This window comes from Macrotis lagotis, chromosome 3, assembly GCF_037893015.1.
Source record: "Macrotis lagotis isolate mMagLag1 chromosome 3, bilby.v1.9.chrom.fasta, whole genome shotgun sequence".
Lineage (NCBI taxonomy): Eukaryota > Metazoa > Chordata > Mammalia > Peramelemorphia > Peramelidae > Macrotis > Macrotis lagotis.
The window spans coordinates 284,750,625-284,819,241 of record NC_133660.1 but is presented as its reverse complement, the minus strand read 5'-3'; the positions used below and the strand labels follow the sequence as shown (position 1 = coordinate 284,819,241).

Below are 68,617 nucleotides of genomic sequence, written 5' to 3'. Positions count from 1 at the left end.
CTGGATTCAGATCTTGTCCTATCACTCCTTATGGGACTCTGGCCCCATAGGACCCCGGTTCCTCTTCTGTAATCTTAGGGGCTTTACCTAAATGACCTGTCCAGATCCGTGATCCCCCATGATATAGGATACCTTGTCTTCCTTGGACTCATTTTCAGAATGAATAGTCTCTGAGCCCCTTCTACTCCCAGATTTATGATCCCATGAGGTCCCATTTCGGTAACAATTCAAAGCTTACCAAGGGCTGTGCTCAAAGCAATCCTGGGAGGAGGGGTGGGCAAGGATTTTTATTCCCATTGCATAGAGGAAAAGACTGAGATTCAGGGTGGTGGGGTCACTTCCACACAGTCACCCCACCAGATTGGACCGGAACATAAATCTGGATCTCCTGAGCTCCTTCCACTACCCATATCCTTAGCCATTTCAGCCCTCCTTACCTTAGGGGAGGCAAGCACATGGTGAACCTCAAAGCCCCTCTGTGCCCCAGTTTCCTTTTCTGTAAAAGGAGGGGATCAGGGACTGGTTGGTCAGTAGGGAGGTGTCACTTCAGCCTTGGCTCCAAAGCGATGGAAAGGGACAAGAGACTGGCTAGGATGAGCCTCCCTCCCTAATTTTTAACCTCTTACCCCTGCTCCCCATTCTAACCAGGTAACATATCATACTTCCCCTTCCCCCCCATCTAATCCAGCTTTCCTGATGTTTCCAATGAAGAATTCCAATGAAAATCCTAGAAGCCCATTCATCTTTAAAGGAAGTCCTTCAGATGATCCTCTGTCCACGAATGGCAGATAAGTGGGACAGGGCAATGATTTAGAGTCCCAAAGACCTGAGTTCAAATCCAGATGTATGACCCTGGGCAAGTCACTTAACTACCATGTGTCTCAGTTTCTTCCCCTGTAAAATGAGGGCAATAATATGAGTAATAGTAAATATAATAATGGTAAAAATGAGGGTTTGTAAGAGGCTCAAATGAGGTACCTTTTCTGTAAACTATGAAGCACTATTTTATTGCTGCCTATTGAGATTATAATTTGGCAGTGAGATGGACATGACCAAGAGTTAGAAAGAGGATGGTTGTTCAATTGTTTCTCAGATCTCTTTGTGATCCTATTGGGGATTTGCTTGTATACTAGAGTGGTCTGCCATTTCCTTTTCCTGCTGTTTTTTTTTTCTTTTTTCTTTTTTGATAGCTGAAGAATATGAGGCAACAGGATTGAAATGACTTGCCCAGGGTCACACAGACCAGATTTGAACTCAAGAAATTGAGTCTTCTAGATGCAAGACCCTGCACTCTATGGCGCCCCTTACCTGCAGGAAACAAAATGGAACTATATAGGTAGAGGAAAGGTTACAGCTTTCCCACATGGATGAGCCCTTATGTCACCTGTGCTGCTAATTTTAAGAGATGAGGTCATTAGTCAATCTTGGTCCCCATTTGGTTTACCAGGCTGTCCATCGAGGCTAGGGTGGAGAAGATGAGAAGGGGTCTTCGACTGGGACAGTCTTTGCATCTCTTTCCTTGGATGGGGGAGCCGGGGTCTATCTGTGTGATGCCCACTGGGGCCTGTCTCCTCCTTCTTCTGGAGCCTCGAGAACGACAAGGGCAGACTTGGGGGTTGTTGGGGATAATAATATCATATCAAACTTTTAAGGGAGGTCTTATTTGGCCCTCAGAATCACTACAGGAGGAAGGGGCTACAGATATAAAGATCCTCTTTTTAAGGATGAGGAAACAGAAGCTCATAGAGGCCAAAAAATGATTCCCATACTGAGTTTTTGCTTCTTCCTCTTTTTAAAAACAATACTTTATTATAAGGAGTGGCAATCTGGGAGAAAAGAGGAGGGATACTAGGGTGATGTAAGAACAAATGATATCAAAAACACTCTGTTTTTAAAATTAAAAAATAAGTCTCGTAAACCTGAAGATGAGACAGAAATATGAATTTAAATAAAATAAAATGTCTGAACTCACTGAGGCTGCCTCAAGGAAGGCAAACTGTTTAATGCAGGCTCTCATCATTCACCTTCCCCCACACAGCTCTGGCATGTCAGGGCTCCTATTAAAGGGGCAAAACACATATGAAATGATTCCAATTATCCAATTATAGGCAATTCCGGAGCATCTCCCGTTTATCCTGTGTCTGCAGCTGGTTTGTCCATATCGGGTTCCTCACTAGATTGGGAGCTCCTCTGAGGGCACCGGACAGCCAGGTGGCTGAGCGGATAAAACACTGGGCCTGGACTCAGGAAGATCTGCGTTCAAATCTGGTCTTGGAGAGTTGCACGGCCTTTTTCCTTTTTCTTTCCAGGCCCACTTCATGGGGCAGTCTCTGGCACATAGTAGATGTTTAAGAATTACATCTTCCTGAACTCAAGAGCTTTGGATCCGGAGTCGGAAAACCTGGACAACCTTGGACAATCTGCTTGATCCCTCTGTGCCTCAGCTTCCTTTTCTGTAAAAGGAGGAGGCCAGACACTGCTTGGTCAGTGGCGTCTGGGGTCCAGTCCAACTTGAGCCCTGGCGACCCTATGGGCCCAGATGCTCTAGGGAAAGGAGCTGGGGCTGGTGTGGCTTCTCTACTTCTGCTTTCCCAATCTGTAAAATGGGGGATGCTGCTCAGAGCCAGGGGAGAGGCTCCAAGGCCTACGCAGATGCCTCAGGTTCTTTTCCCTCCTTTTGCTGCTTAGCCTACCTGGGCGGGTTCACCTTTTTCTTTGGGCGGGAAGGATGCTGGTGGGTGGATGGGTGGATGGGTGGATGGCGGGAAAGCCAGGAAGGGGGTGGTTGGTTTAACAGTGTCCACTAGAGGGCAGCTCGGAGTTGCTTTTTCCAGAAAGGAGGAGGGGAATGCGGAGGGAAGGGAAGGGAAAGGCCTCTCCTGGGCCCACTTTCCCTATTCTGCCCAGGTGACACAGCACGGAATGGAAGGTGACTGGAGCAGAGCCTGGGTGCTGATCTTCTTATCTCAGTTACTGACCACCTGGACTAGTCACTTCCCTCCCAGGCCTCAGTTTCCCCTTTGTAAAATGAAGGCACAGTGGAGAGAGCACTGGGCTTGGAGTTGGGAAGATCTGAGTTCAAATCCGATCTCAGATAACTGTGTGTGACTTTGGGCAAGTCACTTTACCCAGTCTGCCTCGGTTTCCTCTTTTGTAAAATGAAGCCATATTGGACAGCTAGGTAGTACAGAGGATGGAGTACTGGACCTGGAGTCAGGAGGATAAGAATTCAAATCCAGCCTCAGACACTTGATACTCACTAGCTGTGTGACCTTGGGCAAGTCACTTCACCCTGAGAGCCTCGCATCCAGGGCCATCTCCGGTCCGGCCTGATTCCTATCTGGCCACTGGATCCAGATGACTCTGGAGGAGAAAGTGAGGCTGGAGACTTAGCACAGCCACTCCCCCTCCCCACTCAAATCCAATTCCTGTGCTTGTCATGGCATCACCTACCTATTAAATGAACCAGAGAAGGAAATGGTAAACTACTTCAGTATCTTTACCAAGAAAACTCCAAATGGGGTCACCACAGTCACAGCTTGACCTCTGCATCTATAGATGAAGGCTCTGCACATGGAGAAGGTGGCTCATTTACAGAAGGTCACAAAAGATAATCCTTCTAGCTCTAGGTCCTATGACAACTGTGAGACTACTCCTGCCTGGAAACTGGGAGGAGGGGAAGGAGGGAGGGGCAAATCTACCCTGAATCTGTGGGGCTCTCTCTGCCCGATCTGTTTTTAGCCTGAACCCCTGCCAGGTCTCAGGCTTCTGGCCCCCCTAAGCTCTTGTTGAGCCTTAGTTGGCACAGTAGGCCATTTGAAAACAAGTCCCAACATGCCAGGGGTGAAGGGCCTTGGAGATGGGAAACTAACCTGCTCAGAGACTGGGAATGTAGGTGGGGGAGAAAGGAACGGGGCATATCCTAGAACCAGAGCAGAAGGGGTCTCAGAAGAATCGGTCCTACCTTGTTGCTTTCCAGATGGGAAAACCTCATTGACCCTAAGGGACTGGACAAAGTCTGGTTTCTGAACTGAATCTGGACCCAGATCTGCTGACTCCCAAGTCAATGGCTGTTCTTGACCCAATGCCTCCTGGCTAATAAATGCTCATGACTTATTGACTAACCAAGTCTATTCCTCACCCCCTTTAGTAGAGGGCCTGAAGAGTGACCTGTAAATTGGAGGAAGACCAGGTAGGAGATCCCCAGGGGGCTGGCAGTCTGGAGAATTGAACCCTAGCTGCTCAAGACTGGGATGGTGACAGACATGGTGGCATAGCTCTGTGATCGTGAACCAGTTGCTTAACCTTCCTGAGCCCCAGGCACATTGCTAAGATGGTAAGTTATTGCTATCTGCCTCTGGGAAGGGAATTTTCAATCAATAAACATTTACAGGTGCCAGGCTCTGTTGAAAGTACTGGGAACACAAAAAGAAGTGGATCATCCCTGCCCTGAAGAAGCCTAATGCTTTGATGACATCACATTGCAATTTTGGATCTCTGTCTCTTTTGAGTTTCTCAGAATCTAATTTCAATACTCTCTTCTAATCCATCAACGGATATTATTATATAGTATATATAATATGTATTATATCATATAAAATAGGTGCTAGGAATGCAAAGACAAATAAAATGGGCATTATTGGGAGATACCATAATAAAATAGAATAAATACAAAAATCACTTCAAGGTAGCTACATATAATTTGATGTTTGGGAAGAGAAGGCACTAGCAGTTGTAGGGGAGGAGGGAACAGGTAAAGTAAGGTGTTTAGAAGGTGGTGTTCCAGGTGAGTGTTGAAGGAAGTGCAAAATTTGAAGGTGCAGTTGAGAAGGGGATGAATTCTGGGCTTGGTGGGCTGGGGGGAGGGGCAGTACAAAGACACAGAGATGAGAAACCAAGTGCCCTGAGTGAAGGACACAGAGAAATCCAGTCTGACCAGACTGTAGTCCGTGAGAAAAGGAGTCATGTATGCAGAAGTTGGTCAGGTTGTTTGGGGCTTTAAAAGCTGAATAGAGAAGTTTATGCAGCATCCTAAGTAATAGGAACCCATGGCTTGTGGAAAACCATGCTGGCTGCCATGGGAATGGACAGAGGAGATGCAGAGAGACGTCATTGTCATTGCACCCAAGGGGAGCAGTGACAAGGGTCTGATTGAGGGAATCGGATACTGAGAAGGGGCTCTATTTGAAGTGGTGTGGAAGTAGAAACAATTTGACAATTGCCTGGAGCTATGGGGTGACAGTGAGGAGTTGAAGATAATGGAGAAGTTGGGGAATCTGGGAAACTGGAAGGATGTTGGGGGCACCCTCAGCAAAAATAGGAAAAGTCAGCAGAAGCAGTTGGGGGGGGTTGGGGAAAAATAATGAGGTTTGTTTGGGATGTGTTGAGTTTCAGGCAGTTTTTGAAATAATTCCAGTCCCTGAGATATTCATCCCCATAGATCTTGGAGCTCCTGGGGTGAGCTTGGTTAGCTCACTACTAGAAGGAAAAGTCCAGGCATCATCTTTATAACCATGAGTTACCATTTTCTTTGCGTTAGAACTCCTAGGACATTATGGAGATCTCTGTGAAGGTTCTGCAGGAGGACGAGAATCCAACAACCAGACTTACCTTGGAAGGGATCTCAAGGGTCATCTCTAATCCAAGTCACACCTGGAAAACACCCACTCTGCAACAATCTATGGCAAGGGGTCCTTCAGAGCTACCTGAAGATTTTTAAGGAAAGGGATGTCATGCTCTCCTGAGTGGGCCCATTCTGCTGGGGTGGGCGGGAGAGCTCTCATTTGGGGGAAGCTTTAGTTCTCAGTCTGCCTTTACAATCCTGCCCTTGGCTCCTGGATCCATCTGGCATGGACTCAGGGCTCTTCATTGTCCTTGTTTCCTCTCCTCTGGAAACTCTTAGGAAATTCTTATCTATGTCATCTTCAGAATATGATGCCCAGGGGCGGCTAGGTGGTGCAGTGAATAACGCATTGGCCCTGGAGTCAGGAGGACCTGAGTTCAAATATGACCTCAGACACTTCATAATTACCTAGCTGTGTGATCTTGGGCAAGTCACTTAATAAGCCCATTGCTTTGCAAAAACAAACAACAAAAAAAGAATCTGGTGCCCAGAACTGATAACACTCCAGATCTGGTCTCATCAGATTAGAGAGGAGAGGATCTTGGATCTAGACCTTGGAGATCATCTCATCCAATCCCCTCATTTTACAGATGAAGAAACTGTGGTAACAGGGTTACGATTTGAACCCAGTTCCATGCTTTGCATGGTACCACACTGCCTCAAGGTGGCATTCTTAACTCCTTATTCTTTAGATCAGACCTCTCTCCATGAAGCCTGAGATGATCCCATTAGCTTTTTTGGCAACCATGTCCTGTTGGTGACTCATATTGCAGAGCTTGCAGTCCACCCTGGGTCTTTTTTGTGACCAATGCCAACGGGCTTAGCAAGCACAGACCCGGGAAGGGGGAGGGGGTCTTCTGCATTGACAGCTGGGGTGAGGGGAGGGACTGCCCGCACTGAGACAGGCTCAATGTAACTATCAATAAAATATTTCCTTCATTTTCCTTTGCTTGTTGAAGATGGAGGAAGGGCAAGGCAGTCAAGTGGGAAGAGGGGCTCTTGGAATCAGGTGACCTAGGTTTTGGGCCTGGTACCAACCTGTGTGTGAGCTTAGCAAGTCTCTACCCCAACCCCCATGTCTAAAATGGATTTAATAATCCCCTTCTACCTTTTTTATAGGGCAAAGGGCTTCAGAACCTTAAAATGATCCTGGGCTGAGCTTTTCTAAGCATCCAAGATTGTTTGGTTGTGCATCACACGTATCTTTTTCTTCCTTCTCACTTGCTTGGGGAACATTACCACCTAGACCAGGGAATTCCAAAGGGGTGATTAGGAAATATGAGTTAACAACCTTGTGGGAGCCCAGGGCTGTGAGCAAGGCCCTTTTGGAAACTGCTGAGAAGGGATAGCCCTGCCTGGAGTGTGGGATCAGGGGAGACCCCTTATTCTCCTTGAGGTGTGGGAGGAGACAGCTGAACCACAGCTCTCTCATCCCCTTTGCTCCTCAGGTCTCCCCTCCCCAGTGATGATAGGGTACCCTGGGGCTGTTGTAGTTGTCTGGGCTCAGCCACCAGCTAGCAATCCTGTCTGTAATGAACAAGCCAGTGAGATGGAGATGACTTTCAGAGGGATGGGGGGCTGATTGACAGAGAGATAGGATGATGATAAGTCAAGAATGAACACTAATACTAATATCTACTGCTACTAATAATTGCACCCAAGTTTTTGATGGGCTGCCATGTTCAAGAGGGAGCTGATTAGATTAAAGCATTTATTCAATGCTAAGCTTATGCTAAGCACTGAGGATGCAATAACCACAAAAAGTGAGAGTCTCTAACTCTCAGGAAGCTTCTATTCTAAGGGGGGAGGTGGAAGTGGGAGGAAGCAGGTGATGCAGAGTCCTCACTGAGCAAGGCTGCCTCAGGTACAGAGCCGTCTCCTCTGAGCTCCAAAGAACTCGGCGAGGTAGATATTCTTATTCCCATTTTATAGATATGGAAACTGGGTCTGAGAGGTTAAATGACTTGTTCACATAGCTAGTGTCTGAAACAGGAATCCTCCTGACTCTGAGGCCCTCTGCATCGTGCCCCCTGGAACTCTCCTCACTTGACCGTTTTGTTCTGTTTGGTCCCAGAAAACAGAAGTTGAGGCCAATTGCAATAATTCCCATTTTTCTAGGACTTTCCTCCTGAGAATCTTAAAAGGGGGATGATTATTCTCATTTTACAGATGAGAAAGCTGAGGCAGCGGCAGGTGGAACAGCACGGCCAATCCAAGTGCCCCTTGTGGAAGAAGAGCCTGACATTGGGGAGGCGACCCCGTGGCAAGCACAGGAATGGGCTTGGAATGGGGGGGTGCTAAGTCCCCAGCCTCACTTTCTCGTCCAGAGCCACCTGGGTGCAGGCTGGGGATGGTCCTGGGTGCCGGGCGAGCCCGTCCGTGTCCAGGCCGCCTTGGAAGCCCCCCTCCTGGCTCCCGCCGGAGGTCAGAGTTCTTCCTTGGCCTGGCCAGGTAGGGGGCTCCCCTTCCCCGGGCGCTGTGTGGGTGCCCGGAGTCCCAGGGCCGCCGACGCCCATTCCCTGGGCCAGGTGGCCCCACTTCTGGGTCTCCATTTCTCCCGCGGGGCCGGAGCTCTGGGCGCCTCCAACAGCCGGGGCTGATGTGGGGGCCGCCTCCAGCCCCGGCTCCGCCCCCGGGGCCTGGCTGCGGCAGGTGCCGTGGCGGGTGGGGTTCGGACCGCGCCCGGGGCGCCCCGCATCCACGCGGCGGGGAGCTCAGCGAGCGGCCTCCGCGGCCCGGGGGGGGGGGGGGGGGGGCGCGCGGCGCGGCGGCGGGAGGAGGCCGCGAGGGCTCCGGGTGTTTCCGGAAGCCGCTGGGGCCCGCCCTCGGGGGCGGAGCCAGGACGCGGGGCGTGGCCAGCTCGCAGCACGCCGGCGGCCGCTCGTGCCGGAGCTGCGGGGCGGGGCCTCGGCGGGCCCGCCCCGCCCCGCCCCCCCCCCGCTCCCTTCGGCTGTCTCCGGAGCCCCGGGCCGGCTCGCGCTCCCCTTCGGCTGTTTCCGGAGGCCCCCTCAGCGGAGCCGGGAGCCGGGCGCTTCGGCTGTTTCCGGCCGCTGGCGGCGGAAAGAGCCGAGGGCCGGCGGCGGCGGCGGCCATGTTGGGAGCAGCAGGCCCGGCGGCGGCGGCGGCGGCGGCTGCCTGTGAGGCGGGCTCGGAGCGGAGCCGCTGAGGGCAGCGGAGGCGCGGTGCGGCCGGCGCGGGCGGCGAGCGGGCCAGGCGGCGGCGCGGCCGAGCGGCGGCCCAGCCCAGCCCGGGCCCGGGCCCGGGGGCCGCCCCGGAGCCGCCCGCAGCCGGCGCGGCCTAGCCCGAGCGGCGCAGCCGGGGGCTGGCGTGAGCGGCCGGCCCGGCCTCCCCGCGCCCCTGGCCGGGGCCCATGCGGCCGGGGCCCCCGCGCTGAGCCGGCCGGCGCCCGCGGCCCTTCCCCGCAGCCCCCGGGCCCCCGGCCCCGGCGGCACCATGTCCAGCGCCCGCACCCCCCTGCCCACGCTGAACGAGAGGGACACGGAGCCGCAGGTAGGAGCGCCCCCTCCTCCGGCCCGGGACTCGGGGGGCCCCGCCGCGCCCCCGCCCGGCGCCCCGCGCCGTCACCGGGCCGGGCAGCCTGTTGCTCAGCCCGCGCCCCCCGCCCCGGCTCCCCGGCCTCCCTCCCTGCACCCGGGGCCGCCGGCGCCGGGCGGGCTCGTGGGGAGACCCCGGCACCCCCGAACCTCGGCCCCCGCTCGTCTCCTCTCCTAGACGCCCCCAGGAGCCCCCCCTCGCCCTGACAGCCGGGCCGGGGGCGGGGCCCCCCTTCTGTCCAGCGCCTCGTCCCCCGGGGGCGCCCCCGGCCCCCACCCTGCAGCCCGAGCCTCCGGGAGAGGAGCCGGGGCCGGGCCTGGGCCCGCTTGCACCGTCCCCCAGGCCCCCTTTGGGGCTCCCGCACGTTCACACGGCGGCTCCCAGGCAGTGTTCGCAGGAGAGGACCCGGGGGGGGTGTCAGGGATTGGAGGGAAGCGCCTGCTGCCATTTTATTCCCTCGGAGCCGCCTCCCAGGGCCCTGGGGGGCCGGGCTCCCCCTGCTCCCCACTGCTCCTTGGCTTGGCCCCGGCTCCCGGGCTCTCCCGAGCTCTGTTGTGGATGGAGCTCCGGCGCCAGCCTCGCTTTTCTGGGGGCATCCGTGGGAGGGGAGGGAACTGACCCCAGCTCGCTCCTCTCCCGTGGAAGATGCCCACTTCGGACACCTCCGGCCAGGCGACTTGGGAGCAGGTGACGGGAGCCTTTCCCAGAGGAAGCCCAGCAGAGCCCGAGACTGAGCTGCCAAGGAGAAACCTCATCTTGTTCTTCCTGCTGCCTTTCCATGGGAAGGCAGTTTCGGCAGCCAGTGGGTGCTGATGAGAGCAGGCCTAAGGTTTCCCCTCCTTGCTGGCAGGGATGTGCTATGAGGAGACTCCCCACCCCCAGGAAAGGCTCTCTATCGCTAGCTTTCGGCTGGAATAGCTTAAAACCAGTTCTGGCAGAGATAGGTGAACAAGCAATGGACATCTTTAGCTTTTCCCTCTTTCTTTCCTTTCCCCTTTCCTAAATGAACCCCTCTCCCCCCAAAAAAAGAACAACAGTAAACAACATTTGGCTTCTATTCCTGTTGCAAGGAGATTGCCCACTCACCGTCTTGGGTCTCCTGTCTGCCTGGCCTTTCAGGGGCTTTTGGTGCCTCCTGATTCCGAGTAAGTTTCTGTCCCGTCTGCGCTGCCCGAGTCACAGCGACGCATCCTGATGGGGGTTTCTTGAATGGGAACTGTCAGGGCAGGTGTATCGGCAGTCAGCGCCCCCATAGCGGAGATGCCTCCTGTTCTGGTAGAGCCACATTGGGGGCTGGTTCTCACTTTATTTCTTTTTCACATGGGGCTCCTGGCTCATGGGCTTGACAGGCATGAAAGCAGTCACAAAATGACCACTTTGTTTTCTAGCCAGTGACCACAGTTAAGAGGAAAGTGTGATGAGGCGCAGATTTCAGTCTGATGTGAATGAGACACCCCAAAACCTAGGCCAGATTTGGGCCTCAGCTAGAGAGCGGCTCAAGGGAAACAGAGGTCTAACGCCCAGTTGGGCAGTGGCTGCATTGGAGTTGCTCTCAGCCTCCGAGGGACCTTATAACATTGCTTTTTCTTTTTGGACTTCAAGCACCTTGGAGAAAAGACCAGACCGGGATGATTGGAGACGTGACGGGATGATGTAGATGGTGCGGCAGGAGTGACTGCCTGCTTGGGGGATCGGTTTTCATAGGGCTAAAAGAAATACTCTGCACCTCTTTATAATCTCTTAAAATGCTATAGATAAATGAACTGGGATCGAGATTTTGATCTTTCCTTGTTGGAAGGTTTCAGGCACTGTCAGCTGGACTGACTGTGAGAAAGCCCTGCCTGTCTAGGAAGATGAGGCCCTCCCAGCCCAGGCCTGGGGAGCTTGGCTCCCCCGCTCCAAGCTCAGGTCCAGGGGGCTCCAGATCTACTCTGGGGCTGAGGTGAAAGGTGTCCAGTCAGGCCTGGCTGCTTCTTGGTCAAACTTGAGCCACTGCTTTCTGGTTACTTCTAGGAGTAGCCAAATAGAAGGTTAGAGCTTGATGGAAGGCCATCCTAGGTGTGGCCTGTTGGTTTATACTTGAAATTCTACTGGCTTCAGGTGAAAACTGGCCTGGCAAGGGACAGGTAGCCTTTCAGGTTGTAACCAAAGATTGGCTGGAAGTCATTTTGGAGTTTGTTTTTTTCCTGGTGGCTGATGTGAGTGGAATTTGATGTTATAAGTTAGGACAGGGCCAAGAGATTTTCTGTAAGCCTGAGAGGTTTGCACAGTTAGTTCTCTAGGGAAGTCCAAAACTTCCCAGGCCACACTGGTTCCCCTTTGAACAGAATTAGTCCAGCTCTGTGGGCATCTGACCAGGACAGGGTCCCCTGCATTCATTAACTCTTTCTCCACTAGGCTGACATTTCTTCTTTGCTCTCAGGAGCTTGTCTTTATCCTGCTCTTTTTGTATTCTGTCAAGTGGAAAAAATATTTCATGTCCACTGTACAGTCAATCAAGCCTTGGGCCTTCTGACCTATTGTTGACAAGTGAAGTGGGGACTGGGGAAATGTGTCCCTTTGGCCCTGTCAGTGTTTTGGCTGGGTGAACTGCACTCCCTAGCACTCCCTGAACCCCCTAATGGAGTGAGTTTGGGTCTTCTGCCATTAGCAGATCGCATGCTCTGGGGTAATTTTCCTTTCCTTAGTCAGCTCTGTGGCTGGCTGACTATTGGGCTTTTTCAGAATCAACCAGAAACATCTCTTTTGATCTGTTTAAGTGTGATTCTTTTGGCCTCAAAGCAGATGCTCTGATAAAAAGAGCCTCTGTCTTAAAGAATGGGAGGGATGGGAGTGAGGGTTAGGGTCCATTTGAACTAGAAAGCCTCCTTGGACTAGTTTTGCTGAGGGTTTTTTATTGATGTCCCCCCTAGAGTAGGGTTGCCCAGTGGTAGGTGTCTGATTGAGAGGTCAGATCTGCAGCCTCCTTTTCTCAGGGGACAGGGTCCCTCCTCCCAGTGCCCCGTTTCTCCAGGAGTAGAGTTCTCTCCCAATGGCTTTCCTGGGCCCATGACTTTCCCTTTTCTGGTGACTATCTGTTGAGTTGGTCTCATCTCATCCTGAATCACCATCAAGATTAGGGCCGAGCTAGTGACTAACCCAGCCTGGGAGGCTGCAGCTCCCAATTTTGAGACTCTCACCCAGCAGGATGGGTGTGAGCCAGGAAACCAGGCTCTTCCCTTTCTTACCCATCAGACCCGCTCCTCCCTTGGGGGTATCTATAGGTTGGGGCCCTTTATCTAAAGGTCTGTTTTTATCTGGGGTGTTTGAAGCTTCTCAGTCCCACCTGGGAACTTTCTCTACACATATCTGTCTTTGGGGAGGGGCTGGTGGGGTCTTCTGCTCTTCTCCCTCCTTCTCCCCTATTATTCGGCACTTTTCTTATCAATTTTTCCCAGGGGCAGAAGTAAATATTTCCTCCTGTGAACTAACTAACTCATTTGAGCCCTATAAACCAATAATCATAAGGCCCGGGGACAGATACAGGCAGGAAGGTGCGCCCCAGAGGGAGAATTTGGGTTACTTAACTGACTGGCTCTGAGCTTCTTTTAAACTTAGGGAGGGAGGGAGGTGGGCCTGGCCAGGGGCTCCTTTGCAGAACCAGTTAATCTGGTTCCCAGCAATGGCCTATTTTCATCTGCTGGCTGGGATGTGGACCTCACAAAGGACTGTCCTCTGGGGCTTTCACAGAGTCATTGAAGGCCAGCGAAGATGACTCCTGACTAGACCCCCCCCCCACTCCCAGCTGAAGTTGGGACTTCTCTCCTTGAGCCCTCTCTTTGCCTCCTCTCTGCCCACCTTTCTCCTGAGGCTCTCCAAGGACCACTCCTTCCCGGGTCATTCTTCTCAGTCTGCTGCTCAGTCTAAGTATTTTGACTCAGCCAAAGGAAGAGACTTGGCCTGAGGTGGGGTCACCCATTTTTGAACTGGATGACAGACCCTGGTTCGCTAACTTTTAGCCCTAGGCTCCCGGCTTCTGTAATTGGAGACTGCTGACTTCTTTTGGTCCTCGACCTTTTGGTTTGGGGCTGCCAGGACAGCGAGTCCAGGCTTGTTGGGAAGAGAGGTGGAACTGCCACTGTCCTTTGGAAATTGTACTGGGATGGGATGGGAACCTTGATGGGGGGCAGGTGGAGAGAGGGGGTCCCTTCCGGGGCTGCTGCCCCTGACCCTGCTGCCACACTTCCTGATTCCTTACACAGCAGGGCAATGGGAAGGGGCAGGATTTTTCAGCTGAGGACTAATTTAGCAGGACTGGTTTTCTAGTCTTGCTGTGAAATTAAGGAAGTGCTGTAGGTGAGAGAGAGGGAGAGGGAGGGGTGGGCCATTAGCAGAGTCCCTGCATCTCTGCTCTCCAAGTGATTTCTCTCATTGCTGCTCCCCCTGAGCACCCTCTCGCTGGGGTTTTGTTTTGGTAACTGATATCCTGTGTGCAAGGCGGCCCCCAGTTTCCTCCACCCTCCTCAGACCGGAGGTTCAGCTGCCCCCCCCCCCATGGCTTCCCCACTTGTGTTATGTGACACCGATGGCCGTTTGTTCTCTCCTGACAGTGGGAACGTCTCCTGTGTCTCCGTCCTTTTCCCTCATCGGCAGTCCCTTGAGTTTGACCTTTTCTGTTTTCCAATCTCAGAGGAAAGTGAGAGTTGCTAAGCCAGCTGGTCTTTGTCTAGTGGCCCAAAGCAAGGGGATTAATGACAGTTGAGGAGGAAACCCCGGAGGAGGCCTTGCCTCCTGGTTTTCTCAGTCCTCTATCGCTGCTTTTGCTTCCTCCTTGGCTCCAGTTGGGGGGGGGCACACTTCGGGGAGCCCTAAACAGTTGGGGCTCCTGGTCCTGCCACTGAGCTTCCCCGGGTATTTCATAGTATTTCTCGGCTCGTTTTCTCTCTGATCCTCCTGGGGCTGCCTCTGTTTGCCGGGAGGAATCTGAACAGCCTTTGTATCCCCCTCTCCCAGCCTACCGGCCCCTGCCAGCTGTCTGAAGGAGAACAGAAGGCTTGTTGGAGAGGTTCGTGCCCATCTCCAGGGCATTTCAATTTCTGAGTGTTTCAGGCTTGGGATTTAGAACAGTCCTTAGCTTCCTCTTGCAGTTGGCATCAAACACCAGAAGACTTGTGCAAAAAGCCCAACTCAAGATTCTCTTGATCACATCTTATCCTTTCCAATGTAAAGAAGAGAGGCAGAAGTCCTGTGCCCAAGCTATAGCCCTTTGACCTCATCCTGCCCTCCCATTCCAGGACGTGAGTGGGGAGCTTGGCAATGACTACTGGTTTCTAGGGTCTGTTGGGACTTGCTAGGTGGCCGGTGAGTTCACTTCCCCCAGGAGTCTGGCAAGTTTTGCCTTAGGAAGCCTGAGAGACATACCTCTCTTTGGCTTGGTAACTTTGTGGAGTTAATATCCTAGAACCAGGAAACCTCAATGGATTCTATTCTGCTTACCTTCACTCTTCTTTTCCTTTTCTTTTCTTTTCCTTTTCTTTCCTTTTCTTTTCTTTTCTTTTCCTTTTCTTTCCTTTTTCCTTTTCTTTTCTTTTCTTTTCTTTTCTTTTCTTTTCTTTTCTTTTCTTTTCTTTTCTTTTCTTTTCTTTTCTTTTCTTTTCTTTTCTTTTCTTTTCTTGCAAGGCAAATGGGGTTAAGTGGCTTGCCCAAGGCCACACAGCTAGGTAATTATTAAGTGTCTGAGAGCAGATTTGAACCCAGGTATTCCTGACTCCAGGGCGGGTGCTTTATCCACTACACACCTAGCCACCCCCCACCTTCACTCTTTAAAAATAAAAAGTTTTTATGATTAACTCCAAAAAAAAAAAAAGAGATGTGCTGTTCCTCCCTCTTTGAAGAAATGAGGAATGGGTCCACAGGTGTGGAACATGGCTTAGAAATGTCATTTTTTCCCTCCTCTCCGAATACCTCTCCGAATACCCCTCCAGTGTATTGATTGATTTTGCTGGCTTTGTTTCTCTTCCTCTTAAAACATTTTTTTGTTATGATATGACGATTCTGGGTGGGGAGGAAAAGGATACAGCAGGAAATCTAGGTAACATAAAAGTAATTATCAATAAAATCTATTTTCAATGTTTTATTTGTCATTTCACCCTTCCCCTTCCCCCATTAAAACCTCCTAGTAACAATGGAAAATATCCAATGGGGTGATGGCGGCAACTGACAATATAGAGAGCAGACTTTGACCTGTGGACCAAATTCACCTGCTGCTGCTTGGATTTGCTTCATGTTATTATTAAATACTAATTTAAAACATAAAAACCACTTTTAGCTTGTGGACCACATGAAAAGAGGTGATGGATAGGATTTGACCTTTGAGTTGGTTTTGCCAACCACTGGTACATTTATATCACCATCCCCTAGCTCTGTGCAGTGAAGGTTTTTTTCCCCCTTTCCTCATTACCCTCACCCATGCCACCTTCTGGAGCTTGTCCTTCTTGGTAAGACAGCAGCGAGGCCTCAAAGTTTTCTTTTGTCTAGGTCAGAATTAAGAGATCATGCTTCCGTAGATTTGAAATGAATCTCTCACAACAAAGCAGTGAGGTAGTGTTGGTGTTATCACTGATTTACAGATGGGGAAACTGAGGCTCACAGAAGGGAAGGGCCTTTCTTTGCCCATGATTGCCCAGCAGGTGTCAGAGCCAGGACTTCAATGCAGACATTCTGATTCCACATCCAGGGCTCACTCTTCTCTGCTGGGGCACCATTGTGAACTTGTGGCATGTGAGATGACTTGTCTGGTGCAGATTATTGAATTTTCCTCTTCTTTCTGGTGTGTTTGCTAAGACTTCTGATCATTTCCTTTTTTTCCATGTGATTTCTCTAGATTCTTCTCCACTACCACTAAGCCAAGGGTGTGATCCAGGCTGTCCCAGCTTTTCCTCTGCTCGGCTGGCCCCCCCAAGCCTTTCAGGGACTGGCACTCTATTCCTCCCCATCTCCTGGATCCAGAAACACCCCAGGGCCTCATCTTCCTTTCCATCCTCTGGCCAGAGCCAGTTATAAAGATCCAAACAAGGAAAATGATCCCTGCCATCAGTAAACTTAGGTTCTAGTGGATGAAGACTCCACTGAAAGTGGAACTGCCAGGAGCTGGGTCCCATGACTGCAAGGTGTGGAGATGAGCAGGGGGCGGGCACCTGAGGGGGAACTCTGCCTGCCATCCAAGGGGAGGAGTTTACCTTCTGTTCCATTTAGGAAAGAGGGAAGACCACATTTTTTTTTGTTGCTGTTGTTTTTAATGACAGTATGGTTAATCATTTGGCAACCTGGCCCTTGGGGATCCTTTCTGTTGCCGGAGACCTTGCAGGGTTCTGGTTCCCCTGGACCTCTTGGTGTTTTCCTGTCCTGAGCTGCAACTCTGCATTTTCCTTTGTGGCAAGGCTCTGTCACCAAGGAGGAAGTGGCCTGGTATGGTTACACCATGACAGGGCTCTGGGTTAATGTCACTGGCTCATCTAGAATGTGAGAGAAGATCTCTCCCGGCTCTGTAGACCCTTCCTCCAAGCCAGAGGAAGCCTTGGCTCTCGAGGCCAGGCTCCAGCCTTGGCATCCTCATCTGTAAAATGAGAAGAGCATGCCTTGTAACCCCAACAGGGAGGTAGGAGTTACCATTATAATTGCTATCTAGGGATAAGGATAATACCCCGGGGCCTGGCTGGACCTTGTGCTGGGCTGATTCCTCTGACATTCTTTTGGGAGAGACTTGACAGGATACTGGTTGGTTTTGGATAACCTGTTTTCTAGTAAAGACCTAGAATTCATCCCCAGATCTGGATGATTTCTCCTTGGGACTTTTATTATCAGCCTTTGTTTCACACCTCCCTCAGTTTATCGATTGGGCTTTAGAAAGGCCTGTACTGTCCTCTTGGTGGAGCAGGTACTTTTCGCTGACCCCCTGGGCATGGAGCCCTATTGGGTGTTTTCATTTTGCCAATCCATACCATCAGTCTTGCAATTTTGAATGCATTAAAAAAGATCCGATGGGCACTGTTGATTCCCTTAGCTCTTCTGAGGGCAGCATTAAAGGGCTTTTTGGCTGGCTCTTGAGCAGTTCTACATTTGAAAACCGCAAGCCTGGCTCTCTCCTTGAAGAACCTTGGAGCCATTGGCAGCTGGCAGCTAGCAACTGGGAGGATCCAGGAGCCTCGACCTATCACTGACATTCTGCTTTCCCATTGCTTACTAATCTGTCTTGATTTTGCCACTGTCTCTTATTGAAACCCACCGGTCAAATAAATATTACTCATCTAGCACAATTTAGATGCCTTTTCAGGAGGGAGACCTTGGTTCAGAGTCTGGAAGAGGTGTGAACTTCCTCTTTCAGGTGAACTCAAAGGCAGATAAATTATGGAGACACACAGAGTTCAGAAAATGGTCTCTTCCCTCTCATTTGAGCCTGTGTTCATTGGACAGTTTCTCCAGAACCCTTGGCTCTGTCCCCTTTCCCAGGATGGCCACTGGTCAGCTTTGACCTTGCTTCAGCCAGATTAACAAGGGTTTCCACCCAAACTCCCCTCTCCCACCTGCTCAAATCAGTCACTAGCCTAAATAATAGGACATATCCAGTCCTCAGGGAGTCCACCTCAGTTTCCTCTCATCCAGTGACTTTCTTCCTCCTTGGGCATGTTTCTCTCTGCTGATGCTCTCTGGTTCAGGTACAGAATTGTTGGCCCTGGCTGTACCTTCTTGCCTGTGTGGGAAATGGAAGTGCACCTTGTTTCCTTGTATGCTGAGGTCCTGCAGGCCAGACTGGGCCTTGGGTCTTTTCCCTGTCTGTGTTCCCAGATAGCTATTGGGAATCATTATCTTCTTGGGCTTGGGCTATGTCCCTCCCTCCTCAGTCCCATCACTTGGAGGGTGTTTAGTAGCCCCCTGGTCTTAGAACTGAGGTGACATGTGCCCTAGGAGCCCTACCTTGTTTTACCCAAGCATTAGAACATTTGGTAGAATCTGGAGGAATTCTTGGAGCCAGACCTCAGTCTTGAGTGAAGAATATGATTGTTCAGAATTTGGGCCTGGAGCTGTTGACTGGATCTTGTCCCTTCGGTCCTGGGCTGGTCCATTTAAAGCTGTAAGGATGATATACATACAGAGAGAACTCCAGCTTTCCTTTTGGGGCTCCCATAGCACCACAGAAGGATGTATTTGTCTCTCTGGGAATTTAAGAGCATCCAGAAACTGCTGCCTATGCCGCTGCTGCCCCACCCCCGCCAGACACTAGTCCTGTGTCCTCAGGACCCGGAAGGTGGTACCCATCAAATGAGCCCCGCCCCCCCCCCCCCCCAGACACAGGTGTGGTGGTTTGCTGGGCCTGGCAGGACCCTTGACAAGGTGACTGATACTCTTGCTACCCAAAAAGACCCTTCCCAGGACTGCTTCAAGCTGTATCTCCAGCCCGATTGAAACAGACTGGCTTCTCCTCTTAGTCCCTTCTCAGCATGGGGCTGTCTGCCACCAGAACACAAAAAGGTACAGAGTGCTGGACTTTTGGCCTGGGCTGCCAAGAAGGCTGGGAGCTGGTGGTGCCAGGCCTCTGGGTGCCCATGGTGCCTGCCAGTTTATCCCTGGGAGCCGCACTGTGGCCATCCTGCTGGTTTCTCTTAATCCTGTTGCTTGTGTAATTCAGCCCTGTTTCCTGTTTGCAGGCCTTTTTTTTTCTTGTTTTACTTCTCTCTTCTGAAGCCTGTGCTGATAGTGGTACTCACTGCCCAGTCTCTTTGTCTGGCTTGAACTTAGTGATAAGGACTGCCCTAAGTCCCATTATGGGGGTGGTCTTGTTCACTTTTATCTTTCCCTTTATGGGAGAAGCTGTGAAGACCCAGGTGGGGCATCATCCCCCAGTTTTTAGCATTTTGGTCACTTTGGTCCTAGCTCTTGGTTTTTGCGGCTCCTGAAGTTCACTTCAAAGCCTAGTTCAGGACTTGAAAAGGATTTAAAACTGGAAGGACCAGTTTTCCTCCCCCCCCCCCCAATTTTACAGAAGACAGAACTGAGACCTAGGCAGAGTCCCAAGGCAGGTTGGATTGGATGACTTCCAGGCCTTTATCTCAGAACCTCTAAGGAGCAGAGATGGGATTTGAACTCCTGTCCTTTGACTTTGGGTTCATTTGTTCTTCCCCTCTGGAAAATGCCAGACCATTTGGCTTTCCCCTTATGGTTAGATTCCCCAGCAGCAAGGCAGGAAGAGGCAGCCGTCTGAAACCCAGGTGTTCCTTAGGAAAGCTGGGCTGGATTTCCCTAGACTCCGGAGCCCTTGGGGGTGGCGGGGGCCTGCCTCTCACTAATGGCTTGGGTCCTTGGGGCTTCTGCCTTCTCTATGGTGTGACTTCCCAGAGAGGAGAGTCTTTACCTTAATTACTGAGATCAGGCTGACTAAGGAGAAGACTGGTAGCTGCTAATTGATTAGAGGGTAGTCCTTTACCTTGATTTTGAACTTTTGGGAATTGTTTTCATAAGTAAATGAGGGCTAGGTGAGTTTATTTGTATGGATGAAAAGGTAAAGCCAAGCACAGGACCAGCCTCCACATCATAAGTCTTATTTCTTAAGTCAGTCATTTCAAACAGAACATTGGAATAGCCCTTGGGTTGGCTTCTTTTGCTGCGTGGTCTAGGTGCTTTCCTTGAATGTAGCTCAGGCTCCTTTATTTGGTGTGATTTAATTTTTCCTTCTCTCTCCCCCCCCCCACCTTGCATTGCAGAATGGATGAACCCTATTCTGAAATATATTTTTAAAACATTGTTTAAAATCAAACACCCTGCCTTTCTTGAAACCACAGAAGCTACTTGTGAAAAAACTGATAGGGCAAGCTGCCAACAGGGAGCCAGATCCAGGCTGTTAAACACCAATCCCTTAATGACAAAATGGCAAACATGAGGTAGAAGCCTACAGGATTGTGGTGGAGGGGAGGCTTTCCTTAAAAATGAAATGTCTCTCTGTTCACATTTGGGAGGCCTGAATTCTAGAAATTCTCCGTGGCAAACCCTTCCAAAATGATCTGGTGTGACTGCTTTTAGCACCTGCTAGTTCAGGAAAGGTTCCTTTCACCAGCTCCTCCTCCCAGCTCAGCTCTTTGGGGCATCAGAGCAGGCACTGGGACTCTACTCATCCATATCCAGACAGGTTGGACCCAAGATCACTGCTAGGGCTTTTATCTGGAGGCCCCGGAATGAGATTCTTGAAGAATGATACCCTTCAGGACAGACTCAGCCCCTGAGCCTTGCTCTGAGGCTGCCTTGAGGTGTAGAGGAGTGGTGGGGAGCATCTCAGCTAAACCATGTCCTGACCCTGACAGCTTCCAGCTTCCTTGGAGACTTGAGACAGTACTTGGCATGGTGGGTCTTTTGCTTTTTTTAATTAAAAATAAAGTCCCATTGAATGTGCCAGTCAAGCCTAGATTAAGAGTCTGCTCTCACTGGGTTTATGTTCAGGGGGTTCAACCAGAAAACAACGTAGGCACTTCAGAAATGTTTGTTCGTGGAGAGCACATGGGCCTAGGCAAGGACATCCAGAATAAGGTGAAGGTGGAGATGGGCAGGGTGGTCTGGGGGTCTCAAGCACTGGTGGCAGTGAGGGATCAGGGAATTCATCGAATCTTTTTGTTGTTGTTTTTGCAGGGAAATGGGGTTAAGTGACTTGCCCAAGGCCACCCAGCTAGGTAATTACTAAGTGTCTGAGCTCAAATTTGAACTCAGGTCCTCCTGACTCCAGGGCCAGTGCTCTATCCGCTGCACCATCTAGCCATCCCGGAATTCATCGAATCTTAGAAGCAGGCAGGGAGAGCTCCCTGGGCATAGAAGATTGGCTGGTGCACAGACCCAGAAATAGGAGAGGAAGGGTCATGTGTGAGGAAAGACGCAAGGTCAGATTGTTGAGCTAATGAGTACAGTGCTTTATGGGCCTGAAGGCCCTTCCTGGCCACCCACTAACTAGGCTTCTTGGGGCTGGAAAGATATGTTAGACCTGGGCTGTGAGGGCTTTACAAGCCTAGAAGTTTGTTTGAATTTAGAGGCCAGAGAAGTTTTGGGGTTTGAGGAGGGGAGATAGGGTCAGATGGGGGGGGGGGCCGCGGAGAGAAGCTTGTGGCCAGGACATGGATTCTGAGGCCTGGAAGACCTGGCTGGCCCAGGTCTGACCTCTAGTTGGTTTGTGGGGCCTGGACAGAGTATACCAGAAGGAAGAGGCCTCTGGGTCTGCCTAAGGAAACTCCGGGCCCCAGGAGCATCTCTTTTCTGGTTGCTTTCTCTAGGGCAGAGAGATTGATTGTGTAATCTGATGAAGGAAAAATAGACTGGGAGGGAAGAACCCAAGGGCTAGGGAGTAAGCACTGGCCTCAAGGCCATGGGAAAGGAGAGAGCCCTGGAGTCTGTCATGTTCTCACTGTTAGCACCTGCGGAGCAGTACTGGTGCCCAAGTCCCTAGGCATTTAAATCCTTTTACCTCCTCCTGCCTCAGTTTCCTCATCCATAAAAGTCTCCTCACTGGATTGTTTGTTTCAAAGGAGTTAATATGTGGGAAATGCTTTGCAACCTTTAAAGGTCAATTTAGCTACTTTTGGGCAATTGAAATAGGTGGAAGAAAATATTAATAGGAGACCTTGGGATCCCAAAAGGAACCCCCTGTACTTAGTTTCTTTCCTTCACTGCTACCCAAATGAACTGATGTCCACCCTCTTCTGTACTTTTATCTACTTTTTTTAGCTTCTCACCTGGAAATCCAAATTTCATATGAAATGTTAATTAAGAATAAATGCCTTTACAGTCAGCTAGCTGTTTAGGTATAGGCCTTTGGGTAGTCACTCCCTCTAAAGCATCTAGATTCATTTGAGACTCCTCTCTTCTGGTTTGTCAGCTTCTCTGCTTTCAGTTGTATCAGCAGAATCATGGGGCCCTAGAGGGTCTCTGAAGATCCATGGAGACTGTTAACAGATGAGAAAATTGAAAGGGAGCTAGGGGAAAGGACTGGCCTCATCCTTGGGGGTTCTAGTGGCAGAACTGAGTGGGTACTCAGATCCTTAGGCCTCAAGGCCAGGGGGAGGAGCAAGGGGAGAGAGGTAGCCTCAGGGAAGGCCTCCTTGGGAACTGGGATGGTGACTTAGGATTCACTCCAGCAAGATCCTGAAATGGCAAGCAAGCACAGAAGATGGGATGGGCGCGAATGAGGATTCTGGTTTGGCCCACTCATTCTTTCTTGAGAATCTTTGGTATGGCTTCCATTCTTCCGGTTTGTGGAGGGCTGGGTATGAGGAAGAAGGAAGACTCAATGACTCTTCAGCAAGGCCTCCAGGGCTCTTTCTAGATTGATGGTCTCCTTGTTATCTGATATAGAATATGTAGTGTCAGAGTGGGGATATTCTCAAGGTCCTCTTAAGTTTGTAGAGATCCCTGACTTTTTCCTATAGTAAAGAGAGCAGTAACAACTTTTATTCTGGCCTTCCTGGGTCCAGAACACACAGGAGGTCCTGGAGAGATGGGGGAGGGAAGTGACCAGGGCTGAACCAGCCAGAATGATGAGGTAGGGCCGGAAAGGACTTCTCTCCACTTTCCTTAAAGTTCTAGGCCCATTCTCACATTTTCCAGAAAAAAGATGGGAAGTGTACAGCCTGCAGGTGATTTGCCAGAGATTACACATATAGGAAGTAATTGAGTTCACATCTGAAACCAGACCCTCTGACTCCCATTCCAAAGCCCCTTCCCCTCTCCCACACTGCTGCTGGCCTCTTGTTTATAGTTGTTTCCCAGTTTTGTTTTATTGAACTATTTCCCACTTTGCCAGCTGTGGTGGGGGTCATGTCAGAGAGAAGGCAGACCAGGCGGCTCCTCCAGCTCCTGCACGCTTCTGTGCCTTTTACTTTTTCTTTTCCATCATGGATTATCAACCATTCTTGACTGCTGGTACAGTGGGGAGCCCTTGTGGAGAGTTCTGATGGGGACTTCCTCCCCACCCCATGTTCAATCAGTCTTGCTGATTTCTTGTTTCTCGGACATTTTGATCAACTCCTTTAACTATTGAAGTTGCTTTAGCCTCTCTGTGTCGTTATGGGAAGGGTTACTAAGAGATGGGAGCCAATGAGGGAAGGGCCTGCCACGAGGAGGGCAGGAAGCAGCATCTCTGCCCCTTCCTCTGCTGAGAGTGGACCCGTCCAATGATCTAGCCCGGAAACTTTTGTTTAACCTGGAGCTGTGGGTCTAGTTTGTGACCACCCAGCCAAGGGCCAGACTTGTAGGAGAGGCTCGTGGCCCCAGGAGGGGCTGTAGATGATCCAGAGGCCTGAAGCCAGCCCTTAGTGGGGAAGGGAGGGCATCTCTGAGGTGCTTGTTTTCTGGCTCGTGTGTGTGTGTGTGTGTGTGTGTGTGTGTGTGTGTGTGTGTGTGTGTGTGTGTGTGCATGTGAGCTGCTGGGGGTGGGGCACAGGGGAACAAGGGCCTGTTAGACTGGTCTGCCCCTGCCCACTGCTTTCCCTCCCTGAAATGGGGAGGGAGACTGAAACCCCTGCTTATTGAGCTCCTCTGAGTCAGTCTCTCCTTGAGATTGTGCTGCCTAAGGCTGCTCCTCACCCAAGAGTCCCTGGAGTCTCCTGGGCTGCTGTGGGAACCTTGGGTGGGGAGGAGGGTGAGGGCAGGTGCCCAGGTGCTGGGTGTGTCCTTCATGGTAATAGGGGATGGGTTCTGGCAGAGCCACCCCCAGGGTGGACCTGGAGCAGGTCTGGCCCCTTTTGTGGGCTGCTGAGGGGGAGAGGAAGGCAAGGTAGATGGAGTGAGGCTAAGAAAGAGGAGCCATTGGCCAGGGCCTGAGGGGATGGCTGAAGGAACCTGGGGCCTGGGGTTGGGTCTTCTCTTCTTGAGCATTAGCTTCCTCAACTGGAAAAATGTTGCAGGGTCCTCCCTACCTCACCTGTTGCTTGGGATAGGATCACAGACCTTGAGCCAAAAGGGCCTTGGAGGCCACCTGCTCTACCATGAGGAGACTGAGACCCAGGCAGGGAACGTGTTCTCAGTGCCACAGGTAGTAAGTGTCTGTGGTGAGATGTGAAGCCAGACTCAGATTCCTTCCGCCTGCCTTGGGCTGAGGGAGTGCATGGGAAAGTGCTTTGTTTCTGGCTTGTGATTGTGTTTCTAGGCCCTGCTGCCTCCCAAGGCTGCAGGCCACACCATCCCTCTGCATTCACACTTGAGCAAGCTATTTCCCCTGGGTTCAGTGAGGATTTTGGGTAAGATCGGTTAGTAGGTTTGACTCTTGACCTGACCTGACTGATCTGGCCTGACCCCAGAGATATAGGTCTTCATTTCCTGGTTTACCATGGCCAAAAGACTGGTTTAGTGATTCATGCTTTGAAGGCACGGTGCCCAGAGCAACTGAGCTGAAGCATCCTGATGGTCCCCCTCCCCAAGTGAGTGCCCCATGGGGTTGGGATCTGCGGAGGTCCCCTTGTTTATGACAGAGCTTGGGCCTCCGCATGACCCAGGAGGAGACCTTTGATGGTCTGAGGAAGGGAAGTGTGGGAAGGGTACCAGACCCAGTTCAGGTTACTTCATGTCCTGTCGGTACCCCCCAGCCTCTGCTAGGGAAGAACCAGTTACTGAAAGCTTGCCCATGGAAATGGCTGGACAGAGAAGGGAGGGTGCAGTCCTGAGGGCTCCTGTCCATCCTCCTCGCCCTGGTAATCCATTGAGGTCCAGGTCCAGAGAGGTTGAGAAAAATCTCCCCTCATTTAGGTGGAGACCTTCTGGCCCTGGCAGCTATCTCTTCCCCAGAAGAGCAGGCCCACTGCCTCTGTCAGGGAGCCCCTAGATGAGGAGTAGCCTTTGATGTGGACATCAGTTGTCCATTCTGTCTAGGCCTCCTGAACCTCAGCACTGTTGGGAGGCTTCCTGGCCTGGGACAGCCTATATGGACTTGTCCACAAGGGTCCTTTCCTCAAGAGACTTAAGGACCCCAGGTCTTCCCAGTCCAACAGAGGCTCAGGCCCTTGTCTTTGGGGGGGGGGGTGGCAAGTTCCTGGCTTGCCCGTTTTCGGTCCCTCCCCAAGCACTTCAGGCGCTCACCAGCCCCATTCTGTGGCAGCCCCAGGTAGTGCTGGGGGAAGGAGGAGCCCAGCCCTGCTCCAGGACTGGGGTTGCCCTGCCTTGGCTGCTCTAAAGTCAGGGGGTTCACACTCTCAATGGTAGAAGGGGGGGGCTGGGAAAAGTGCAGCTCAGGTCTGTCCCAGGTGACCACAGGATCCAGGATCACACTGGGAAAAGTTTGACTGCCCACAGGAGGGGACTGACTGTGCAGACATTTAGACTTCCCTCACTCTGTTCCCACACTGCCCCATACAGCTCTCCTTCAGCCTCCTCTTCTGTTCTGGGCCTGATGATGGGAACATCAGAGTTCCTGGAAGCCAGCCAGCCCATTGCTGCCTCTTTCTAGGGTGTCCAGCTGGGCCTGATCTGTGTAAGGGCTTGGCTCTGGTGTAGGGAGAGATCAGAAGCACTCTATGCCCATGGCATAGGGGGTGTGGGGAGTGCCATGTCATCTCCCCTCTTCATCACTCCCTCCTGCCAAGCAAACCAGAGCTCACCTGCCTTGCCTCACCTCACCTTGCCTGCCGCTCCCCACAATGACAGTGATCTGGGGGAATGGAGGGGAGCTCCCTAGGGATCCACTAGTGAAGCTAGTGCCTGTGTCCCAGTGCCAGTGCCCCAGCTTGGGGCGGAGAGCATAGCAGAGGCCTCGGGGACTGGTATTGGATGAAGGGCATAGTGTACATCTTCTCTCAGCTACCTTCCTCCTCAACTTGCCATCAAGGTCAGTATGGCTGCCCCTTTGCAGTGATGGCCATGTCAGGCCCAGGCCAGGTGGTGAGGTCTTGGAATGGAGGATGCAACTAAAGGGGATCAGCCTCCATGGCCAAGGGTCCCCCAGAGTTGTAGTGCAGAGAGGAAACTGGAGGGGCCATGATGAGCAATCTGAGAAGCTGGGGAGAGGCGTGCCTCCTTGGTAAGCTCCCACCCTCCCTGGAGCCACCTTCCTTTCCTTGGTCTGCCTTCTCTGGGGGGAGATGGAAAGCCATCTGCCAGATTTCTTGGGCCCAACTTCTGCTCAGGTCCCAGGACTCAGAGTTGGCTCTTGAATATGTTTCTCTCGCTTTAGGCTATGATTAGGGGGACATTGCTTGTGGGAAGTTGTGGTTTGATTTGAGGCATCTGGGAAGGGAAGAGGACCTTCACATAGCTGGCACTGCCACCTGTCTCCCCTGTCTTCAGGGGAGACTGCTCAGTGCTTGGCAATTATTGGGGAGGCCCTTCAGGAACCCCAAATGCTGGGCAATTGTGCTCTTTTCTTTTTTTAATATTTTTTTAAATTTTTATTTAAGGAAATGGGACTAAGAGTGACTTGCCCAAGGTCACGCAGCTAGGCAATTAAACATCTGAGGCTGAATTTGAATTCAGGTCCTCCTGGCTCCAGGACCAGTGCTCTATCCACTGCACCACCCAAGCTGCCCTCTCGTGCCCCTTTCTTGAAGCAATTCCTCAAGGTTCCTCAGGCTTCAGTTGCCTTGATGTCCGAGGTATTTCTCCTTCATATTTGGGCAGAAGCATGGTGGGAGGCTTCCAGGCTGTGTTCTCAGAACTCCCGGGTACCAAGTTTGCCCCCTCCCCTCCTCTTGCCATGTGTGCCCTGCTCACATGAGCTGGTTATCTCTCCACGGGATGCCTGGCATCCAGGCTGGAGAGGGTGCAGTCACTTGATGGGGTGGAGCTGTCTGCCAGAGAAAGTGCAGACCTAGGACGCAACTTTCTTCAGTTGGATTTAGAAGAAATCTTTCAGGATGGACACATGGGGTTCTTCTGCAGCATTTGGGGGTAGGCAACTTGGCAGCTTTCTTACTCGCGTTCCTTGTAAGTGATGCCCCAGTGGTCCTGGATCTTACCATCCATTTTTTCTTCCCTTTGGTAAACTGGGGTTTCCTGGGCCTTCCCTGTAGGAGTTCGGGGCCATGTAGTTGTTAGAGGAAACTGGCCCCAAAAGAGGCTCATGGAAGGCACAAAAGCTTCCCAAAGCCAAGGTCCTGTTAAGTAAGTGGGGGGGGGTGCTCTTGGGAGGGGACTCATGGAACTTGGGACTGACCTTGCTGACTTCCCTCTCTTCCCAGCTGGTGATCAAGAGCAAATGGATATGGGTGGACCTCAAATAAGGGTCTTAAAATAATATCCAATTTTCCCACTAACAGTGACCTATTATACTGAAAACAATAGTAATGAAAACTATAATGGATCCTTATACAGAGCTTTAAACTCCACAAAGCACTTTGTATAAAGGATTTCATTAGGTCTTTACAAGGGAATTATTATTTACAGATAAGGAAACTGAAGCCTGGAGGTTAAGTCTCCTGTACAGGGTCACATAATTCATAAGGAACAGAGGCAAGTTTTGAACCCAACACTTTATCTACTCTGCCATGAACTTGTTTTCCATTGGGTCGTGATGGTACTGGAAGCCCCCAAGTAGGTGGAATTTGATCTTCTGGCCACAGGACGTCTCTTGACCTGATGAAGTCTCCATCTGCCACCTCAGAAGGCAGTAGGGAGGTGACCTTCAAGCTTGGAGTCCACTCCCCTATGGCACCTGTTCAGGAGAGAGGGAGGAGGAGAGAGGAAGTGGATTCCCAGAAGGTGGCCACCAGCCGGTGCTGTGTCTAAATCACAGTAGTCATTGCAGCCACGCATCTCATCAATGGAGGGGGAGAACCCACATGGGTGGGAAAAAAAGACTATTTGGATGAAGTTACAGCCGGCACCCAGGGTTCTCCCTCCGGATGGAACGCACATGCATTTCAGAAGTTTCTTAGCCTGAGACTTGGTGACTACCACAGGGTGTTGGGATGGGGGACTGTGTGACCTTGGAAAAGTCATTGAATTTCTCATGTGCTGGTGGTATTGCTCAGGTCCCTTTTAATTCAGACAGTGGCTTCCAATGAGCATTCCTTCCAGCCTCTGTAGGGAACTGTAGGGAAAGCATTTGGAATCTGTACACATTGTAGATCAAGTGCTCATTTTTTATTCTGTTTTTTAAAATCACATTTGGTTTTTGTTTTTAATCAAAAACTTTATTTTTTCTTCTTCTTTATACCTTCCCCTACTTGGGGGGAAAAAAAGAAAAAAAATGTCCAGTCCCTTGAAGCTGGTCCCTTCCTTGCTTCTCTTCCAAAGTCATTTCTTCTCTCTTGAAGGTTTTGGCACTGCCCTAGTCTCTGGTCCACTCCATGTTTGTTGATCGGGTTTATTTTGGGGTTTGTAAGTAGATGTCAAGGCGGACGTGTCGACCCATGGCCAGAAGAACTGCCACTTCCTCTAGTGCTTTAAGGTTTACAAAGCATTTTACCCATATGGTCTCCTTTGGAGGTTCCAACAGGAACTCCTCACCCTATTTTACAAAAGAAGAACATGAGGCTCAGCGAGGAATGCCTACAGTCACACCTTGGAGAAGTTTGGGAGGCAGACATGGGCCTTTCTGCTCCCAGCTGAGGTCTACCCTTCCCAGCCACTGGCAGTCTTTGAGGACCACAGAGTCCTAGCTCGGAGTTCTTGTTTGGAGCGACTTTGCCTCTTGCTACCATGGCAGCAGTAAGACAGGCAGCCCTGGCTCTGAGGCCAGCTGGGAAGAAAGTACCCGAAGCTGGGCCCCTTTTGAATGGAAGCACTTGGAAGTAGGCAGCTTCTCTCTGCTCTTAAGCTCTCCAGCAACTGGTCCCCCCAGAGTTGGGCACACAGCAAGTGTCTAATCAATGCTTCTGACTTGACTTGAGGGATTGAATGGGGCTGGAAATCACTGCTTTGTTTCCCTTCCACACTCACCTTTTTCCTAGGATTCATGGTTCCATTTCCCATTCTGGTGAGGGGTTGGCAGGGAAGTAAGAAGAGGGCCTCAGAGACTATCAGTGGTCCAAGGTCATGGTCCCTCAACTTGAAGGAAAATCTCCTTCCCCTGTTAGCCTCCTGACATCTATATCTACCCTTCCCTCTACTCGGACTTCTTCTATCCCCCCACTCCCTGGACATCCAAATGTCTCGCCTCCCCTCCAGCCTCCTAAAAGCCTCCCTCTACCTTCAGATGAGGGCTGACAGATGGAGGGCTGGGCCTGAACTCAGGAAGACCCAGACACACTCACTAGCTGTATGATCCAAAGTTCATCTGAACCTCTTTCTGCCTCTGTTTCCTCATTTGTTCAATGAGGACCATAAGAGCCTCTCCCTCTGATGAGGTCATTGTAAATAGATTTGCACACCTTTGGTGTCATAGAAATGCTGGTTACAGTAATATGATGATGGTCATGTTTCTGTGGTGTCATTTGACTGACCTGCATAGTTACCCTAGTGTTACATCCAGAAGCCAGGAAGCCCCAGTTCCCAGCCTCCCTGATGCCTGGCTGTGGCTGAGGAAGCCCCTCCCTCGTAGGATGCTCAGGAGGATCCAGAGATCACGCAGCCTTCAAGCACTGCAATAGGGAGGGATGATTTTTTTGTTTGGACATTGCATTTTTAGGCTAGGTCCCTCAGTCCTTTTCCCCAGCCAGCACAAGCCTTATCTTGGAACAAAGATTTTAAAACAGAGAAAGAAAAAAAGTTTAGCCAAACCATGGGACTCATTGACTTTGTCTGCCCTGACAGGAGGTGTTCAATCAGCCTCCACAAGTGTTTGTCCTGGAGGAAGAGGTTGGGCCGAGGTCTGGGCCAGTTCCCCTCGCTGGCATCAGTGCCTCAGGGTCTCTCCAGGCTCCTCTGCGTTGTTCATGCTTGTCTTGCAGAGTAGGGAGTTGACATTACCTTTGTGTCTGCCATGGGGTAGCCAGGCATCAGTTTTGTTTCTGCTTTTTGGCTGGTACAAAAGGGACTTTGGCCATCATTCTTTTTCTCTTTGACCTCCTTGGACTCTGTGCTTTGAATTGGGACATAAACTTTGTTTCCATGGGAAAATTTACTTAGACTTTGAATATTTGATTTGGACACTGACTTTTTAGGCAGACAATAAATAGACTTGTGGTTGCTGGGAGTTCCTTTAGAACCCCCCCACCACCATAAGCCAGATGAGATAGCATATAGGAAGTGCCAGCTGATCTTGGCACCTGGTGAATCTGGGGTTTTCTTCTTGTGGGGACAGTCATCACCCTTAGAGGGGCTGGGTCTTAGACAACAGATCTGCTGTTTTTCCAGCTTGGGCGGGCTTAGCCAGAGTTGACGCTGTCTTAGTAGGGCCACAGTTCATGAACAAGCATGTTTCAAACCCTCTACTTAGTACTGCAGTTCTAGGGGGTGAGCAGCATTGAGAGGAACTCCAGCATGGGATTGCAGAGCCAGTAGACAGGAGGTATGTGTGAAAAAAGGGGAGAGATGGGAACTTGCTTGGGAAAAACTTGAGATGCCAAGCAGAGCCATTTAGACTGACCCTGGGGGTCCTGGCAGCCAGAGTTCACTGAGGGGTGGGCGGGAGGTGATACCAAGCTCTACCTTTTTAAGGAAAATGCCTTTTGGCCACTCTGTGGAGGAGGGCTGGCTGGTGACAAAGCACCCCAGATCTGAAGAAGACTTTGATGGAAGGCCAGGCAATCTTCTCTCTGTCCTGGGATCCCATCACCTTGCTGTGGAGCAGGAAACCCCTCAGCATGTCCCACTGTTGCTGTCCATAGTCACCACCCTGTATCCACTGGCTCTTCTTCTCTCCAACAGTTCCTAGGTGATACCTTCTACTCTTGGGCTTCTTCTAAGAGTTCCTCCTTGGTTTCAAATTGTCCCTTCTCCCACCCACCAGATGCCACTTTTCTCCTTTGCTGACTTTTGGAACGGTCAATGAAGATTCTTTGGATACTATTGCGTCTAAATCAGTAGAGGTAGAATGGTAGTCGTGTTGTTTGAAACTGGTCAAGGGACTTTATTTCCCCCAGGACAGTCCACTCTGCTCTTGTCCTTCAACTCATGCATCCTCTCTACCACCTAGTCCAGATATTCATGGGAATAAACTTGGTCTAGACATTTCTTTTTCTTTTGGAATTTTAAAAGAATTTTTTTTTTTTTTTTGGTTTTTAAACCACCTACAATTCCCTTAGAATCCCTCATTTCTCCTCCTCCCAGAAAACAAATAATAAAGAAGGAAAAAAGCTTTCTCAGCATTCTAGCACTGCATCATAAACCTTCCATCACTATAGTCTGCCACCTCTACAGAGATCCCTTCCTTTGATCCTGGAGGTCTCTCCAGTTTTGCAAAGAAAAACTCTCACTCTCAGTGGTTTTGTTGTTCTTTCCATTTGTGTGCTCTTCTTTTCCTTGGTATCAGTCCATGTGAGTCTTCTCTAGATAGAGCACCAGCTCTGGAGTCAGGAGGACCTGAGTTCAAATCCGGCTTCAGACACTTAGTACATGCTTAACTGTGTGACCTCGGTCAAGTCACTTCACCCTGACTGCCTCGAATCCAGAGCCATCTCCAGTTGTCCTGTTTCCTATCTGGCCTCTGTACCCAGTTGACTCCTGAGGAGAAAGTGAGAAATCCCCTTTCACTCAAATCCAATTCACCTGATTGTCATGGCTTCTGCTCCCTGATGTCTGGTCCTCTTTGAGAAGTAAAGACTAGCATTATTGTATCATTATCCCCAGATCACAAGCACTGGATCTGGGGCTGGAAAGTCCTGAGGTCCCGTTGACCCTGGGCTAATCTCTTAATCTCTGTTGAGTTGTCAGATGGGAATAACAATAACACCTACCTCTCCAGGTGATGGTGAGGCTCAAACAAGATACTCGCCAGCCTTAAGGTTGGTCATCTCCAGTCATGTAAAACTCCTTATGACCCCATTTTTGAGGGTTGGCAGAAACACTGGAACAGTTGGCTGTTTCCTTCTCCCATTTTGCAGATATAGTCTCCGAGACAAACAGGGTTCAGTGACTTGCCCAGGGTCACATAGCTCATAAGTGTCCGAGATCAAATTTAAATTCAGGTCTTCTGACTCCAGACCTGACACTCTATGCATTGTGCCTTAGGACCTCTCCACCTTTCCACCTCTATAAATGGAACTATTATTAATGCAACAAATTGTATATTATCTCACATATCAGACCCTTGAGAAATAATAGATGTCCCAAATTCTTAGTGTAGTTCTAAATTATTAACGATTAAATTTAAACTAAAACTTTAAGACCCCCCCAAGTTAGAACCAAAGATTTTTTTTCTTTGACCACTTCCTTATTTTTCTAGCTGCATTAATATTGTTCGTGCAAAAATTTTTTAAAATTCCATATGACTGAAAATTTGTCAGGGTTTTTTTTTTTGTAATTTCCTCTCTCCTTTGTTTAGTGACTTATTATTGTTATGAACAAAGAGTTCTTTTTTTTTCTTCTTTTTTGGGGGGGGTTAAGGCAGTGGGGCTAAGTGACTTGCCCAAGGTCACACAGCCAGGTAATTATTAAGTGTCTGAGGTCAGATTTGAGGTCAGATCCTCCTGATTTCAGGGCAGGTAATCTATCTACTGCACCACCTAGCTGCCCTGAACAAAGAGTTCTTACAAGAACAATTGTAAAGTATTAACAACCCCTTCAGAAGAATGCTCTAAATCACTAATAATAAGAAAAATGCAAATTAAAATCATCCTCACACCTTCAAATTGATAAAAGTGTCAAAAAATTACCAAGCAAATGGAGGAATTATAGAATAATAGACTTAAAATATTTGGGGGAACTGAAAAGATGGTACAACTAGTTTGGAAAGCAATTTAGAATTATGCAGATTGGCTAAAAAATGTCCATTCTTTTTGACCCAGAGACTCCAGTTACTGAGTTTATACCCCAAGGACAACATTGAAAAAAGGAAGTCCTTATATACACCAAAACATTTATAGCAGCACATTTTGTATTAGCAAAGATTTTGAAACAAAGTAGACACCCATTGATTGGGGAATGGTCAAACAAATTGTGGTTCTTGAATGAAATGAAATATTCCTGTGCTTAAAGAAATGTTGGATGTGATGAATGTAAAAAAATATGAAAAGATCTATAAAAACTGAGGGAGAGTTAAGTCAACAGAACCAAGAAAACTTTACATGCAGTAACTACAATAGTGGCAACAGAAAGAACAATGACATTGGCAAAAATCAAAAGTGAATATGATAAAATGAGCACGATTTATCAGGACTCAAATGAGAAGAAGTGAGAGAACACTCTCACCTCACCCCTTTGTGAAGGTGGGAGGTCCACAGGGGTTATAAACATTGTCTAGGTTTTTGTACTTTTTCATTTTATGGAGTTTTTTTATGAGTTTTCCTTTCTTTTTTTGTTTTTTTGTTTTTTGTCTTATAAGTACTATTTGTTATATAAAATGGAAATTAGGAGGATGAACAAAAGCAAGAAACATTAATAAAAACCTTAAGAATTATTTAATATAATATGATATGAAGTTATTATGAGTTTATAGTATAAGATGTTGGTCTAAACCTTATTTCTACCAGACTGCTTTCTATTTTGCCTTGCAATTCTTGTCAAATATGGAATATTTTCCAAGTAAATTGTTCTTTGGGGTGGTGGGGGTGATAGTGGCAGTGATGGTGGTAGTGTGGAATACCAGGTAATTGCATGTTGATTGTTTCTGCTTTTCTTTGTTATTCTTTATCTGTTCTACTGATTTGCTTTTCTATTTTTTAAACTAGTAAAAAATAGTTTTGCTGGTTGCTGTTTTAAAATATAGCATGAAGTACTAGAAGTATTATTCCCTTTATTCTTTTTTCTTTTGTCCCTAAATGAATTTTGTTAATTTGTCTAATTTTGAAGAGTTTGCCTTCAGTAAATTAATTTCTATAGTATTTTTATAGTATTGGCACAGCCCAGCCATGAACATTATTCTTCTGATTTTAAGTTGTTCTTTATTTCTTGTTTGTTTGTTTGTTTGCATAGCCATGGGCTTAAGTGACTTGCCCAGAGTCACACAACTAGTATCAAGTGTCTGTGGTAGGATTTGAATTCAGGTCCTCCTGACTCCACAGCCCATGCTCTATCCACTGTGCCATCTTTGTTATTTCTTTAAGGCGCTTTTTTGGGATCATAACTGTACCAGTGTTGAGTCTGTGCTTTGATAGATGATTTTATGCATTTGGTTATTACTTTGAATGAACTTTTTTTTGTTATTCTTACCTAGATTTTGTTATTACTATATAAAAATGCTTTTGATTTTGCAGGTTTGTTGTGTGATCAGTGCTTTCCAGAAGCTATAGTCTCAGTCATTTTTTCACTAGGTTTTTCCATCCAAAGGCATGTGATCATCTTGGCCCAACTGGTCAGACTCTTTGAGGGGTTGTAGAGCACTCTGAGGTGGCTTTGGAATGGTAGAGGAATTGATGTCCCCAGTCCCAGGACTTGTGTCCGTGTCCTGTTTTGCAGGGCTAGCCTCCTGGAATCTTGGATGTTGGTGAATCAAGAGAGCTGGTGGGCCTCAGGCCTAGGTTTTCACCACCCTCGCCTCTGCTGCATGGGTGCCCTCTCTCGGTAAAGCTTTTTAGTGACATGTCTGTTTTGTGAAGAAGACAAAGCCACAGACAGGCCTGCCAATGCAAGCTGACCTGTGAGATTTTGCCTATTTACGACAGCAATCAGGTGAACTTTTAATTGTTCCTTAAATTGAGTAGCTATGACAATGTGTGGGTGAGAACAGGGGGACGATCTTGCCTTTACTGACCTTAATAAGCATCCTTTAGGAGAAGTAGATTCCTCGGTGTTGATCTTGCCCTTGTCTCTGAAGAGCTGAACATTTAGTTCTTTTTTCTCCTTCCTTCATTAGGGACCCCAGAGAAGGAAGAAACCTTGTAGATCACTCTTAACCGTTTACAGATGAGTATGCACAGGGGTAGTAATGTTTTACTTCAATGCACTAAATGATTTCTGGAAAGAGACCCATGATCCTGGAAACAGTCCTTTTAGCCTCATACACCAGCCAGCACCATTCAATACACTGAAGAATGATTGGAGAAAATTCAGCTGGAGGGTTAAATCTGCACCTTAGGTGGAGAGACTTTCAGAAATGCTGAGAGATTTTTTTTTTAAGACCCTGTGTTTCTTTTTTACTTTGTGTTGGCAAAAACCCCAGGAGGAGACTGGAGATTCTGGGAGGAGATGATTATGCTGGGTGAGTCAACTGAGCTCCCCAGCTGCTGTTTTTAGTTCTTCTGCCTTTGGGTAAGACAAGGCTCTTTGCTGGGGGGAGGAGGGGCAGGGGAGTGCTGACTTATCCAGCTGGTCAGGAGGCAGGTGTGTGTGTGTGTGTGTGCGCGTGCGTGTGTAAGGGGTAAGGGGGATTGGGGCATCTCAGTGTGGACAAAGTCTTATGATCTGAGCATTAATTCACACAGGAAATATCAAAGCAGATCTCTTAGTGTGGAAGGATAATAAATGTCTGCTCCATTTCTTAGATAAGTTCTGTCACTTTTCCAGATCAACAGTGATAAAGAGGACCAGAGTTGCTATGAATTATAATGGGGAAATACAGACTGTATTTGATAGAACAGCAGCAAAGGAGACTTGAAAGGCATCAAGAGATGCTCATATGGAATAAAAGGGGGCTGATGTTGTCCAAGACAGCAGGTGTGAGGAGAAGCCCTGGTCTCAGAGACGTAATGACAGAAGGAGAGGGAATGGGAGGAGCCTCTGGGAAAGGAAGCCACCTGAGGCCCACCTGGCCATTGCCTTTAGTGTCCAAGCTGTTGCACCAGTTCTCCAGATGCCATGTTTAAATTTCACTTGGTTGCCATCCCCATGAGCTCATGACTGCTGTGGGTTAGCACTAAGAGCCAGGAAGCACACCTTAGTTACTTTTTTCCTCCACTTACCCTCCAATAATGTACCATATCTAACTGTCCCTGGGAACCAGCCTTGAGCTCTGCCTTGCCCACCTTCCCTTGGGTTGCTCCTACCGGATTACTAGAATCCTGCTTCAGTCTTGAAGTTGGATTGGCTGATGTCCTCCTTCCATAAGAGGCCCAACAGACTGAGGGGAGCCAGAGGACTCCCACCACCCTCCTTCCTTTCTGAATAAAATAAGTTTTCTATCACTTCTCAGAGATGAGCCTGAGATTGGCCATTTCCCTTCTTATTTAAAAGATCATGTATTGCTTCTCATTCTCCCCTCCCCCCCAATTATATGTATATACATTGCCAAATATTTAGTTACAGAATTCATGTAACTATTCAATTTTAGGGACTGATGATGGTTTTTGTAAAATAACCAGGGTGAAATGAGGGTTTATGGGAAGGGAAGTGAGGAGACTGTCCTTTGTTAAGTCCAGTGCAGGATTGCCTAGCATTCACTTATAAAAATAATCCGGAATCATTCATAAGGCAAAAGTGAACCCTGCAATCGGTTTAAGGATTCAACCATTTTGCTGGCTCCAACCAGTTTTTAAGGGGTTATAGTTGAATTTCACCCCAGTAGTGTTTTTGGGGTTGGTGGCTGATCTAGCCTGTTTGCTTTAGGGCAGATTTTGGGTAAATTTACCAAGATTGGTGTTCTTTACTTTAGACAAATTTTAACTTTGAAGTTAGGTCCAAAAGTCTTACTTAAGAGTTAGACAAGTTAGACAGACATATATATGGCCCTCACCAAATGGAAATAATTGGAGTAGGATCAATTTGGAATAAAGTATCTCAGTCTAGTGCTGTGTGGCTGTGGTGCCTGCAGAGCAGAGTGGGCAGTACCTCTGTTAGATTTACCCCAGAACTAACTATTCAGCCAGGCCTAGACAAGAACTTGGTTCTTTCCTACTCCTGATCACAATTGGCTTTCGCTACTTGGGTGCTTAAGTACTAGCTGTTCTTGTTGCTTTTTCAGTCCCTAGAGAAAGGTGTCATTTTGGGTCCTCAGATTTTGGTTAACAGTGATTCATGTTTGTCTGTACTGATGATTGCTGCCACTATCCAGTGACCAGCTCTTGTTGGCTTCAGTTTGCCATTTGTGAAAGTCTTATGGGACTCCAGAGCCCCAGAACGGAGAACTTCTTGGAATGCTGTCCTGGGTCCTGAGGAGATCTTTGGATTTAGTACCAGCTGTCTTTCCAGGTTTTCCTCCTGGCTCCCATAAGTAAAGGAGGGCATGTCCTGGAATCTCTGAGGCCCTGTGGAAGCAGCCCACAATGGTGGCCCCAGCCTTGAAGGCAGCCCTGACACTTTGAGATCATTCTCTGCGTTATGAGTTGCTTTCTGATATCAGATTCTAGGGCTGAGCCGCCTGAGGCTCAGGCTCCTTCCTTGAACAGTCTTCCAAAGCTTAAACATCTTAGCATATGGTATAAGTAGAATCAAGGCCATTCATCACCTAGTCACTCTCCTCCAGACCATCTTCATTTTATCCATGTTCTTCCCAAAATAGGATCCCCAGAACCCACCAAGCACAAAGTTGCAGATAAGGCAGACCAGGACAGAGGAGAGCAAAGTGGTTGCCTCTGGGATGATGGAGACGATGCTGCATTCACTCCACTTCAGGTGCTCCTTGGGCATCCAAGGTTGGTGATTCAGTCTAAGTACAGGGACTATCTTGGCTTTTCTTAGCCTGCTGCCCTGCATACAGGAGGCACTTAATAAATGCTTAGTGACTGACTGAGTGTAGCATTGCTTTTTTGGCTCCCATCTTCAGCTGTTGACTTTGGTAGAACTTAACTAAATCCAGACTCTTTTGATAGAGCCATTCCTTTCCTTCCTTATACTTGAGATATGTATAGTGTTGGAGCTTAGAGTTGAGTTAGGGAGGAACAAACCTCACCTCTGACACTTATCCTTTGGGTGACTTTGGGCAAGCTGCTGCACCTCCTCTGCCTCAGTTTCTCATTTGTAAAATAGGAATTCTTTAAGAATCATATGGGAGGGGGGTGGCTAGGTGGCGCAGTGGATAGAGCACCAGTCCTGGAGTCAGGAGGACCTGAGTTCAAATGTGACCTCAGACACTTGATAATTCCCTAGCTGTGTGGCCTTGGGCAAGCCACTTAACCCCATTGCCTTGCAAAAACATAAAAAAAACCAAACACAATCATATGGGGAGGGGGGTGTGTGTGTAAGAGAGAGGGGGTGGTGGGGTGGGGAATGGGGTTGATCACTATGGATATTCAAGTGCTCTCTAAATTGGTTTGGTTCAGTCCTGGCTCTACCACCATCCATATGGGAGTTACATTTTAGGAAAGACATTGATATCTTTTAGACTGTGTCTAGTCAAGGACAACTACAGTGATAAAGAGCCTTGGGATCATGGCTAAGGAACAGGAAGGACCTGGAAGACAGAAGACATGATGATCATGTTCAAACACTAGAAGGGTTGTCATGGAGAAAAGGGGGCCAGACATGTTCTACTTGACCTTAGTGGGCAGGACTGGTCAAGCCAAGTCAACAAATAGATGTTAATTGCCTTCTGTGTATGTTCCAGGTTCTGTTCTCAATTCTGGGAAATATCATTAATCTCTTCCTTACCAAATCCAATGATGTCTTCTCAGTTTTCATCCTTCTTGACTTCTCTGCTGCCTTTGATGCTGTTGATCACCCTCTTCCCCTTGTTCTTCTCCATCTCCCTGGTTCTTCCACCTCTGGGAGCTTTCCTCAGTCTTCTTCACTACAGACATGCCTGCTAACTGGGGCTGTCTCACAGAGTTCTTTCCTAGTCCCTCCTTTTCTGTATTGCATCCCTTGAGGATCTCATCAGCTCCCATGGAGCCAGTGACCATCTCTATGCCAGTGATAATCAATCACATCTGCCTCTCCTACCTCAACCTCTGCCAACCTCCAGTCTCCTTCCTCCACTTTGCCTTTTGTACATCTAGAACGATATCTAGTGGACATCTTAAAGTCAACATGTTCAAAACTAAATTATGTAACCCCCCCCCCCCGATGTCCTTGCTACTGTTGAGGAAGTCATCTTTACCATCTTCCTATTGTGAAACCTAGATGTCATCCTCACTCCACACTTTCACCCCTTCTATGCAGTCATTGCCCAAAACCTGTCCAATTCTACTTTGTAGTACCTTGATACTACAGCCCCTTCTCTCCTGACAGTGCTCTAGTCCAGTCCTTCATCTCCTCAGCCTGCCTAAGTCTCTCCCCACTCCCTACTCTAACCAAGTGATCTTCCTCAAATGCACTTGTGTTCATGTGATCTCCTCACTCAACAAATTCTAGAAGCCTTCAGGATCTAGTTCAGAACCTTCTGTTTGAATACCACGCCAACCTGAGGCTTAACCTCCTTCATAGTGACAGCCTTCCAAAGCTTAAACCTTTGATCTGGGCTTTCATATCGAAGGAAACCTGGAAGCCAGGAAGGAGGTAAGTTAGGAAAGACTTGAAATACCAAACTGAGCCTTTTGTATTTGATTCTAGAGGTAATAAGGAGCCAGTGGAGTTTATTTGAAAGGAGGGGAGGATCATATTGTTAGAACTGTGCTTTGGGGAAATCATGTTGGCAGCTAGCTGGGTGGAGGAGATTTTGGGGGGGGGACACTTGGGCAGGGAAATCTAACTTGCAGGTATTCAAGTTAGAGATGATAAGGACCTGCTTCAGGCTGTGGACAGCATCAGAAGAGGGATGAGGGCATCTTATGAATTAGAGATAATGGGTAATAATAATAATAATAATAAGTAATCATCATCATCTGATTTTGAAGACAACCACAATGACCAAATGAATGGTGGTGTGATTTGCATAATGATGTTTATTATAGTAATGGATATTTTGTGCAAGATCTTCTTCTCATTTGCCTTTTCCAGAATCAGTCTACCCCATGGCCCAAGTTGATAGGAGTTAGAAATATCGGTGATGGTCTGGATGCTGCCTTTTGGTCTTTGAATTGATTTTTCTTCTTCCTGAGCCAGCAAAGCACCATTCCTGCTGGGCAACCACCAACAACAACCTAGTCTATCCAAACCTGTCTCTCGATGGACACTAACTATCAGTTTGCCCTTTCCTCTCAGACTTTCCAACTTTAACCATGCTGCCTCCAGAACTCAAAATCTTTGATTTCTTGGAAGCTGCTGAGTGGGTCGTGGGAAAAATGCCACCACCAGAATGCTAGTCAACATCATTTATGGTTGGAACCATGATGGTATCTGATCGCCTGCAAACCTCCAACTTTCATTCTTGATTAATGAAAACATTCTTGGCAAATGCTTGGCTCTGGTCCATCTTGTGCCAGTCCAAGAATTTCACCTCTAATGGCACAATGACAGCCTCTGGCTGTCCTGCTTAATCATGACCCCAGTTCTGAAAATTAACAGAATAGAACCAGGTCACTTGGGCCCTAATTTTTTCAAAGTACGGATAATGGGAGGAAAGCCCTAGAAAACCAGATTCCAGATTGTTTTAAGAAAATTCTTTTTTTACAGAGCTCCCTAAAAAGTCAATGGACTTGGGGCGGCTAGGTGGCGTAGTGGATAGAGCACTGGCCTTGGAGTCAGGAGTACCTGAGTTCAAATCCGGCCTCAGACACTTAATAATTACCTAGCCGCGTGGCCTTGGGCAAGCCACTTAACCCCATTGCCTTGCAAAAAACTAAAAAGAAAAAAAAGTCAATGGATTCTAGAAACTTTCTCCTCAAGTTGTTTGTAGGTAAAGTTTGGAGGGCACCTTGATAGCTATTAGACTGAACTAGGTGACTTCCCAGACAAATTCCCAAAGAGATTCCATGATTTGGTGACCTTAGATAAGTCATTATCAATGTCTTTGGGCCTCAGGAGAGAAAGATCAAATAAGTCTTCCCAGGTTTCTTTGAGTTCCTCATACATGATGGCTTTGAGGCTTCAAACTATTCCTTTACTTTCCTATGGTCCACTCTGTTGGGAACTTTAATTTCTAAAATACTGGAGTTGGACTAGATAATATTCCATGTCTTTTTCCATACCCAGATGTGATCATTGTAGGTGTCTTGGCACTCTAGTTTGGTGAATTTGGGTGACTTACTGCTTCTGCACTCAGTTCATATCCCATTCTCTGGAGCTCCTTGATGAGTCTTTAATCCTCTCATTTCCTCTTTGAATAGAACATTGAAGGTTAGGGCCTTGCCTTTTCTTAACCCAAAGGAAATAATGCCTGCCTTTCAGTGGAGAGTATAAGGTTGAAAGAGCCTCCTTTTGTTGCTTTTCTTTGTTTTCTGGGTGGCCTTGGTCATTATCACCCAGTGAGGAGCTCTGCCAGAGCCTCCTGTTTCTGGGAGGAGATTGTGTGGGCTCCCCCTCCAGCATGGTGGGACTGACCCAGAGAAGCCAGGGTCACCCCCAGAGACCTGCTGCGGGTGCTAGCAGCCGTCTCCCCAAGGCGTTGATTGAGTGGCTTCTCAGGTCTGCCGAGGCTAAACCCTTCCATATGATGACAGAATCTAGAACTGGAAGAAATCTCAGATGAGAAATTGGGGGATTGAGGAGGGCAACTGACTTGGCCAAGGACCCTCAATGATAATTAAGCTCTGTCAACCCCAGGTTTACCTTAGCTTCCCTGTAATCAGCAGCGCCTTTCCCCTCTCTGTACCCCCCCACCCCCACCCCCCCAGCACACAGCCTCTGCTATAAAGTGAAGGAACTTGGGAGTTGCCATGGTTACAATAACCCACTAGTGCAGGCAGGCAAGTGAGGGGCTGTCTCTGCATGTGTGTGAGTTTGTGTGAGTGTGCTCATGAGCACATGTGTACCAGCACCTTTCAACCCCCCTTGCTCCATGAGATCGGGGCCATTGTGCCCCTTTTGCATATGAGGAAGGCGTTCTAGAATGAAGTCCGGAAGGAGGGGTCAAGGTCCACTGCCGAAGCCTCCGACAAAGTTTCCAAGCTGCCTGTTGCTGGGGAGGACCTGTTTTCTCCTTTCACCCACCTTCTCTTGCCAGCAGCTAGAAAGGATCCTCTGTTTACCCCTCACCCTTTCCAGGCAAAGGTTTCCTAGACTAGGCCTAATCCAAGAAGAGGTTTGGCCTCCCCCCGACCATGGCAGGGTGAGTCACAGGTAAAGCCCAAAAGGTGGCAGCTCCCCCACGCAGGGTATGTGCTTTCCTCTCTCCTTGGAGCCTGGGACTTGTCTCCATCCGTAACATGGGTTTATGGGTCTCCATCCCAGACAGGAGCTCCGGAGGTGAGGTGTGAATCCAGATGCCCCTCACTAACCCCATCCTGCTGAGCCAATGCACAGGGAGCTAGAGCTGCCGTTCTGTCCTGCCCCCTGGCTCACCTTTCTTGGTGCACTCCATGCTTGGTTTGTCCCAACTTGTTGGAGTGCTGGTCCTCGGGTCTTGCTTGCATAGCTCCTGATTGGAGAGCCCCAGGGCAGCTAGGGACTTCCTACTTGCCCAGCTGCCCCTTCTCCCTCATCTCTGGCTTCTGGAAGGCCTTTCCCACCTTGGATTGTATTTGGATGTTACTGAAATTGTGGGGTTCTCCAAGTGAGAATTAGAGTATGAATGACTTGGGTCCAGCCTCTTCCTTCTTAAATCTTTTATCTTTGATTTTTCATACATTTCTGTTTCTCAGTTTGTGCCTCTGTGTTCTTGGATCACGGTGACTCCGGGCCTCTTGAATGCTAAAAGCTTAGGGGGGGGGAGGGCACAGCCCTCTGACTCTGACTTTCAAGGACAGAACTTGTGAAGAGGCTACAACTTCAGTTGCCAGCCGGCCACCATCCCAGGGGCCTTCCAGAGGCCTGAGGCTGGGGACGGGGCCAGGAAGAGAGGTGTAAACAGTCAGTCAGATAGGATTTATTCACTGGCTCCTTGCTGTCTCATGTGGGGGGGGGACAACATGGCAACAACCGTGTCAATACAAAGTTTAGATTGGTTACACTGGGGTCTAGGGTGGCCTTGGAGACTGGCCAGAGCAGATGGATCTCTATTCCTTGTGCTTAGGCCCTTCACCTCCTCTGAGGCAGCTTTGGGGGAGAAGGCAGTGAGTGGAGTGGGGGATTAGAGGATGCTGGGGAGGGGTGCTGTTACTTCATTTGGAGGCTTGTGAGTCCTCTGCCTTTGTACCTGTGGGCAGCAGCCTGGCTTGTAAACATGCGTGGGGCAGAGTCCTCTGTGGACCCAGTCTAGTCCAGACTGGAAAGCATAGGGGCCTGTGGGAAAGGACCTCAGGAGAGCATTTCTTCCAACTTCCTGATTGTGATGGTCCCGGTGCAAGGTTCAGAGGAATTTCGTTTGATGAGCAGGCCACAGAATGGTTAGGGTGGAGAGACCTGGAGCCCCTGGGGGTTGGGGGGGGAGACCGGCTGGTCTCTGGTCCTTGCTTCCCAGCCCAGGACAAGGGTGCTGCCACTGGGTCCTGGGAGGTTCCCAGAGAGTCCTGGTCACCTGCACCAGGTGCTTCATCAGGAGGTTCTGCAGCACAGGCAGAACATCCTCCTGGATGAGGAGGAAGAGAGCCTGGGTTCAAATTCCAGCTGCCCACCCCTCCCCCCTTGTGGGCAGCCTCGGGTCCTGGTTGAGCTGATTCTTAGCCTCTGATCTCCTGTCCTTCCCTTTCTCTTTAGGGCGGCACCCAGGGTGGCAGGGCCCACCTGCTGAAGGTGAGATAAGGACTTGATGATGGGCCCTGGCTGGCTCACTCCTCTGGAGTCCCAGCGACTCACCTTAGGAGGGTGGGGCAGCCCACTTCCTGGGGGAGGGGGAGGGGAGCAGGAAGTTGCTCTAAGGCCTCCTCTCTCCCTCCCGCCCTCCCTTCTCCCCTCCTCTCCGCCCCTTTCCTCCCACCTGGCTCCTTGGGAAGTTCTCTGGGACTCCACTTCCTGGCGGCTGGGGCTCTGGGCAAGGCCTCCCCCCTGCTGAAGCCGGGCTCTCCCGGCCGGTGGTGGTTTCGGTTGCGACACAGTTGAAGTTGCCGGGCCCGGGCCTCCGAGCCTGGCTGCTTCATCACTTTTCGCTGAGGAGGTGGTGGAAGGTGTCGCCAGGAGGGGAGGCGGCTGAGCCAGCTCCCCCACCCAGGGCCCGGCTCCCCGAGGCCTCTGTACTTTGCCCTCGCTGCCTGACAGGTTTTCCTGGGCCCTGCTGAATGGAAGTCGCCGTGGTGGTTCCCTGCCCCTTGCTCAGAACGGGTATGTTTTCATCTCTTCCCAAACTAGAGCCCTCAGAGAGTGGAGGCTTTCAACAGCTGCTAAAGTGGCTGGGGGCAGTAGAAGGTGGGAAGAGCCCCTGGGAAGTCTTTCTTGGGGCGAGGGGACAACTTAGTGAAGAAAGGAGACGCAGGTTACCAGGGAAAATCCCCCCCCCCATTACAGTTCCTCTGCTAAGCCAGCTAGGCACAGAGGAGAGGGGGTGCTTATCTGCCCCACAGCATGATCATGAAGACTAGGAAAGACAAGGGGGACCCGATACCTGGGCCCAGGGCCCTTAACATATTCCACTCCCTCTAGGCTGACTCTGCTAGAGAGTGCCGCCCCCTCCCACCCCCAAGTCTTCCTTTCTCTTCTTCTACCTCTGCCCCTCTCTGGTACCCCATGATACCTTAGGCCAGCCCAGGTGAGGAACTGTTGGTGAAAGCTTCTCCCATTAGGGAAGGGGCGATGCCTGCCTGAGTCAGGGCCTGTCCTCTTAGGGTGGAGCTGTCTTCCGGGCGAGCCTGGCACCCTGCCTGGAAGGAGGTACGGGATCCCAGGCTGATAGTCCCTTCTTCCTTCTCTCTTGGCCTCTGTCTTGTTCCCAAGCTTTTCAGGTGCTAAGTCTGTCATCTAGGCCCCAAGGTTTCCCTTGGAGTGCCTGCTTTGGTTCAGGAGCCTGGGCTCTACTTCAGACAGGTTTTCCCAAGAGTGAGACACAAGCCCCTTAACTAATCTATGCAGCTTAGACCAGAGAGCGAGAGAAAGGAACCATTTTTGTCTTTACCCCACCCCCAAGCAGTTAAGCAAAGATCCAGTTCTTTTCTGAAAAAATCAGGGCAACAGGGCCAGCCTAGAGGTGCTCTGAGGCTCCCCGGTCCTCCAAGTTCCTTAGTTTATCTGGGGGTGAAGGAACCTTCATTCTACAACTGAGGAAACAGAAGTTTCTTAGCAATATCTTCCCAAGAGTCAGACCCAGGACCACCTCCAGTTGTCTTGGGATTTATATCTGGTCATTGGACCCACATGACTCTGGAGGAGGAAGTGAGGCTGAGGCTGGGGATGTAAAGTCACCCCTCACCCAAATCCTGTGCATGGGCTTGTCATGGCGAGATCTTCTTTGAAAAAGAAGGACAAACAGCATCATCATAGCCACCTGTCAGTGACCAGGCGGAAATTGGAATCCACTTCTGACTCTCAGGCTCCCTCCTATGTCATAGCGATGGCAGGCCAAGCTTAGCTGGTGTTCTTATTCTTGGAGTTGAAGTTCAGGCTGAACCTTGTTTGAAGAGCAGATGGAGAATCTTATCTCCTTCACATGATGCAAGAAAGTCTGCTGGAAACTTGTGACCCTTTAAGCAAGATGCTAGGATCCCCTCACCAGAGGAGGGGAAAGAGGTCATTGAGAAAGGGAATGGGGGGGGCTTGGAACTTCTCATTGTCCCTAAGAGGTAGAGTAACTTGGGTATCAAAGAGGTTCCACTCCCTCTGGCCTAAGGAAGGACACCTAGAAGCAAGGAACAGTGTATGGCCAGAGACCAGACAGAGGACATAACTGGGCATTCTCTCCATGGCCTCATGGCTCCCTCTGGGACACTCAGAAGGAGCTGAGGTGCCTGAGATCTCCAGCCTGTGCTTGGGGTCCCTTGACCCAACTGAGCAGATGCTAAACCAAGACCTCTTGGGAATTCCCAGGCTCTGGCTTCCAGCAAGGAAAGGACCTAGGTGATGACCAGGCTCTCTCCCAGATCCCCCATCTTCTGGGTGAGGGGGTGGGTGGTGGTTGTGTTTGTTGTTCCTTTTGTTGGGAATGGAGGGATGGGAATCCAAGACCCGTTCTCATTCTCAGAACAAATGAGATCAGATGCAAAGCTCTTTAGAAACCTTCAAGCACCTCATGAGCACTGTTGGAACCCCTATAGGCCTGAAGACTTTCCTGGGCCTTTTCCCCAGCTTCCTCTCAGAGTCTAGGACTTTGTTCTCATTCCTTATTCTTGAAGAGGAGGCTGGATCTAGTTTTCTATCATTGGTTCTATGGGAAGTTCCTTTGCTAGTAGACTGTAGGTGCCTTAGAGTTGCCTGGGGTCCCGGAGTGGTCACAAAGGAAGGGCACTCCAGGGTCTCCTCATCTCTAGAGCTGCATCTCTGAGGTCTTTCTAGGCTCTGGGGAAGTTGGAGGAAGAGGCTGCCCTCCTCTCCAGAGACCCCTGAGGCCCAGACCCCTAGGGTGACCCAGGGGCAAGTTTGACCTTAGCTTCTTTGTGGACTTAAAGTCCAGATCTCTTGGTGCTGGTCCCCACTGGGCCATTCTTTCTGCTAGATGCAAAACTTCCTTGATGTTATTCTTTCATTAAATAAATATTTATTGTACACTTAACTTGGACACAGAAGTGAACTACCCTCTGGGCAATACGTTGAGTCCAGAGGAAGCAGAGAATACTGGGATTGATTGGCCAGAGAAGAGGCTTCATGGCAGAGGTGGTAGTTGTCCAACCTCGCTTGGGGTTTTCTTGGCAAAGATACTAGAGTGGTGGACCATTTTCTTCTCCAACTCATTTTACAGATGAGGAAATAGAGGCAGATAGGGCAAAGTGATTAGCCCAGGGTCACAGAGATTTAAGTGTCTGAGACTGGATTTGAACTCAGGTCTTCCCTGATTTCAGGCCCAGCACTCTTATCTCCTGTGCCACCTAGTTGCCCCAACAGTAGTAGAAGCAAATTTTCCAGGAAGTGTTAATCAAGAATTCAGCAAATTGGGGCAGCTAGGTGGTGCAGTGGATAAAGCACCGGCCCTGGAGTCAGGAGTACCTGGGTTCAAATCCGGTCTCAAGACACTTAAGAATTACCGAGCTGTGTGGCCTTGGGCAAGCCACTTAACCCCATTTGCCTTGCAAAAACCTAAAAAAAAAAAAAGCATTCAGCAAAGCCTGATACTTTCTTCCAAGATATTGTAAGCTATTGGGGTCCAAGATAGGTGGAAGTAGGGGAATGCACACACACACACACACACACACACACACACACACACACACACACACGAAGATTTCAATCCGTCATGGTACAGCCACCTTGGGAGATCTCAGTCCTTGGATCTGTGGGGGGGTACATTCCTGTACATAAGGAAGAGACTGGATGACACCAAGAGTCCCAACTCTTAGGATTGATTCCTGGGACAGTCTGCCCAGGGTTGGGGTCTCAGCTCATTCCCCTCGGGGCAAACAGCTTGCCTTAGTATAGCAGTCTGGTCCAGTAAGAGAGAAGCAAAGCAGAGACATCACTTAAGATTGTTGTTCAGTTGCCTCTGAATCTCCATGACCCATCTGGACCCATTTCCTGACCAGGCTACTGGAATGGTTTGGCCATTTCCAACTCCAGCTCATTTTGTAGACAAGGAAACTAGGCCAGGCAGGGCTAAGTGACTTGCTCAGGGTCACTGGTCTAGTAAGTTTTTTGGAACAGTTGTCCAGGCTTCAGACCTGGCTGCCCCTCGCTTAGGAGATGTGAAAAAAGGCATTTGCTTGGTTAAATTTGTTGAGGTTGGGTCAAGAGGAGTTTTTCACCTTGAAAGATGTTTGCGTCACTCTAGTTTCCCACTCCTTGTACGTGTGGTTTCCTGGGGGTCTTCAGCTTGGTTTCTGAGACCTCCAGGCACTGAACCCTGAAACATTTCTTAACTTCCTCGATTTGGCTGTTACCCATCATGCAAAGGGAATCAGATTGGTCTCGAATAAGGGACCTGTAAGGGGACAGGACCCCATGGGGCTCCACTTATAAAATGTCCAAAGTTAGGCTCATCTGCTCTGGTCCAGTCCTCATTGAAGTCCCAGGGCTGTCATAGATGTTAGAGGTAGAAGACGTCCAAGAGAAGTCCTTGAGGCTAGCCAGCCCCCTTCCAGTCTTCTCATCCACCACTGGCCTGAACTGGCAGGTCCAGGGACAGGTTCCTTTCCATTTGTGTGTTTTAAGCTTTTTGGAAACTAGTGGTTTGGGGGTGGGGTGGGGTACTCATGGCTGAGCAGAAAAAAGATCCCTCCTCTCCCTCGACATCCTAGCTAAGCCTGGGAACATAAAGGAACTGGAAAACTCTGGTCTGCTCCCCAAGGTGCTTCCGTTCTCCAGGGATGAGAGAGACTTCCTGGACCTACCAAGACCTGCCCCATCTGGATTCCCTCCTCCATTTCTGTGTCCTCTTTGGAGTAGTGTACTCTTTGTACAGATCTGATGCTCTAAGAACCACTAACTAATGTGGAAATGTCAGAGACAGGATTGGAACCCAAGACTCTTTCTCCATTTGTTTGCCGAAGTGGCTTAACCCATTCCCAGCTATTTCAATTTAGCAAGTGCTTAATGAAGTACCTACTATGTTGAGCACCCTCTCTGTACTAGATGATGCTAGACCAGGAGTCCTGCTCACATCCATTCATGTCATGGTGCACAGGGATGAGAGTGTTTGTGTTGGATCCTCTCAAGGAGGCACCAGCTTGGGGTATTCCCTACATAAATGGGTTGGAGGGCAAGGCTTGGGAGGTTGACTGGAGATCGACTGACCCTTGGGAGCAAAACCTCGAATGGCAATAAGGGGAGCTTGGCCTTCCCTTGGTGGGCCATTGAAAGATTCTGGAGAGAGTGAGAGGACCAGACCTGTAGCTAAGGGAGATTAGTTAGGGAACTGGCAGTCTTTAGGGAAGCCATCCAGGGCTCTGAGGAGGGAGCCTGTTGGTGAGGGCACTTGGTTAACCATGCTTTCCAATTTTTTTCCATGTTGAATTCTCTTGGGGTTCCTTCCTAGCCTGGAATTGAGCAGGTTATCCAGTGGTGTGTCTCCCTAACTATGTCTATGCCTCCTTCCTGTAGCCAGCCCTCGGACATCTGGACGCCAAGCCCAGCAGTAAGGCCAACATGCTCCGTGGCCGCAATTCAGCCACCTCTGCTGATGAGCAACCGCACATCGGCAATTATCGGCTCCTCAAGACTATCGGCAAGGGCAACTTCGCTAAGGTGAAACTGGCCCGGCATGTCCTAACCGGCAAGGAGGTGAGCAAGGAAGCATGAGGAATGACCACCTCTCTGGGGGCTGTCAGGGGCATGACTCGGAAGCTGGTTCCTGCCTTCAGGTCTGAACAGCAAAGAGGGTGGTTCCAAGTTCTTGGTTGTCTCCTTGGGCTAAAGACTCTTGTTTCTCATTCTCTTCAGGTGGCTGTGAAGATCATTGACAAGACCCAGCTCAATTCTTCCAGTCTCCAAAAAGTAAGCAATGGTACCAACCAACCCTAACCCCCATGGGGACCAGGGAAGACCACCAGACCTCCTCTTAAAACTTGCTGTATCCCCAGGCCGATAGCTGCCACAGGACTCTTTGGATACAGTGGGGGCCTGACTTGGTTTCCTTTCCTGTCCTCCTTAGCCCTAGTTGATGATCAACTTCTTGTACAAACCAAGTACTTAGAGGGGTCCAAGGATGGAGGTCTCATGGAAGTAATTGACAGTTTCCTTGACAACCACTGCCCGGGGGGGGGGGGGGGGGGCTGAATGACTGGATAGTCAAATTTAGAAGCTATTCTGTGGTCCAAACCCTGAGGTCATGGCAGATGGAGTGTAGGGATGGGCACCCTTCATTTTCCTCCCTCATGGTTTTCTAGACCCTCTGGGTCAGAAATCACTGGGGGCTTTTCTGATCTTGGAGTGGGGCCTTTATTTCCTCCCTGCCTTGCAGTTGGGGACCAAGGGCCTTAGCCACTGGGGAGAGCCCCTAGGCAGATTGGAGTTATTTTGGCCCCAGAAACTGAGAAGCTGCTGGGAAGGAGAAAAGGGAGCCAGCTTTTTATTTGCAGAAGGGAAAAAGCTTGCCAGTAGCTGGTTGTCGTAGCAACAGTAGAAGTGGGAACTCTCTTCTCTGGGCCTTGGCAGAGGGGGAGGGAGGCTCTGTGTCTGCTTCATTTCCCAGGCCACCAAAATGCACCCACTTGGCTCCCTTCCACTTCTGCTGGATGCATTTCTGGGTGGGGGGGCTTGTGTTCTGATCTAGGGGAAGGGAGTGGGACCGGGGCTAGCAAGATTGTAATGTTGCCAGAACTGGGGTCAAGGCCAGGGTTGTTCAGTCCTAGAGAAAGAAGGAAAGAAGGTTGCTTCTGGGAATTGAATGGTGGTGTTGGCTTAGCTGACCCTTTCAGAGCCAGAACCAAGAAACAGGACTTCCTTCTCCTCCTACCGCCCTCCCTATTTTAGAGAGAGGAAGAAAAGAGCTGTATTTGACTTGCTACGGCAGCAACCTCTTCCATCATCAGAGACTGGCGGTTTGTGACCTTAGCACTTAGAAAAGTTTGGACCTCCATTTTGTCACCTCTCATTGGACTTCCCACTCTGCCCTCCCGCCAGTATAGACAGAGGGCAGCCAGTCTGGATCCTGACCTCCATCCTTCTGGGTACCTGACTCCCAGAGGCCTTTTCTGAATCGGAATCATTGATAGGGTCTGGGAAGAGACACTCCAGTGGGAGTCCCCAGTGAACCTGGACCGGCTTGCTTGGTCTTCTGTCAGTAGAGTCCAGGGCCCATCACTGCTCTCTTTTCTGCCTTCTTGCCTAAGATGTGCATGATCTCCATTCAGTGGAGCCAAAGGAGAATTCTGGAAACAGCAGAGAGCAGAGGGGGTGCTGAGAGAGGCCATCGCCTCCTCAGAAAGCAATCCCTCAGTGGGCTGACCTGGACTTTTTCATCTGGCTTCATGGAAAGGGATAACTCCAGAGCCCCCCATTTGTGTTTCACAAAGAGAGTGCGGGTGTGTGCAGGTGGATTTAATTAAAATTGGCATCAGCTATATATAGGAGCCACTTCTTCTCACCAGACCAAGGCTCTGTGCTTGCCAGAGAATGTTAGGGGTGGGTTTGGCTAGCATGAGGAGAGAGAATTAGGGGCTCCTCTGATGCTAGGGAATTACTGACCCCTGGGTGGGCCCAGGCAGTGTCCGTGTGCCCCAACGAACAGTGGGGCCTTTTGTCCCATGTGCTCTTTTCCTCCTTGCTCTCTGTTTCTCAATCTCCTTCTCTCTTTTCTCTCCTCTTTCTTCTCTCTCTCTCCATCTCTCTCTGTCTCTCTGTCTCTGTCTCTCTCTGTCTCTCTGTCTCTCTCTCTCTCTCTGTCTCTCTCTCTCTCTCTCTCTCTCTCTCTCTCTCTCTCTCCCCCCCCCTCCCCTGCCTCAGCCTTCCCACCTAGGAAATCCTGTCATCTGCCTTCAATAGAATGAAGACTGAAGGCTTAACTTGCTGGGAGAGCCCTACAGTGGTCTTTCTGTTGGTTCTGCTGCTTTTCTCCCCCTCCCCCAGACGGGTGTCAGGACAGAGTGGACTGGCAGGCCAGCCAGGAGTAGGGCAGATCCTTCCTATCTTTTTTGTCTTTTGGTTTTTGTTTTTTTGGGGTTTTTTTTTTTTGCTTGATGAGCTGAGGCCCAGTTTGGGGGGGTGGGTGGAGTAGAAGGTCCCAAGGGAAGAAAGGATGACCCTCAGCTTTTTATTTTCCAGCTATTCCGGGAAGTAAGAATAATGAAGGTTTTGAATCATCCCAACATAGGTGAGAGCTGGGCTCCCATGCACTATTTTCCCCTCCAACCAGGCTACTTTTGAAAAAGTTCAGTTCCTCTTCCTGGGAAGGCCTGATCTGGGGGAGGAGAGAGAGGTCACTACCCTCATCTGACAAATAAGGGAACTGAGGTCCTGACTAGTAGACTCTCTGGGGACTCAAAGATGCTGAATTCTTCTGCCTCTACTTCAGGGCAGCTTTGTCTACACGAAGAGACTGGGGGGACTGGGAGAGGCTTGACCTTGGTGTCAGAAGAATCCCCTCAACATTCTGCTGCCTCATTGCTAGCTGGGGGACCCTGTTATATTAATTTGTCAAATGGAGATAAAAGTAGCTTCACCATCTTTCTCACAAAGTTGTGGCAAAAGTCCTTTGTCCACCTTTCTGAAAGCACTTTGTTGATGTGAATCTGGAGAGGAAGGAAGGAGCCTTCTATTGAAGGTGTGATCTGCACCCTGAGGCGGGACCCACAGCATGTGCTGATTCTTTCTTACAGTTAAATTATTTGAAGTGATCGAGACAGAGAAGACTCTTTATCTTGTCATGGAGTACGCTAGTGGAGGTGAGTGACAAGCCCTTCCTTCCTTCTCTCCCTGTTGCCTGTCCTGGCACCCTCAGCTCACCCAGGCCTCTGACCTTTCTTTCCCTGTCTCCTTCAGGAGAAGTGTTTGATTACCTGGTAGCTCATGGGAGGATGAAGGAAAAAGAGGCCCGAGCAAAGTTCCGACAGGTGGGTTCACCTGGCCCTGTGGCCCAGTGGGGCGGGGGATGGGGCAATGGCTGTATTCCAGGTAGATGTTGCCCCTCTGACTGCAGCCCCCAGCCAAGTGTGGCTCCTCCTTAGGGGAGTCTCTGATGCTCCTGACTTCCCCTTCTTCTCCCTTCCAGATAGTATCGGCCGTGCAGTACTGTCACCAGAAGTTCATTGTGCATAGAGACTTGAAGGTGAGAGGCCTCAGCTGACCACTTGGCTGGGGGCTCGCCTAGCCCTTTAAAATCCCTTATCTCCTTGCTGCTTGTGTAGAGACTCCAGCACAGTTCCCTGCTTTCACTCCTTGGGGGTGGCTGGGAGACTCAACTTCTCAACCGTGAAGAGCAAATATCTGGCAGAGAGCCCCAAGACCTCCTTTCTGCCCCATCGGGGGTGGGACCCAAGGCACCCCATCAATTGGCATCCCAACCCAACTTGACACTGACTGTCGAGGTGACTGTGGCCTGAAGTACCTGGAACTGGAGCCAGACCTTGAGGCCTCTCAGACAGACCTGCGATGACCATCCATCACTCCCCCCCCACTTTGGTTCCAAGGCAGTGATTCCACCTCAGCGGGGACCAGTGCTAAACTCACCTAACCTTCCCATGGCGGCGACCTTTAATTATCTTTTTGCCGATGGGTGCAGTGGGCTCTCCATCCCCACCCTGGGTCCAAGGGCGTGCGCAGTCTTCTCCTTTCTCAGGGACATCCATCACTGCGTCTCTGGGGATCCAACATGCTGCTCCCACCCTTTACTTGGCCTCTCCTGACCCAGGCCTTTCCCGTCTCTCTCTCTCTCCCTCCCAGGCAGAAAACTTGCTCCTCGATGCCGACATGAATATTAAAATCGCCGACTTTGGCTTCAGCAACGAGTTCACCTTTGGCACGAAGTTGGATACCTTCTGTGGCAGCCCCCCCTATGCTGCCCCAGAGCTCTTTCAGGGCAAGAAGTATGACGGACCCGAGGTGGACGTCTGGAGCCTCGGAGTCATCCTCTACACGTTGGTCAGCGGCTCCCTGCCCTTTGACGGCCAGAACCTCAAGGTGGGGCAAGGTGCAGGCACGAATACATCCTTATGGTCCTTCCTCCTCTCTGGCCTCAGATGTGGCTTTTCTCCCCCTGCTGCCCCCAACCAGCCCGAGGCTTCTCAAGGAGCCATCCCTGTTTCCTCCCTTCTTTCCCAAAGTGTGGGAGCTGCACCAGGGGGCCCAGGAGAGGGTCCTGAAGGGGAGGAGGGGGTGACTTCTCTGCCCTGAGCTGGGGAAGGACTTCAGCCCCCTGAGTCCCAACTTCCCTCGCAGGAGCTTCGGGAGCGGGTGCTGCGGGGAAAGTACCGGATTCCGTTCTACATGTCCACGGACTGTGAGAACCTGCTCAAGAAGTTTCTCATCCTCAATCCCAGCAAGAGAGGCACTTTAGAGGTAAGGGGACTGCTACTTGTAGTGCTGGGGGGAGGGAGAGCTCCAAGCAGCTGCCTTTGCCCTCTGACCCTCATTTTCTGCTTTGACCCCCAGCAAATCATGAAGGACCGGTGGATGAATGTGGGGCATGAGGAGGATGAGCTCAAGCCTTATGTGGAACCACTGCCAGACTATAAGGACCCCCGGCGGACAGGTGAGGAGTCTCGGGAAGGGGGCGGGCATGGGGGAGCTCTAGAGCAAAAAGAGAAGGGACCTCACCACCTGTGGTGTTTATGCTGCTCTGCAGAGCTGATGGTCTCCATGGGCTACACGCGGGAGGAGATCCAGGACTCACTGGTGAGCCAGAAGTACAATGAGGTCATGGCCACCTACCTGCTCCTGGGCTACAAGAGCTCCGAGGTGAGCAGGCTGGCCCGGGGGCACTGGCTGTCCCCTCCCTACACGTGTGCACGTGAACACACACACACATAGATACAGGAGCAAACTCACATGGGAACACTCTCTCTCTCTCTCTCTCTCTCTCTCTCTCTCTCTCTCTCTCCCTCTCTCTCTCCCTCCCTCCCTCCCTCCCTCCCTCCCTCTCTCCTTCCTTGGGGCATCCAGTTCCTTTTGGGTGGGCCCAGGGTAGGTAGTTTTGACTCTCTCTCTCTCTCTCTCTCTCTGGATCACTGTGGTCATTTGCTGTGCTCCTCACTCTCCTCTTGTCCGGGCACTCTACTTGCCTTGCAGCTGGAGGGGGAACCGATCACGCTGAAACCACGGCCGTCGGCAGAACTGACCAACAGCAGCGCTCCATCACCATCCCACAAGGTCCAGCGGAGCGTCTCTGCCAACCCCAAGCAGCGGCGCTTCAGTGATCAGGGTGAGTGCTTGGAGAGTCTGGGGGAGGTGTCGGGGGCCCCTCAGAGACTGCCCCCTTTATCTGCTGCCCTCTCCTCTGCCCCCAGCTGGTCCTGCCATCCCCACCTCCAACTCCTACTCCAAGAAGACTCAGAGTAACAATGCGGAGAACAAGCGGCCCGAGGAGGAACGGGAGTCCGGGCGAAAGGCCAGCAGCACTGCCAAGGTGCCTGCCAGCCCCCTGCCTGGCCTTGAGAGGAAGAAGACCACACCCACCCCCTCCACGGTGAGCCTTACCCCTGCCCCATGGGGACAGGCATGAAGTGAAGTTTCCTGGTCTGCTTACAGGCCCAAACCCCAGGGATGCACCCTCCCTGTGCCACTCACCCTCCCCCTCTTGCCCCACAGAACAGTGTGCTCTCCACCAGCACGAACAGGAGCCGGAATTCGCCGCTGTTAGACCGGGCCAGCTTAGGCCAGAGCTCCGTCCAGAATGGCAAGGACAGGTGAGCACACCTGCACCCTGTCCCTTTCAACCCTTGGAGGTCCAGGCTGCGCTTCCTGGCTACTAGCCTGAGACCAGGATGGCCGTCTTGGGGAGGGGCCCTTGGCTCGGATGTTTGGCTTCCTCCTATCAGAGGGCACCTAGCCAGAGAGGCCCTTCAGCTCTGAGCTGGTACAGGGAGGGTACCTGCTGCCATCCTTGGCCTTCCCTTTCCTCCTCTGCCTGCCCTCCCCATATCCTTTGCCATCCCTTCGCTCCCCCTTGCTCTGCCCTGGACCAGGCTATGGGCCCGCTGCCTCCACTGCTGTTGCTGCCACCACCTCGTCTAACCGACCTCGCGCATCTTGGCTGCTTTTTGTCTCCTAGCCTAACCATGCCGGGCTCCCGGGCCTCCACGGCCTCCGCCTCTGCCGCTGTCTCTGCGGCCCGGCCCCGCCAGCATCAGAAGTCCATGTCGGCCTCCATGCACCCCAACAAGGCCTCAGGGTTGCCCCCGACAGACAGTAACTGTGAGGTGCCCAGGCCCAGGCAAGTGTGCTGGGGCTGCTCCTCCTGTGTGCCGCCCCCCCCTGGGGGGGGGGGTCTGCCCAGTTTCAGGCAGCTGGTGGGGATTCAAGAAGGCTGAGGAAGGTGGCTCTTCCTTCCCAGGGCGTGCGACCCCTAAGCCAGGGCCAAAGGAACCAGGCATGATGCTGCTTGAGCACTGGGGGGGGGCACGTCCCCTCCCCTTCCCATCCCCAGCCACCGCTCACACTTCCTCCTCATTGCCCTTGCTGTGGCTGCCTCCCTCTTTCTGTGACCCCAAGCAGTCCTGCTGCCAGCCTTGTGGAAAGGGGTCTTGGGGAGAACCTCCTCCCTGACCCTGCTTCTCCCCCTCTCCCTACAGCACTGCTCCCCAGAGGGTCCCTGTGGCCTCTCCCTCAGCCCACAACATCAGCAGCAGTGGGGGAGCCCCAGAGCGGACCAACTTCCCCCGGGGCGTATCGAGCAGAAGCACCTTCCACGCTGGGCAGCTGCGCCAGGTGCGGGATCAACAGAACCTGCCCTATGGGGTCACACCTGCCTCTCCTTCGGGCCACAGCCAAGGCCGGCGGGGGGCCTCCGGCAGCATCTTCAGCAAATTCACCTCCAAGTTTGTTCGAAGGTGAGTGGGGCTGTGGCCCAGGGGTGGTAAGCCAGAAGTGACCAGGCTTTCGACTGTGACCAGTCAGGCTTCAGAGCTGGGGGGTTGGGGGGTGCCCTCTGTCTCCTCCAGTGACCACCCAGACTCCCCTGCTCCCCACCCCCTCCCCTCCACATCCTCATCACTCCCAGCCCCAAGCAGATGGCCATTGCCGCCTCCTCTCTGGGAGTGTGAACTTGGATGCTAAAATAAAAGCCCCCTCTTCTCTCCTGAGTTCCCATGGAAACTCATATCCTGGTGACGCAGCTGCAGAATCGTGAGGGAAAGCGCTGGGGCAGGAAGGGAAAACTCTGCCGCCTTCTGGCCTCTGCGGGTTCGGAGGCCCAGCCCAGGCCATACATCGTCTGGCCAGGGCAAGGCCATTTCCCCCTCTCCCCCCCCTCCCCTGTGACCCCAGAGCTCCTGGAGCCTCTAGAGGAGCTTCCTGCTGACCAGGGAGGTCTCCAGTTCAGGGTCTTCTCGGCAGGGGTCCTTGGGGATGGCTCATGTTGGCTCAGAGGGCCCGCCTTGGCAGCGCCCACCAGGGAAGGGGGGCAGCGTCCTCGCTGAGCGGCTTTCCCCGGAGGAGGGTGACGCCTGGTTCAGAAGGGCCTCTTCCCTCCCTGCTTATCCATACACCGTCTTGTTGTTGTCGGTTTTTTATTTTATTTCTTTTTTATTTTGTCTTTTTTGTTTTTGTTTTGTTTTGTTTTGTTTTTTTTTTTTAGAAATCTGTCTTTCAGGTTTGCCAGAAGGTAGGCGTTGAGCCCGCTGTGTGTGTCTGTCCCCTGTGCGTGTCCCGTCTCTGTCACTATCCCCCCTCTCCTGGCTCCTCTCCCCTCGGCCATCTGTGGCCTCTGGTTCCCACCAGACATCTTAAAGGGACGAAGACAGGCCCTGGCTGGGGGGCCGGTCTGCTTGGGGCCTTGCTGAGCCTCGGGCCCTCGACTCTGGGCCTTTGGGGGAAAATCGTGGGAAGGTTCAGGGCCTGCACTTTAGTGTGAGGGCCCGGGGTTGGGGGTGGAGGGGGCAACTTGAAGCAATTCAGTGTCAGCCCCGGGAGATCTGTTCTGTGCCAGCACGGATGACTGTCCCTTGAGCTGCTGGCACCAATGAGCCCTCGTGGCCTCCAGAGGCCCTTCCCTTTAAGATGGCCTGACCCTTCCCTTCCCTGGTTCGGGGTCCTTTTCTCTCCCCTGCCCGTGTGCATGCTGAAACCAGGGGACCAACCTGTGTCCTCTGGTGCTTGTGTCCTCTCCTCGGCCCCCTTTTGTCTTGGACAGGGTTCTGCCATCCTGCTCCTCCCCTGCCCCCTTGGGGAGGGGGACGCAGGGACTGGCTGAGGTCTCCAGCACTGAGGAGGTTGGGCCTCTGAGGAAGAGGTATGGGGAGCAGGGGCGCCCTCTTCTGGCCGACCCTCTATCACACTAGAGCCACCACTGACTCCCACCCCAGGCCCTCAGAGGTCTCTTCCCTAGTTTTCTTCCCCTCGCTAGCTTCTGAGGCCTCGAAAAGCAGCCGAGCTCCGAGGAGACAGAGACTGTAGAGGTGGGGGGCAGGGTGCTTGCCCTTCCCCCTGCCCACCTCCTGTGGCATCCCCTCCTTGACCCTCATCCACAAAAGGAGGAGCCCCAAGGTCTTGGGAGGCCTCTTAGAGCTGGGCCCTCTGACCAGTCCAGGCCTTGGGGAAGAGTCCCAGTGTGAAGAGCCCTCCCTCCCTCCTCTGTTCTCTCTGCCTTCTCTCTCGGTGTGTTCTTGTGTGCTGTTTGGTGTGTGTGTGTGTGTGTGTGTGTGTGTCTGTGGGTCTTCGTGTTCCCCCTTCCCCCACCCCCATACCCCTCCCCATCTCTTCCCTGCTCTCCTTGCCCCCTCAACCCCCCACCCCAGAGAAGCCGCTCAGCGGGGCCAGAAGCACCCAAGGGTGTGGGACCCCCAGGGACGTCTCAGCGGGCTGTGGCCCAGGTGCCCTTGGCATCGGCACGTGGCTTTTCAGTCTGGTTGATGGGGAGGGAGATCACTAGCATTATTCAGGCCAGGGAGCCCAGGGAGCCATGGTCAGCGTCTGCTTCTTCTCCCTGCCGGCACACATTCAGACAGCTCCAGGTTTCCCCAACAGATTCCAAATGGCTCTCCCTGCTCTGTGCTCTAACTTCTCCTGGTCTTTCTTTTAAGAAGACTCTACCCCCCACCTCCACAGAGGGTCAGATCTGCTAGGCTGGCAGGGGGCGGGCACCTCTGCCCCCCTCCGCCTCTGGGGATCGGTGGTCCTGTTTCCTAGTGCTGAGCTTGGGGGAGTGGGGAGAAGTGGAGACCATTCCTTGTGATTCGTGCAGAAAAAGAAGCTTGGGGGGGGGGTCGAGCAAACACTTGAGGCCGAGCCCCCTCTTTGGGCAGGGACCCTGGCATGCCGGCGTCGAGCCTTCTCTGGGCCTGGGCGCTGCACAAAAGCGCCTCCCCCTTCTCTCCCCTTCCCTGGGGTCTGGCAGCAGCGGCAGGAGGGAGAGGCCCTGAACTAAACTCTCCCTCGCTCTGTTTTTTGAGGAACCCGAATGAGCCCGAAAGCAAAGACCGAGTGGAGACCCTCAGGTGAGAGAGAGAGCTGTGAGCCAACAGCCAGTCCCAGAGGTCTGCTCTCCTCCTTCCACCACTTGGGCCCTTCTGTCTGTCTGCTGCCCCATCCCTGCCCTGGCTGCTGCCCTGGGACCCCCGCCTGGGAGGTCTAGGACTGGGGGCTGCCACTCAGGGCCCCAGCTTTGTGGGCCTCGGCGGCCTCCCTCATGGGAGAGTCTCTGAGCCGTCGGGAGTGCTTCCTTTGTGTTCAGAGGGGCTGAGAGGGGTCCCCGTGGCTCCCGGGCTTTTCATAGAAATGTGGCTCCATTCAGCCCAGCCAGGCCAGGCACCCGGGCTGTTGTCTGAGCTTTTGTGCCTGCCCAGAGTAGGGAGGAGGGACCAGCCTTGCAGGTCTGGGGGCTGCCCACCCTCCCTCCCTCCCTTAACTTTCCCTTCCCCTTCCCCGCCCCCTGTGTGCGTGCTTCAGCTCCAAGTAGCCTCTGCCTCCTCCTCCTCCCCTTCTCCTTCCTCTCCCTTCTCTCCTTCTCTTCCTCCTCTCTTCCTCTTCCCCCTTCTGCAAGCTGCCCAGGTCTGACCCCCCACCTCTCGCCCCTGCAGACCTCACTTGGTGGGCAGCGGGGGCAGCGACAAGGATAAGGAGGAGAACCGCGAGGCCAAGCCACGCTCCCTGCGCTTCACCTGGAGCATGAAGACGACCAGCTCCATGGAGCCCAACGAGATGATGCGGGAGATCCGCAAGGTGCTGGACGCTAACAACTGCCAATGCGAGCTGCAGGAGAAGTTCATGCTGCTGTGCATGCACGGGACCCCGGGCCACGAGACCTTCGTGCAGTGGGAGATGGAGGTGTGCAAGCTGCCACGCCTCTCCCTCAATGGCGTGCGTTTCAAGCGCATCTCGGGCACCTCCATGGCCTTTAAGAACATCGCCTCCAAGATTGCCAACGAGCTCAAGCTTTAACAGGCTGCTGGGGGGGTCGCGGCCCCGGACCAGAGAGGGCGCCCACTGCCCCTGGGCGGGGCTGGAGCAGGGCCTGCCCCCCCTTCCTCTTCAGTTTTGTTCCTCCACATTTGTGGGGGAGGGAAGGTTGTTCCCCCCACCCTGTGACCCCCCAGCACGAAACAAGGAATGGAGGGGGCTGTGGGGGCGCGGGGTACCCCCAGGTACTGCGGTTGCACAGAGTATTTCGCCGAAACCAAGAATTTTTTTATTACCAAAAAAAAAAAACAAAATGCACCGGACACCTCCTCGCCCTTCTCCTGGGGTCCTTCAGACTGGATTGACGGCATTTCCTCCCCCAGGGAGTGTTCACAGATGGATCCCCCTCTTTTCGGGGGGGGGGGATTCACTGCCCCTTCCCCCTCCAGACCCGGCCAGTTGGGGAGTCCTGCCCTGCCTTCCACCTTCTCCGAAATAAACCACCAGGGGTTGCCTTTCTAGCCTCGGGCCCCAGTGCTGAGTGCCCATCCATAGGACTGGGGGGCATGGGAGGGTGTCGGTGCTGTGGGCAAGGGAAGAGAGATTGTTCTGGGCCAGGGATGGGGGGATCTACTTTCGGTGCCATTTCTTCCTGTTACTTCTCCCCCCACCTTTGCTGGGCATTTACTTTCCACAAGCTGCTGTTAGGGGGAGGGGGCAGCCTTTCTCCCTCACACTCTCCCCCCCCCCCAGGCTTTTGACAGGGTTGATTCCTGGGGCTTCCCCTCTTCCCTGCCAAATATCTAAGAAATATGGGTCTGGGGGCTGCCAAGCTGGGAGGGAGATGCCAGCACCGGGCAGTGAGTTCTTGGGGGTCTGGGAGGACAGGGGAAGTCTCCTTTCTGGGAGAGGCCCCAGTCTGCAAGCACATCCTCCCCTCCTCCATTGGCATTAATTTGGGCACCAGCTAGGTCAGGGGCTGTGGGATTCCTCTGCCCATCTCCCGCCTTCCTCCAGCTTCTCTAGCTCTTTTCTTTGCTTCGTGACACCGGCGCCCCTCGGGTCCCGGCTCCCCGGGAACGTCTGGGCCGAAGGGCAACCGAGGGCCCAGTGGGGACCGGGGGCATTCAGCTGGTGGCGGCCGTGGCATCCCTTAATTTATTTCTCTGCTGTTTCTGTTCTTGAGAGGTGGGGGAGGGGTCGTGCACAGGGTGCTCCCACCCATATCTGAGTTGTACATTTTTGTGATGGGTTTTATTTTTTATTATTATTATTTTATTTTGTTTTTGTTTTTTTTTTTTTTGATTTATGATGACTTCCCTTTCTTCATCCCTCCCGCCTTCCAGCCTGAGGCTCAGCCGTGAGCAGAGCTGCTGGGTTCCAGGAAGGGGGTCTTGCTAACCCCCTCCCACCCCAACAAGAGGGCTCAGGCTCCAGACCAAGGGCTTTACCCCTCCACTCTCCTCCCCCCTCCTCCCTCGTAGCCCACCCAGGGTGATCAGTGGGACCCAGGAGGGGAACAGCTCAGCTTCGGGGGGGGGGCTGGGGGGGGCCGGGGACCACAAAGTCAGGTCCCTCTTCCCCCCCTGCCTCCCCTCACAAGTCCCTCCCCCCCTTCCCCTACTTAGTTTCTCCTCTGGATCAGACACACGTAATAAAGAGAATGTTTGGAATCTGAGCCTTGGGCCGCGGCTGCTCTCCTTTCTTCTCCCTGGCCGGGCTAGACCTGCAGCAGCCACCGGGGCCAGAGGGGGTCCTGGCAGGCCCTCCCCCCCTCCCCCCAGGGGACAGGGTGCTGAGGCTGGGGAAGGGAGGGCCTCACCCAGGGAGCTTTACAAAAGTTTTATTTTAAAAATTGACAAAAAATAAATTCAGGTGGCTTTCCTTTCTCCAGCCTAAAGTTGTTTTACACACACCCACACCCATCCACACACACACCCCCCCCCACTGGCAGTAGGTGGAGAGGGACAGGCTGGAGCCCCCAACCAGCATCCCTGTGGCTGCCCCACCTCCCCGATCCAAGGAGCTAGGTCCTCCCCCCCAGGGGGGTGGAAGGGGGTTCCTTCCCCTTGATACCTCACCAAGGGCCAATCTCATCCCACCAGTGCCCACCCTCCCCCCTTCCCACCCCACCCCAAGACTTATTGCCATAACTCCCCCCCTCCCCTCGCTGGTTCCCCAGCCGTCAGTGGGGAAGGCAGGGGGCAGCCCTCTCCTGAGCCCCTCTGCCTGCCCTCATTTCTCTCTAATCTACAGTCACTACGGTCCCTACTACCAGGGAGAGGCAGGGCTGGTGGGGGGGGGGGGTGGAAATCCCAGAGAAACAGTTCAGCCAGAGGCAACATTCCAGTTAGGAGCTTGGGCAGCTCCAGGAAGCAGGCACAGGGTTGGCCAGGGGGCCACCTGGAGCCAAAGATCCCAGTGCTGGCACTTGGGGTTCAGGCGCCAGCGTCCAGATGCTGGCATCGCAGGCCCCTCATCATCTGCTGCGGGGTGGGGGGCTGAGGTGCCCGTTCCATCTGTCCTCACTGAAGCAGGTGGTGTCCAGGATGGGGGGAGGACTCAGAGTGAGGGGGGTGGGGGCTCAGAGGGGCCCCCTAGCAAAGCAGGTGGTGGCTGAGGGCCACCCCTGGCACTATGTCTGGAGGCGGCGAGGGCAGGGCGGATGAGAGGAGGCGGCGGCTGGTTGGGAGCCAGTCTCGGCTGGAGGAATCGGCCCTGCTGCAGCGGAGGGGGCTGGCGGAGAAGGGTCGGGGCTGTGGGCAAGGGAGGTCGAAGCAGTGGGGGGGGCTGAGACAGGGAGGTGGGAGGAGGGGGAGCGGGCAGTACTGGGGGTGCCGACCGAGACACTGCCGTGATCTGGACCTGTGGGAAGAAAGAATCTGAGGGCCGGTATCCTGGGAGTCAGATTCGAACCCCAGGCCCACTCTGCTCTTCTCCCAAGACTTCCTCATCCCCTCCAGGACTTTTTCCTTTTATGGGCAGGAACAGGAGGTTTTCTAGATGGCCCTCAGCCAGTCCAGTCCCTCACTCCAGAGCAGGGCCAGGCCCAGAGAAGGGGACTCGGGACTGTCCAAAGGGAAGACTGGCCTTCTCACCTCCTCCTCCTCCTCACTGGCAGCAGCGGGGGCAGGGAGCCCCTTGCGGGCCTCCTCAGGGGGAGCCGGGGCCGCGGCCCCATCCTGCTCGGCTTCCCATTCCTGCAGCACCTCCTCCAGGTTGAAGCGCCGGCGGTAGCTCACAAAGAAGGTCTTCACTTGGGTCAGCGTCTTGTTCCCTATCACCTCCGCGATAGCGCCAAAGTCCTTCCCGTATCTTCGGATGGCTGCGGGGAGGATGGGTTCAGGAGGGGAGAGCCTCTGGCGGCGTCCCTCCCAATGGGATGGGAGCCTGGCCGGTGCTAGTCCGGCACCCCCATCCACGGCCCCCTCACCTTGGACGGCCAGAAGCTGCTCGTCCGTGGTCCATCTCGAATTGTACTTGGTATTGGCCTGGAGAGAGTAGGGAAGAGGATATGGGGGCTCTCCTCCCACACGCAAACCCCTGGGTCCCCCTCCCGAGGAGCCGGATCCCCCGGGAGCGGCCTCACCTCGGGGGGCCGCAGCGGATCGATGCCGCCCTCCAGGGCCTGGCGAAGGCTGCTGTTGGTCTGTTTCATGCTCTGGACCTGCCGGGGACAGGGCAGACAGCGTCACCTCCCTGGATCCTCCCGACTGCCCTTCAAATCAACCCCTTTCTACCGCTGAGGAAACGGGCACACTGTGCTTAAGGGACTTGCCCCAGGTCCTGGAGTGTCTGAGGCTGGATCTGAAAGGTCTTCCCGACTCCTGGCCCGGAGCTCTACCCGCCGTGCCCCCCCCCAACCACAGGATGGTCATATTTTGCAGTAGAAATTGAAAAATTGCTTCCAAAGTCAGGCCTTGCCCCTCAGGATCTGACCCTCTGGGGCTCCAGCAGGCCTTTCCCAGGACAAGGGATCGCCCCCAGTCCATTTCCTGACCCCCACACTCCCCGATTCTGTCTCCTGCCTTCACCCCTCTTGAACTTAGGCTCTTAGTGACTGACCTGGCGCTTAAGAGAGACCAGCTGGGAGTCCAGGCCCCGAAGGGTGAGACTGGCGAGGTCGGGGCTCCCAGAGACGGCCGTGATGCCCTCCGGACTGAGGTACATGCCCTTGGGAGGGCGACGGCGGGTCCGAAGAGGGTGATGGCGGTACTGAGAGAGTTGGGCCTCCTTCTTCCCTGGGCCGGGCCTGGCGTTCAGGGGCCGTGTGGGGGGTGGCTGTTGGGGAAATGAAGAACGGCAAAGTGAAGGAAGAAACAACTGAGGAATCGGGGGGGAGGGGACGGAGCTGTGAGCAGGGGGGCTAGGGGACACAGGGTCTAGCCCAGCTGGACCTCACCTCTCTCTTGGGGTCCCCAGCATCTGGCTCTCCCTCACTAGTGGCTCCTCTTCCCTCTTCCAACTCATCACTGCTGGCAGAGGGTCCAGGGAGCACATGAGATCCTAGTCAAAGCCCTCCCCCAAGGCCCATAACAACCCCCAACCCCAAGCCCTTGGCTTCCCTTCCCCCAGATTCCTGACCCTCCCCAGCTTCGCCCTCCTGTTCTCGGGGCCTCCCCTCTTACTCCCTGGGGAAGCCCCCGCCGCCACCACTGCCACCTCCAGTCCCACCTATCCTCCTTGTCCTTGCGGCCACCCAGCCTCCGGGCCTGGCGGTCCATGACGCTTGTGCGACTTCGAGTCTTCTTCCAAGAATAGTAGTATTTAACCAGACTGGGGATGAGTTTGTCTGGCAACTAGGAAGGAAGGGCGAGTGGTGAGCAGGGGCTGGATGGCCAGGAGGGGACCCCAGGAGGAGGCTGGAGGTCTCAGGCTGGGGCCCTGGGGAAGGAGGGCAGGATCTTTCAGGAGCCTCGACTCCTGGTGGGGAAGGGGGGGGAGCATCTGAAGCCCCGGACCTTGAGAAACGGGACTGTGGAACTCGAGTGCCCCTGGGCTAGGGCCGGGCGGGCCCCCGTACCATCTGTTGGATGCGCTGGAAGCACTTCCCGTGAAAGCCAAAGGCTTGTTCAAACAGCACCTTGTCCTCCACAGTCCACTCATCTGGAAACGGGGTGAAGTTGGCCAGGTCTGCCAGAGACTTCTCCACGTCGTGCTTGTGCCACAGCAGCATTCCCAGGGCCTGGAGAGGCTGGCCCTGAGTCACCTGCCCATTCGGAACGGCGTCTCCCCCCACCTTCCTTCCCATGGCGCTCTCCTCCGCCTCCCCCCCCCCACTTTCCTCCCAGCTGGGGCCAGACTGACCTGCTCAATGTTGTAACCGTGCTTCTCCTTGGCCATTGCAATGTACTTGTCCACTGGGAGGGGCGAGAAGAAGGAGAGCCCTCAGCCCCCAAGCCCGCCCCCCTTGCGGGGCTGGACGTCGCACTCTCCAACCCTTTTCCTAGCCGTGGGTCCAAACTCAGGTATCCCAGCTCCCACCCTCACTCTCCTTGGCTCCCACAGATGGGTCTGAATCCAGGCTTCCCAGTCAATGACCTCCCCCTCCCCCTCCCCCCAACTCACACTCATTCACACACAGATGTGGAGAACAAAGCGAGATCCTCTGGCCTTTAGCCCCTTCCCAGGGATGAATCTAACTAAGGCATCCTAGCCCCTGGACCCCCTAGTGGAGATGGGGAACAAATGCAGGCATTGCACCCTGCCACCCCCACCCCCCACAGATAAGGAGGAACCCAGGAGGCCGGGCTCCAGTGCCTGGCGGCCAGACATGGATCCAGGGCCCAGTCCCCCCAAGAGGGCCAGGTCTGAACTGAGGCATCCCGGCCTCTTCCCAAAAGCTGGGCTCCCCTCGGGCCTTCCCCCTCCCCTGCCCCTAAGGGCCCCAACCCCCCAACTCACGCTTGGCGTCGGAGACGCAGTGATTGGGGGACCATACCAGCATCCCCTTCAGCTCCTTGTTGCTGTATCGGGCCGGGCTCTCTAGGAGGAGGGAAGGGACCCATGGGTGATGATGGCCCCCGGGGAAGGGCAGGGAAGCAGCAAGACTCTCCAGCCACAAGGCTTGCCCCTGCCCCCCCCCCCAGGCCTGTCCCCGGATCCCAACCCAGCCACGTGGGGTCCCCTCCTCCTTACCTGGCTTGCACTCGGGAATCACTGCTTGGTAGTTCGTCCCCACTCGGATCATGCTGTCTGTGGGATCAAGAGTAGAAGTGGGCTGAGAAGAAGGGACCCAAGGGGGCGGGCAGGGGTGGGGGGTGCCCCTCCTTCCAGGCTCTCTCCAAGGGACCCTGTTCACAGAGGTTCAGGAGAGGGAGCCCAGGCTAATGATGAGAGTCAGAGACCGGCTGGGTACCCTGGGCCGGGTGCGCCTCAGTTTTCTCATCTGCAAAATGGGGGGACTGTTCGGCTCGGCACCCTCCACAGGACAGTAGAGGGCCCGAGAGACGGAAGTTATCCTGGAAGGGGGCAGAGGATTGCTGGGTGGTCTCCAGCCTCCCCCCCCCCTTTGTTCTGGGCCTGGGAGCAGGAAAAGGGGGCTTCCAGGGTGACCTGGCGGCAGAGGCGCCGGGCCGCCCTACCTTGAATTCCCAGGAGGGTCGGGAGAAGGTGGAAAGGAAGGTACAGCCGAGGCCCGGCGCCCCCAGCTTTGTCCCCTCTCTGCCGGCTTAGGGAAAACAAGGCAGGAGGCCAGGGGAGAGGAGGCAGAATGCCTGGTCCTGGGAGGGAACTGGAGGCCGGGGGTGGGAAGCGCTCTATGTATGGTGGGGGGGAGGGGGATGGCGGGTGCCCACGTGTCTCTCCTCAGCTCCCTTTTGAGACCACCCCCCTCCTCCCCTTTCCCCTCCCCCCAGGAGGCCAGCCCCGAAGGCTCCCGGCTCTCCCCTCTCCCCGCCCCCAGGCCGGTGGCGGCAGCGGCGGCCTCAGCCCCCGGGCTCCCGGGCCCCGGCCCGGCCCCGGCCCCGGCCCCGGCCCCCGGCCCGGCCCCGGCCCCGGCCCCGGCCCCGGCCCGGCCCCGGCCCCGGCCCCGGCCCCGGCCCCGGCCCCGGCCCCGGCTCTCACCGTGGGAGTGCTCCTCCTCGCTGCTGTCATCCTCCGAGGGGGCCTGGCCCCCGTTGGGCGCCGTCTTGGCCCGGCTCCGGGACAGGATCCCCGAGCCCGCGCCGGCCTTCTCCATCACCGACGGCATCGCGCCCCCGGGGCCCCGGGGGGGATCTGGGGGGACAGCCGGCGGGCCCGGGGGGGCTCTGGATCTGGGGGGACAGCCGGCGGCCCCGGGGGGCTCTGGATCTGGGGGGACAGCCGGCGGGCCCCCGGGGGGATCTGGATCTGGGGGGACAGCCGGCGGCCCCGGGGGGATCTGGATCTGGGGGGACAGCCGGCGGCCCCGGGGGGCGGCAGAAAGTTTCCGGGGGGCTCAGAGGCGGGGGCGGCGCGGCGCGGAGCCGCGGGGGGCGCGGCCGCCCCCGGCCCAGCCGCCGCTGCCGCTGCCGCTGCCCGCGCCGCTCCGGCCGCCCCGGCCGCCCCGGCCGCCGCCTGCCATCCCCGGCCGGCGCCCCGGCGCCCTGGTCCCGGCTCACACAATGAAGCCGCTGGCAGGGAAGTAGTGCCGGCTGGGGCCTCCGCGCCCCTCCCCCAGCCGACGCCTCCGCCAGCTGAACATCTGGCCCCGGGGTGGGAGGCTGGGCCGGGGGCGGGGCCGGGGGCCGGCACCCCACCTTCCTGGGGGGAGGAATGCCTCCATTCATCTCCTCCCCCCTCTCGAGACATCCCCCCAGCCCTGGAGGTCTGGGGGGGCTCGGAGCCAGGAGGACCCCCACCTCGGACCCTGAGCCAGACGCCCGCAAAGCTTGGGGCGCGCGTATTCCCGCAGCCCAGAGCCCGCCCTGGGGATGGGGGGGGCAAGGAGAAAAGGGGCGGGGGGGGGGGACAGGGTTGCCTCCTTGCCCCCTTGGGGCCAAAGATCTCCCCACCCCTTCCTTTCCGACCCGGGTGGGGTTCCCGACACCCCGCGACTGGGCTCTCTCTTTGGAACATCCGGGGAGCCCTGTGGGAGGTGGGGATCACCCCCACCCACCTGGACCCCCAGGAGCTGAGATGGGGTGCGACCTCCTTGGGGAAGCAAAGGGCAAAGCCAGAGAGGGGGCCCACCCGGCCGAGCAGAGCCAGACCTGTGGGCCTCAGTTTCCCCTTGGGTCACACAAAGGGGTGACGCGAGGACGCGGGCCGGGGCTGGATTTTTCCCTCGGACGGCGGGCTCGGAGGTGACCCAGGCCGGCTCAGAGCCCTTGGGGGCCAGGCAGGGCTGCAATGTTGGCGGATGCCTTGATGGGAAGAGGTCCCCCTCCCTTTGTGAACTGGGGCCCTCTCTGGCCTCTTGTTTCTTCCTCTGTAAACTGGGGGGGGGGCTGGCCCAGGTGACTTCGGAGATCCCTTCCCCTTGCCAACCCAGCGTCTCTGTCTCCCTGAGCGGGGGCCAGAGGAGGCACTTCGGGGCTCTGCCCCAGGCCCTGTCCACTGGCTGCTGGAGACTCCCAAAGCTTGGAATCCTGGGGTCCTGGGGGGGAAGGGGGCAGACAATTGTGTGTCTCCCAGCACCTCCCCCCTCCCTCCCGA

At 52.7% G+C, this 68,617-nt stretch overlaps 2 protein-coding genes across 8 annotated transcripts; one reads left to right on the top strand and one right to left on the bottom strand.

The window, feature by feature from the left end:
• The first annotated feature begins 9,022 nt into the window (after window positions 1-9,022).
• On the top strand, window positions 9,023-62,065 carry MARK2 (microtubule affinity regulating kinase 2). Of its 7 annotated transcripts, none has more exons than XM_074231203.1 (19): window positions 9,023-9,133; window positions 49,112-49,291; window positions 49,451-49,504; window positions 51,773-51,821; window positions 52,327-52,392; window positions 52,490-52,560; window positions 52,719-52,775; window positions 53,390-53,626; window positions 53,885-54,004; window positions 54,098-54,197; window positions 54,291-54,403; window positions 54,734-54,866; window positions 54,952-55,130; window positions 55,253-55,350; window positions 55,716-55,877; window positions 56,236-56,493; window positions 57,240-57,266; window positions 59,053-59,097; window positions 59,680-62,065. In XM_074231203.1, the coding sequence occupies exons 1-19, from the start codon at window positions 9,077-9,079 to the stop codon at window positions 60,038-60,040; spliced, it is 2,367 nt and encodes a 788-aa protein (XP_074087304.1). In that variant the 5' UTR covers window positions 9,023-9,076; the 3' UTR covers window positions 60,041-62,065. The 7 variants fall into 7 exon arrangements, with proteins under 7 accessions (XP_074087304.1, XP_074087309.1, XP_074087305.1 ...); XM_074231205.1 differs by lacking the exon at window positions 9,023-9,133 and adding an exon at window positions 21,275-37,719; XM_074231207.1 differs by lacking the exon at window positions 9,023-9,133 and adding an exon at window positions 38,303-39,520.
• An 85-nt stretch (window positions 62,066-62,150) lies between these two features.
• RCOR2 (REST corepressor 2) lies at window positions 62,151-67,390 on the bottom strand. The gene is made up of 12 exons (XM_074227640.1): window positions 67,064-67,390; window positions 66,137-66,193; window positions 65,903-65,983; window positions 65,306-65,358; window positions 65,022-65,183; window positions 64,673-64,797; window positions 64,401-64,470; window positions 64,064-64,279; window positions 63,588-63,665; window positions 63,432-63,489; window positions 63,097-63,323; window positions 62,151-62,863 (listed from the first exon to the last, which is right to left on the bottom strand). The coding sequence occupies exons 1-12, from the start codon at window positions 67,188-67,190 to the stop codon at window positions 62,561-62,563; spliced, it is 1,557 nt and encodes a 518-aa protein (XP_074083741.1). The 5' UTR covers window positions 67,191-67,390; the 3' UTR covers window positions 62,151-62,560.
• Window positions 67,391-68,617: the final 1,227 nt, after the last annotated feature.

Excerpts from the sequence above, each read along its gene's own strand:
- MARK2 (XM_074231203.1), top strand. The coding sequence starts at position 9,077 with ATGTCCAGCGCCCGCACCCCCCTGCCCACGCTGAACGAGAGGGACACG. Across the intron at positions 52,776-53,389 it reads TTGTGCATAGAGACTTGAAG|GCAGAAAACTTGCTCCTCGA; the intron begins GTGAGAGGCCTC and ends TCTCCCTCCCAG. Across the intron at positions 54,867-54,951 it reads GCGGCGCTTCAGTGATCAGG|CTGGTCCTGCCATCCCCACC; the intron begins GTGAGTGCTTGG and ends CTCTGCCCCCAG.
- RCOR2 (XM_074227640.1), bottom strand. The coding sequence starts at position 67,190 with ATGCCGTCGGTGATGGAGAAGGCCGGCGCGGGCTCGGGGATCCTGTCC. Across the intron at positions 66,194-67,063 it reads CGAGGAGGAGCACTCCCACG|ACAGCATGATCCGAGTGGGG; the intron begins GTGAGAGCCGGG and ends TTGATCCCACAG. Across the intron at positions 64,280-64,400 it reads CTGGGGACCCCAAGAGAGAG|CCACCCCCCACACGGCCCCT; the intron begins GTGAGGTCCAGC and ends TTTCCCCAACAG.